The sequence below is a fragment of the Mustela nigripes genome, chromosome 7 (genome assembly GCF_022355385.1).
Source record: "Mustela nigripes isolate SB6536 chromosome 7, MUSNIG.SB6536, whole genome shotgun sequence".
Lineage (NCBI taxonomy): Eukaryota > Metazoa > Chordata > Mammalia > Carnivora > Mustelidae > Mustela > Mustela nigripes.
Window position 1 is genome coordinate 136,951,509 of NC_081563.1, and position 69,751 is coordinate 137,021,259.

The 69,751-nt window shown below is 55.4% G+C and overlaps 1 protein-coding gene across 2 annotated transcripts; it reads left to right on the forward strand.

The window, feature by feature from the left end:
- The first annotated feature begins 23,229 nt into the window (after positions 1–23,229).
- On the forward strand, positions 23,230–44,256 carry EDN3 (endothelin 3). 2 transcript variants are annotated; one of them, XM_059407329.1, is made up of 5 exons: positions 23,230–23,550; positions 24,177–24,465; positions 39,140–39,313; positions 40,216–40,252; positions 42,622–44,256. In XM_059407329.1, exons 1-5 carry the CDS (start codon positions 23,499–23,501, stop codon positions 42,730–42,732), a joined length of 663 nt encoding a protein of 220 aa, XP_059263312.1. In that variant the 5' UTR covers positions 23,230–23,498; the 3' UTR covers positions 42,733–44,256. The 2 variants fall into 2 exon arrangements, with proteins under 2 accessions (XP_059263312.1, XP_059263311.1); XM_059407328.1 differs by having other exon boundaries at positions 40,216–44,256.
- The last annotated feature ends 25,495 nt before the right edge of the window (positions 44,257–69,751 follow it).

Consider the following 69,751-nt stretch of genomic DNA (forward strand, 5'->3'; position numbering starts at 1 on the left):
GGCCTCCACCTCCAATCCATAATGCTTTGTTCACTTTGGTTTGTTCCATGGCTTCCGAATTAGGGCTGTGGCTGCCGGCAGCTGGGGTCTGTGGGAAACCGGAGTATGAATCAGCACAGCCGTCTCTGGCCCAGGATGAAGAGCCCAACAGACAAAGGGACAGAGGCTCACAGAGCCACAGCTCAGCATGTAGTGGGACAGTGAGCCGTGGCGAGAAGGGGGAGATTCTTTCTGAAGAGCTCCCAGGAGAACCTCGTGGCCAAAAGGAACACTTGTGGTGGCTCTTCTACGAACTTCCCATGTAACCTCAGAATACTCCCTTCAAAGTGGCCCGCTGTTGGCCTCCTTGTACATGACAGGGGAATCGAAGCAGTTGGCTGGCCTTTCTCCTCAGGTTCACCCTGAGTTTAGCCGTTCGGCCTTGGGCACACGAAGATGAGAAAGTTCCAGTCCTCCAAAAGCCCCATCTGAGAACACTGTGAGACTCAAAGATACAAAACACATCACAGGTATTTTTAAATAGGAAATTCAACACAGATGTGAGGGTCTTAAATTATAGGCTGGAAGGACATCATCTGTCACTTTGCCCCACATGATGGGGACACAGAGGCGGGGGTCATCTCTGGAAAGAAAGAAAACACGGCGCTGTGCAAGTTCCTTGCCTCTGAGCGGTCAGCCACACACAATGAGGGGCAGTCTCCATCTTTCACCAGAAAACAGGCAATTTTAAAAAGAGTTTTTAAGTTTTGGGTTGAGGAAGAAGCAGTGATGGGCTTGGGTGTGATTTGCCTTTTGTTCTTTGCAACTGTCAGAACACTTTAATCATATTAGCCTAATTGTTAAAGAACTCATGGCAATTTTGAGACCATGAGTGAAAAATGGATACTGAGGAAGACAAGTTCTATTGTTTTTTTGTTTTTTTCTGAGGGCGAGGGGGAGATCCTAGCTTAGCTCAAGCCTCAGCTTTGTCCCTTAGGATTTACAAATGCCCCAGAACTCACCAGATGCCCTCAGTATCTGTGCAGACAGACAAGGCTGCACAGAAAACATCTCGAGGGGGCGTTATGTTGCACAAGGCATGTGTGTAAGCTCCAGCTATGTGTAAATTACATTGATTTTTACCATTCTTTTCTAGGAAAGAGTCCAGACCCCCAGAGAGATGTCAACTAGTTCTATGGGAAGTCTGGAAGACAGCAGAAAATCAAAGGTCTGCGGGCTCCCTTCTCCTCCACCTCCACTGACGAGAAACAGAAGCTCCACCTGCGTCAGGCAGGTGCTTCGGAAGGATAAAGCAGGAGCAGAGACTGTGCCCCGATGTGTGGTTTGCAGGCGTGCTGGTCTGTCTGATCAGAGTTCGCACGAAGGCACCCGCTGCGCTCAGTCCAGGAAAGGTTCCAGCCGGAGACCGGAGTCACCAGAGCCTGTTCTGCCTGTTCTGTGTCTGAGCTGGGTTTTGCCTCTTACAATCTAAAGAGTCCTTAGATTTCTAAAGGCAGAACCTGGTGCGCAAAGGAATGCTCAGTGAGGGTCTGTCGTCCAACCCACCGAGAACTTTCAAATGTGCGGTCTGCTGGGTCAAGGTTTCCCAGCCCTGGCGTGTTGGCTTCTTGGTAGGGGCTGCTCTGTGCCCTGGAGGATATCCCTGGGCTTCACTGACCCCATGCCGGTAGCCAACGTCCCTCCCCCACAAACCTGTGGCAATCAAAAGTCCGGACGCTGCCAGGTGTCCCCCAGGGAGGCAAATCTCTCCCAACTGAGAACCACCATGGCCGGCACACCTGGAATACCTCGTTCTGAAGAATTCTAGAAAAAGTACTCCAGGGATCGGGCGAGAACACCAAACGGTAAAATAAGATTAGGTGAAATGAAACGAAAAAACACGTTACTTAAGTGTTCAAAGAGGCTCGGAGTCTCCAAAGGCAGGTGCTGAAGCCCATCCAAGCCATTTACATTCCGGAAGGTTCTGGGAGATAAATCGGTGTCTCTCGCCCGAGGCAGCTTGTCACCACTGCTCACCCACTGGTCTGTTGGGGACTCATTTAATTTCTTGCTGAACACTCCCTGTCTTGCTCAAATTTACACCCTGTCTCTGTCTTTCTCTCTCTCCATAATGAAGGGGTTTCAAGTGGGTAGAAGTTTGCTTATCATCCTAATCACGATTATTTATTTACAATGTCAGATTCCCCTCGAGATGACAAATTTGCTTTCTGTCAAAGTTACACAGCTGAATGTTTATAGCGGAGCCTGTAATTAATCGGGTTCTGTCACTAGAATGGATGTTTCTTTTTCCTTTGGTTTGCAGGTGTGAAAAGTCTCCAGAATGGTCTTGTAAGGTGAGGCTTTGGCGCGCATCAGCCTGAGGGGACCGGGCCTGTGGGCAGGCCCCATGGCCTCCCAGCTGCTAACTTTGGGCTCCCTGATGATGCTGTCTTCTCCTCTGTTGAATCTGGACCGCTTTGAACATCTATTATACCACAGAATTGGTCCCAGCTTATTTCAGAATTATTCTTTTCCAAAGCTTATTTAGACAACCTCTGGCCTCCCGTTTGGTTTATGTAAAAGTATTTTCTCCAGAGACCCATCCATGGTCTGCTTCCTTGGGTGACTTGGGCTCCTTCTAATGGGCTCTTTCTAACCATGAAATCTCATTCACGACTCTATTGTGATGCAGAACAAAGGCCCAGAGTCTAGGAGACCTCATCAGAGGTAAGAGGCCGCCATCAGTGGGCCTCTCCCCGCAGTGTTTCCCAGAAAAAGTGTCAAACTTCCTAACTCTGTTGTGGAAATGCACCTACGGCAAAAACCAATTTAAGGAATCTTTTAAAAAGATTTTTTATTTATTCATTTGACAGACATCACAAGTAGGCAGAGAGGCAGGCAGAGAGAGGGGGTCAAGGGAGGGAAGCAGGCTCCCTGCTGAGCAGAGAGCCCAGGACCCTGAGATCATGAGCTGAGCAGAAGGCAGAGGCTTTAACCCACTGAACCACCTAGGCGCCCCCAGTTCAAGGAATCTTATAGCGGATGGCGATCTGCCTCGGTGTTGCCTTTAATTTCAGGACCCCTGCTTTGCTGATTGATTTTTTTCCCCCTTAATCCCCTGAAACAAGTTTCCAGGGATCCTCCCACTGCTCTCCGTCCCCAAACACACGGACTTTGGGGCAGGAGGGCAGCGGTGGTCTAGGTGGTCACTGTGTCAGGCAGTAAGAGGAGACAATTGTATAGTCCTCACTGACACAGAAGAAGGTTGAATTCAAATCAATTTAATTAGCCAATGCAGGAAAACAAAAAACCAAGCAAGACCAATTGTCCAATAAAATATGCTAGGTTTTTAAACTGATTTGATCAAATTGATGGATGATTCCGAGGTCCTGCCTGGATGAAGCCGTGTAAACACGGATCTGAAGACCGATTTTTTAAAGAAAATCTAAGAGACTGATACAGAATAAATATTGAAGGCAAACAAACAAACAAAAAAACCTTCGCAAGCAAATAATCTTGTTTCCTGTCACTGACAACCCTTGTAGGGCAATTTACTCTTTATTCTGTCTGAACATCACAGGAATCCTTTAATTTGAAATATTTTCCAAAATGTCATTAAATAATGCATTTCTTTCCAAACAAAGCTCAGGCTAAATGGAAGCCTTCATTTTTCTGACTATTGGGATCTGACATCAAAACTCCCCTCAGCAGGGAAACTGGTCCAAAACAGCCTGATGCTCTTCAAAGGCCAGGCGAGATCGCAGCTGTAGCTCGCGTGACCCCAGACACGAAGGGGAGAGTCTCCATCCCAAACTGGCACAGACACTTCTCTTCTCAAGGCTGGGGGGCAACGGGAGCGCTCCCTCGTCCCAGTGCGGAGAGACCCCCTCCTCCCAGGGAAGCAGCCTCCGAGCTTCACCCAGCCGTGATCCAGGCTTTCCATGCTCCGCCCAGAGGAAGGAAGAGTTTACGGAAAAACTGTGTCGTCCAGACTGTCTGGGCCTCCGACCCATTTCTGGAGCCCCGGTGCTAGCTGTCTGGTCCTGGATCCGAACGCAGCCTGTGCCTCCCTGGGGCTCAGGCCTGCCTATGACATTGTCGCCTGATGCCCTTCCCGGTTCTTTCTCCCGGGATTTGTTGTAAGGGATTCAGAGCATCTCTTTCCTGCAGAGCCTCCATTCTCTCGAAGCCCCTAACGCTGACCTCCATGAAGGGGCCTTGGAAGAACCTGCCGCCAGCCAGGCCCATCCATCATACAAGGGTTACGGTCCCCTTCCAAGTGTCCCACCCTGCGCTGGGCGCCTTGTGGCCAGATCACAGTGGCGGCGGGCCGTGGATCGCGTTTCGGAGCCCTCCCGGTCCCACACTGGGCTTCACTGCCCTTTCAGGGTGGGTGGGAGCAGGACTTTGAGTAGGTCACTGCAGACCGGCTAAGCTTTGTAGAGGGACTGGGAGAAGAGGAAATGATGGGCCTTAACTCCTTTGTTCAAAGACTCCCAGGAGTTCCTGCTTGGCCCTTCTGGTCTAGACTACAGGGTTCCCACACCGTACTCGGGCACTACTGACAGCAGACACTTGTTTTGGGGAAGGAAGGGAGCTTTTTTCCCCTCCTCTGTTAAAAAAACAAAACAAAACAAAACAAAAACAAAACCAAAACCCTATTTCTTTAAACTGGTGAACGCGGCAGAACATAAACTCTATCATTTTTAAACATCCCGGTCGGTGGTATTAAGTACACGGACATCGCTGCGTGAGCATCCCAACCAGCCGTCTCTGGAACTGCTTCCTCCTGCAAAACTGAAGCTCTGTCCCTTTTAAACCCTAACTCGCCTCACCCCGGCATCCCGGGCCCCAACTCCCCCCCACCCCACCAAGCACCCACCATTCCACTCTTATCTCCAGGAGTTTGACGACTCCAAGGTATTCAGGAGAAGAGAATCGTATGGTGTTTGCTCTTATGTGAGCAGCTCGTTTCCCTCAGAGCAGTGTCCTCAGAGTTCATCCTGTTGCAAAGAGCTGAGGACCCCCGCCCCTGCTTCAGGATGAGAAATCTTCCTTTGTCTGTGTAGACCACATTTCGTTGATCCGTTCAGCCGTCCGTGAACGCTAGAGCTGCCTCCGTCGCTTGGCTCTCCTCTGGTGAAGAGTGTCGCGGTGAACGTGGGCGTGCAAATACCCGTGTGCTCCCGGCTTCCAATCCTCCTCCTCCTGGTTTTTCTGACAGTGACCATCCTGATGGGCGCGAGTCGATACTCCGTGAGTTCGGTTTGCGTTTCCCTAACGATTCATGACGCTGAGCGTCTCGGCACGCGCCCGTGGGCCGCGTCTAGGTTTTCTTTGCAGAAACGTCTCTCTGAGTCCTTTGCCTCTTTTTGACTCTGTGTGCCTTTTTGTTGTCAGGTTGAGGATTCTCTGCACAGTTTGGATATTTGTCTCGTATCAGAGACGCGAGACGTGTGGGTCCCTCCTCCCTTTTTTCTGTGTTGTGTGTTCTGTGTGTCGCCTTTGCACTCTGTTGGTGGTGTCTTCTGATGCACAAATGTTTTTTTTATTGTGATGAAGTCCAAATTGTCTGCTTTTTCTTTGTTGCCTGAGCCTTTGGTGTCATATCCAAGAGATCATTGCCAAACCCAATGCTATGGAGCTTTTCCCTCATATTTTCTTCTAAGAATTTTACGGTTTTAGCTCTTCCCTGTTTGGGTCTTCGGGCCATCTTGAGTTCGTTTTTGTATGTGGTGTTACATAAACATTCCAATTGTACTCCCTTGCATCCAGTTTTTCCAGCATTGTTGAAAACACTCTTTTTTGCCCATTATATGGTCTTTGCACCCTTGCCAAAAATCACTTGAGTATATGGTGGAGGTTATTTCCCCTGGGCTTGTCGTTAGTAACTTTTACCATATTTATGTATGACCTGAATTTGCCTTGTTTTCACAGCTTCTAAGTGATTTTGGTTCTTATTTAGCTTTTCCACTAGATTAGAAACTTCTCCAGAACAGTGCCCAGATCTTCTCACTGTTTTGTGTCTTGGTGTTGCCTGGTGGCCTCTTGTTTTGTTTATTAGGATTCTCCGACCTGTGTAGTCAGGTGTGGATATACCTGAGTGACGTGGTGGGTGGATCTACTTGATCCCTATTGAAACCAGCTGCTCTCGGTCATGTTGAAGGCCGGCTATGCAGTACCCTAATGGCCTGGTACAGCCAGCCTCCTTCTCCAGCCCGTAGGCTCCTTGGCGGTGCCCTGCCCACCGCTTGTGAGTGGTGCAGAGAATCCAAATGTTGAGCAGACAGGTGAGCCAGGGGATAAATGGTGTTGGGAATATGGGAGCGACCACTGGTCTCTGGACCCTCTCCCCCATTATCAGTGGGGGCTCTGTGGCCTGGTGGGGAATCACAGCTGGGCTCTGTTTTCAGTCCCTTCTTCTGAATCTCCTTCCTCTTTCCAGCTCTAAGCTCTGGATCACCTCACATCTCAGTCTCTAGGTGCCTTCTTGATCCACATTCATTTCCAAGGTGAGCTTATCCCCAAAGCTATAAATGCAGCTCCTCTGCGGACAGCTCCCAGGTTCAAATCCCCAGAACCAACCATCCCTCTTGCAAGACTGTGGTTAAGTCTCTGAGCCTTTTTGAGCCTCAGTTTGCTCATCTGTAAAATGGTGATAAAGTGACATTCTGTACTGCTATGAATTATAGATTCTGCATGTCAGTATTTGGCACCCAGTAGGTGTCCAAGAAGTGGGAAGTTTATCTTATGAAGGTTCTGCTTTTGGACACTCCTGAGATCACTTATACTATCAGACATCCCTAATAAGGAACCCTGGGGATGAGCATGGGGGAATGAAAGCGAGAACGAAACTGTGGCAGATCCCAGCATCTCCTGGCTGTTCTGCGTGCAGGGAAGGCAGCTCAGAGCCTCCCCTGGCCTCCTGGAAGTGTGAAGGATGGGTACTGTTTGTATTTTTTCTTGTTAATCTATTTTCCCAAAGGTTTTCTTCTGTCATTTTCATTTATCGTCAACCAGTTCAGAGCTGGGATGTGTTTTTGTTTTTACAGATTTTTATTTATTTATTTGACAGAGAGAGAGAGATCACAAGCAGGCAGAGAGGCAGGTAGAGAGAGAGGGGGCAGCAGGCTCTTTGCTGAGCAGAGAGCCCGACGCAGGGCTCGATCCCAGGACCCTGAGGTCATGACCTGAGCGGAAGGCAGAGGCTTAACCCACTGAGCCACGCAGGCGCCCCCAAAGCTGGGATGTTAACAGACTCCAGGATTGTTCTGAGCTGTTAACGACTGAGGTGTTGTTGAGAGACGGTGCTGGTGAGAACGAGGGGTCATGGAGGCAATGGCTGGGACCTGTGGGTGCGGGGCTTTCCGGAGGCGGCCTAGCGGACCAGCCATTGCAGCGCCTCCCCCCGAGGGTAGGAGCGGGCAGAGCTGGAGGGCGGCCCTCCCAGGACTCGGGGTGACCTCAGGCCTTCAAGAAGAACTTTTCTCTCTCTCATCCCCAGGACTCTTGTCTGGGAAACCTGAGTTTGAAGCCGAGTTGATGGGTGGAATGAGAGAGGACGTGGTTGAGCCACAAGAAAAGGCCTCCAGTCTGAGAGTCCGGGGCGGCCCACCCTCCAGGCCCCGCTGCGGACTGGGCGTGCGACGTCCCCTTCATTCAGACCAACCGCCCTGCGCCCCCAGCCCTCCCACCCCGTCCCCTCGGACTGAGCTTCAAGCCCCAATCCTGAAAGGTGTTTTGTGATCTCTCCACCGTGCTTCTGCCTCCCTCTCCAGTCCAGAGCGGCAGATTCCGTGTCCGAGGTCTCGCTTGTCATGGGGCCGATGACCCGTGGGCGACCCCCCATGTGGGGACAGGCTTGTGCTGTGTCACAGGCTCATCATGGAGGCAGGTCCTCCTCTCACATCCTCATAAGAAGAGGGGAAACAGCACAGGATCATGATGATGATGATGATGAGAAAGAGAGAGAGAGAGAGACGGAGGTCACACGTCCCTAACTGCCGTTCCCGTGTGGTGGTGTTATTGGTCCATTTCCTTACTGACGCCGTTCGTTTGTCTCTTACCATGCCTGGTTTATAAGCTACACTTCATCGGAGGTAAGTATGTATGGGGAAAAGCGTGGGTGGGATTCGGTGGCATCTGAGGTTTCAGGCATCCAGCAGGGGTGCTGGAACACATCCTCCACAGATGGGGAGGGTGTTCCCGTATCACAAAATCCAGTTGGCTCTGCCCCCAAAACATTTTCTGGATCTGATCGCCATTCTTTATTCCTGCACCATGATCCCCATTAAAGATCCGCATCCAAACGAGCCCCCCAACTGATCTGCCTGCTTGATCTTGTCCCTACATTCTCCACATGCTGCTAGAGGGCCCGGGGTTGGGGGTCAGAGCCCAGATCCCCAGAGGGTAACTTTTAGGCCTTGAAATCTAATGGTGTTGGCACTGCTGGGTTTCTGACCTGCACGGAGTCAGCAAACCCATCCTCCTCACCATCTCTCTCCCTTGTGAAGAGGCGATGTCCACGTCATTCCTGTCCCGCCATTATATTCAGGGAGTGGGTAGCCGGTTTCCTGGGGCGCCATCCACAGGAGGAAAGTAATTTTGCCCCAGGATGGATCACACCCAGTGGCTCACCCATCCCTGATTTAGATGATGTAGATCGTGAGATCGGGGACTTAATTTATGGGGTTTGAACATAGCGTTGATGCTGTCATGGGCTGAGACTTTGGGGGATTTGGGTTGGGGTGAGTGTGCTTTGCGTGTAGGGTGGATGTGCTTTTGGGGAGCCGGGGGTCAGACTGCAGTCGGTTCCATGGTGACCTTCCCCTAAACATAGGTCCACCTCAAACCTGTGGATGTGACCTTATCTGGAAAAAGGATCTTTGCAGATATAGTTGGGAAGGGAGGAGATCATTCTGGATTAGGATGGGCCCTAAATCCCCCACCGCGCGTCCCCCTGAGAGAAGGGCAGAGCGAGGGCCCAGCCAGTGGGAGCCGCACTGCCCCTCCCTGGAGCTGCCGGAATCTGGGGGGCAGCAGAAGGAGCCTCCCTCAGAGCCTTCCAGGCTCCGTGTCAGACTCCTGTGAGAGACTAGATTCCTGTTGTTTGATGCCACTAATTGTGTGGTAATTGGGTAGAGCAGCTCCGGAAAGCTAGTGTGCTCGCCTGCCTCCTGCTGTCCCTCCTTCTGCCAGCCAAACGCCAAGCTCAAGTCCACCCCTCTGGGAGCTTTGCGCTGGCTCCTTTCTTTCCTGGATCACCCTTCCCCCAGATCTGTAAATATCTGCCTCCCCCCGGCCCCCATCTCGGGGTCCACTCCAAAATCTGCTAGCTACCACGAGTGGCCTTTGCCAGCACCGATGTGAATGATCTCCCTAGCTACTCAGCATCGCCTTCCAGGCCCCCCCAGATTATTCCACGGTCCAGCTATGTTCTTCCGGCTGCTGGTCCCTTTGTTCCCTGTCTTCCCCCAACAGAACTGTAAGTGTCTTGAGGGCTGGGACTTTGTACCTTAGCACCAAAGACGGTCCCCATGTCCTGCATGGTCTGTAGTAGGTTTGTTGGATGGATGGATGGATGGATGGATGGATGGATGGATAAAAGGCAGAGAAGGCCCCGGTCTTGTAGATATGATGTCATATTTTCTCACCTTGTGAAAAGAGGAGAAAATGGGGGGTCCAGGCCCCCAGCAAGCCTACGATAGTGCTCATAGTGCACCCCGTGAGACTCTGGGCCCTGGCAAGACCTCTGCCTTTCACTTTTCTGTTCTTTCTTCTTCTGCAAGAGACTCTTTTTCAGGGCTCTGGGGTTTCCGTCTTGCTTGGTCTCTGGCTGTCCCGTGCCTCCGTCACCCACTAGTGCCCGGATGCCAGTGGCTGGGCCCGGTGAGCTCACGCTCCTTCGGTCTGCTCCTTGCCCCATCCTGGCCTCTGCCCTTCCCTTTGCTGGTTTCCCTTCCTTCCAGGCCAGAGCATCGTGCTTCATAAGCCCACAGTGATCAGGGCGCATTCTCTCCCAGGCAGTGTAGCTCCAAAGTGCGTTTGCCACTGTTAGGCACCTGTGTTGAACAACACACATGAGTGTTAGATGAACCAACAGGCCCACTATCCCCGGCAGAGACTAACATAGCTGTTTGCAAGGCACATGTGCATGCCTTTTCAGTTATCTGACGTTGTGACTCACGCACCTTCTATCTCCTGGAGAGACCCCAGTCCGGGGAAGTGGTTGAGGGACCCTCGGGCTTACCTAGAAACCAGGGGCATCTCAGCTTTCCCCCTTGGCTCCCGGCCTCGCAGCTGCCCCTGGACGGCCTCCCTCGCTTCTGAGCAAGTAAGGCAATTGAGGAAGACGTGGCAGGTGGAAACCCCGCAGCAGGTCTGGTGGCCTCGCCAGAGCGCCCTGTGGAGCCCACCTGGCATGTTCCCAGCCTCTGCCCCCAAGACGGTGAACATGGCAAGTCAGCTCCTGACCTGCACGGGCACACAGGTCCCCACGGCCAGGGCATTGCTGCCTTCTCCTCTAGAGAGGGGGCTGGGTCCACTTCCCTTGAACATAAGCCCTCACTGTTAGAGCGCGTTCCCAAACTAGCCACCCCTGGCCCCCATGTCAGTGGGTGTCAGCTCAGTACAGCAATCTCATTTGAAGAGTTTTTGCCGGATGCCAGCACCAGCCAGGTGGTGAGAGAGGCTCGGGATATGAAGGTGATGATGACATGGACCCCACGGTCTCATCTTCAAGGCCCCCTCCCGTAGCAAGGACGTGCTACCACAGACAAGGAAGCATGGGAATGATGGGGAGCCTGGACGTGGTGTCAGACCTCAGTTCTGGCCCAGGACTTCCGTTCGTTTTGAGCTTTAGGCCCTAAGGCCGGTTACTTTATCTCTCTGTGCCTCAGTTTCCCAGATGGATCATAGGATATCTGCTCCATGGTTGACAGGACGATGAATGAGATGCGGAGGGAGCTCAGTGTGGTGCCTGCACACAGCAGACACAAGAAATGATAGCTTTTAATCGTAACAAATGATCTCTATAGAACTCTGTAGACACCATGCACCTGGGTTCGTATCTGGCCTGGTGGAGGTGAACTGTATCCCTCCCGTGTCTGCATCACAGGTGCTTTTGTGGTGGGGTGGAACGCTGCCCCAAATTGCATTGGGGGACCCAAAGTAGAAGTCTTGGTTTTGAGCTAGACTGTCTTCCCGAGTTGTCTCCAGACTGTCTCCTGCAGTGGCCCCAAGTGTCCTTGAAGCAGACACGATACATCAAAGTTTTTACATTATCAGTGATTCCTATACTTGGCAAAAGGAGTGACTCGGGGCTCATTTTATGGTCCGTGTCTGGGAGTCCCTGACCTCAGGTTCTGTTGCTTTGCGGCAGTGAGGAGCCCGTGTAGGGGAAGCAAGTTTTGCTGGGTGAACGGAACGGAAGGTGGAGGGAGCACCTCTCCCCGGCAGCCGCAGGGTGACACCCACGCAGCCCTTTGGAATGAACAGGCTGCAGACGGTCCGCCACACCCTCACCGATGACCCGCCTGCGCTGGGAGGCCCCCCGGCCTTTGCCCAGAGGGCGGCTGAATGGAAATCCCCAGAATTGAGGGCGGGACCTGGCTGGCAGGTGCCGCCGCTGCTCCCGCATGGGCTGCTCGGACCTGCTCATTTGCACGCATTCCCTCCTCCCTGCTCTCCCTCACCGGCACCAGGGACCTTCTCCGATTCCCAGGCATGGGTGGACAGCCCCGTCCCAACACCTTGAGCTCAGCCGTGCCGCCATTGTCACAGCGTCACCTTACTTTCATTGGGGCTCATGCTGTGTCCCCTGCTAAAGGATAAGCAAGCTGGGCCCCCTCCACTCGAGGGGCTCCAAGGTCACTGTTGTCATCGGCAACACTGTAGCAAAAATACCATCGGGGTAGAGCTGTGGAGTTAAGATGTGCGTATCACTGTGTATGTGGCTCACTTAGAATCCTCCCAGCAGCACTGTGAGCCAGCGGGGCGTCCCTGCTGTCACCGTTTTTCCAAGAAGGACAGAGGTTTGGAGAGCTGAGTGGGTGCCCACGACCAGTGCGCAAGCGGCACCTGAACCTGAGCTGGGAGGCGGGTAGCTTTGCGCACAGCTCCCCCGCGGGCGCACTCCAGGGCGGCACGGGAGACCATCCAGGTGGCACAGGGCCAGGAGCTGGGGCTGGGTCACTGACACTAATCCCATCAGGATAAGGCCATGCCCCAGTCCTGCCCGGATCCCGCTTGCCTCCAGGACAGTCTCTCTGCAGACCACATACCTTGAGCGCCTCCTTAATGATGACTCACTTTTTTTTTTTTTTCTTTTGCATAAAGAGAGGGAAAGCCAAGAGCTGTGAGAGGCTTTGGCACACAATCTTTTCTGGTTAGATGTTTGATGAAGGTGTTTTGCACTTTCCTGTACTTAAATTTATAGTGACTTTCTCTTTACAGCATGTGAAACTGGTTTCCATTTGTGGAACTGACAGCATCTCTTTCTAAAGTAAGGATTTTGAGAAGTGGTATGGGGTAAAAGATACTAAGGGAGTAGTGGTGGAGGAGTGCAGGGCTCTGGCTGGAGGATGTGTGTGATGCGTCTGCTGCAGGGTCCGTGGGCCGCGCGCAGACATGGCCTCGCCCCTTGTGAATGCCCATTGCCCTATAGACCACAGGACAGCCCCAGCCCTTCATCGCTCCTCCCTGGCTTTGTGCTCCGGCGGTTCCCCGCCTCTTCCTTCGTCTCCTCGGCAAGTGTCAGGCTTCTAAAGGGCAAAGACTGTTGTTGTATTTCTGCATATCCCCGGGCACCCAGCACATGGCTCCCTGGTTGCTGGTGATGGATGGTCTCGATCTGTGGGCTTCACTACTCTAGCAGGACAGTACCTGGTTTGAGCATTTGGCATGAATTGAGCACTTCTCATACATTTGAGATAAAGGCCAACAAGGCCAACACAACTCAGAATTTTCCTATTATAAGCGTCTCTTGGCATCTCATTCCTTCTGGGGCTGTGGTGGCCACAGCAGGGAGTGAGTACAGCTGCTCTACCCTGGGGCACTTTGGGCTGCTAAGGTTCGGGAATATGGCACGGGATACAAGCAGTAGTGACCTTTCTAGAAAAAATGAAGCATAACCAGCTCTGGCCAAATGTGTACATATCTATGTCTTGGTTTCTTCTGTGAAACAATGACCCAGGAGTGATAGTGATGACCAATTAGAAAATGTTGATGTTGTTAGTGAAAGACACACTCTGGTGCTGCTTTGGAACATAAAGACTTGGCTGTCCACATGCAAGTCTCATTCAGGTGGGGCTTGATCCAGCACCTCAGATGATGTCACTGTGGACCCGATTCTCTCAGTCTCTCTCCATTCTGTCTTCCATGGCTTTGCCTTCAACCTTAGCCTCCACAGTGGGGAACGATGGCTTTTCTTTCCAGAAGCCAAGGCAAATGTTGCCAGGCACATCACTGGTTCCTTCCTGAACAAATGAGAGTCCAACAGGCTAGAATTAAAGTTCTGAACTTCCCCATCCCAGCTTTGTGACCTTTGGCAAGTCATTTCCCCTCCCTGGGTCTCACCTGTGCGATGGAGATAATGACATAACCCGCTGGGTAGGGGTGTGGTGAGATTTAAATGAGGGAACGGAGGGAAGGCATGAGTATGCCCGTGGAGCGTCTACTAATTGTCAGGTACTGGGGCACAGCAGCAGGCAGGGAGACCTGGTCAGTGCCGTCCAGCAACGTCATGGTCGTGGGGGTCAGGCACTCACTGGATCATCCCAGATATAGGCATTTTGTCACAATTCTGAAGAACACCGTAAAGGATCAGTCCTCAGTCTTCCCAGCCCGAGAGGCCGGGTCTGGGGCCTAAGGGAGGTCAGAGGACTCTGGGAAGAGTAACCGATAGGCTGGCCTTGTCGCTATCCCGGGGCCGAGCCACCTTTATCCCGCTCGCGGTTCCCTCTGTCGGGGACACTCCATCATCTTTGCGGGGTTCGGCTTCCTCCAGCTCCCGGGGCCTCGGCTAGCCTCCCTCTGCACCCTGTTCAAAATGGGGCCCCTGCCCTGCCCTGTCACTCTCTAGCTCTCCCTGTGCGCTCTTCCTCATGGCGCTTGTCCCAACCCCCAGTCACACGAGTTAATTATTTGTGTCTTTCCTGCTTATTGTCTTGCCCGCCCGTGGTGTGTGGGCATCGCAGAGGCACGCCCCTTGCTCACGGTGCCAGCAGCAGCGTCTGGGGTGAGAGTCTGGTTCCTCCTGATGGGGCTCACCAGAAAGTGGTTGAGCGAATAAAGGAACAAGCCGAGAACCCTTTGAAACGTGCTCTCTCTGTGCTACCAGCTGACCTCTGAAACGAAGAGTTGAATCCTAAGGTTTACAAAAAGTGCCCTGACTTCCTCCTCCCCCGTCCATCGTGCACTGGGGCCGAGAGCGGGCTGCTCTCTGGCTCCGGGAAGGTCTCGGGTCAAACCCCGCCCTCCGTGCGTTCCTGAACTTGAGTTATGAATTCCAGACCCTCACAGCATCGCTCTTTTGTTTAACTGGTGTCCTGCGGAGGGGCTCCTCTTGTCTTTCAGAAAGAACTCTTGCCTCCACGGGAAAATGTGGAGCTCATTAAAAACCCGGATTATGAAATGTCTTTCAGAAGGAAATGCATCAGAGTTACAACCCAGGAGGCTTTTGAGGAATCCCTTTCTTGTTCTAACTTCTGGAAAGTTCTGAAATCGGGGAATCCCACACAGGATCCTGTCCTGCCCTTCCCTAGTCCCCGACCGTCACCCCTACTTCCCAACATGGGCTTTCACTTCTCTCGCGCCCTTGGTGTCGAGACCGGATGGTCCTCGGGTGTGAGGGAGACCAAGATGCGGAGGAAGGGGGAGGGGCGCGCCCCGGAAGGTGGGCAAAGCCCACAGATATTTTTTCTCCGACCCTGGGAACGAAAACTTAAGTATGTCCATGTAAGGGAACGAAGTGAGCTGCGTGAGGAAAACCCGTGCAAACCTCAGTGAGAATGGACCGCCTACACCCTGCAAATTCCCGTTTCCGAGGGCTGCGGATTCTGACATTTTGCCACTTAACTTTGGGGCCCCAGTTCCTGTTCAAGTCAGCCAAGGGTTATAGAATCTTCAGGGTCAAGGCGCCATTTCACGCATGTTGTAGGATTTCAACCCTGGCCCGGGGCGGGTTTTAACGGGCTCGGTTCTTTACCGCTCCCTGACATGCCCTCGGCGCTGTCACCTTGCCGCCCCCGCCCCCGCCCCCGCCCCCGCCCCCGCCCCACCAAGGCCCAAGAGCTTGACTGCTGGAGTTGCTTTGGCCAAGAGGGATGTTCTCAGATGCGGTGTGGACAGAGGCCTGAGAGCCGTCTGTGTGCTGGGTGCTCTCACCCCACTGGGCTGACCTGCTGCAGGACGAGAAACGGAGCAAAGCTGAGTCATTTCTTGGTCCCCAAAGTCAGCCTGGACGACCAGCAAGCCCAGCCAGATCTCAGAGCCGCTCAGCCAGCCAATGGCCTCGTTCACTGTTGCTGTGGCTTGGGGAGAGTTTGTGCCGCATGCTATTTTGGCAGTAGATAAGAAACACCCCTTCCTTCCCCCGCCCCCCAAGACTTCTGATCAGGAGAGAAAAGTATGTGTACAATTATAACCACAACCACTACTATAGCTGGGTAACATTATTCAATGCTTATTCAATTAATTCAATGCTCACTGACTGTGTCAGGCCCTACAGTCAATATATGCCTGTGTTTTCTCATTTAATCATACAGCAACCCTACTAGGTAGTAACTCCCATTATCCCCATTTAAGATGTATTTTAAATTTAAAATGTATTTTAAATTTAAAATTACATTTTAAATTTAAAATACATTTTAAAATGTAAGGCTCAGAGAGGCGACATGACTTGGCCAAGGTCACACAGCTAGCAAGGGTGGGGTGGTCACACTTTCCATCCGGGTCTGTTAGGCTTTACTCCAAGTCTGTAGGGGCTATAAGCGGCCATGAGAGGGCCAGAAGATATTTCCTTTAAAAAGCAAATCGGGTAGAACTTTATGGCAGGGGCCGCATTTGGGTTTTTAAGTGGCTTTGGATAGGATTCATGCAGCGGGGGAGGGAATGGAGAAGTGCCTTTGTGAATATTCTGCAAACAGATCAAACTAAAATTCGGTAGCTGCTGGAACCAAGTGTCCCAAACCCAGCGACTGGTCGCATCTGGTCGACACAGGAACTCACTGTGTCAGGAGCTCTGGAAGGACATCGCTCGTGAAAAATTCCTCTGATAAGAGTCAAGGCTACTTCACGGTAGGTAAAACAGGCAGGTGTGTTGTGGCGTGTTGACTTAACTTGCTCAAAAGCATCTCTCCCATGAATCTGCTAGGATGCCTGACATTCCCATCTCAGGGAGGCGTGGAAGGAGCTCGCCGAGAGCACACGTGTTGGAGATAAGTGGAAAGGGTGTAGATGTGTGAGTGGTCTGGCCGGGGACTCCTGGGGGCGCTGGGAAAGGACTGAGCTGGAGGCATCACCGAAGAAAATCCTGAAAGCGAGGACCTGAAGCGTAGGACAGAGGTTCCCGAGCTCAGTCTGCTTCCGCCAAGGGCTGATGCTGCTGAAGACAGAGCCTCTGTGCCCTTCCCTGGGGAACTGGTCATTGCTGTGCCAGGCAGCCGCGAGGCTCCGGGCTGGTGCCCCATCTTATGGCCAACTAACACGCTACATCAGGGGCAGCCTTCGCCACCCCACCCCGCCCTGCGCCCCCATGCTGCGTCCTTTCTGTGCCACCAAAAATGGTGGTGAACGCTACTCATGTCTTGCCTGCGACAAGTGTGGAACCTCAGATTTTCTGGGCACGGATTAAACATTTACTGTGGCAGCCCTGCCGTCCCCTGAGCGGGTCCCCAGCGCGCCCCTCCTGCTCCTGCTCTTGAGACAACCACCAGCAGGTTGGCTCTCTCACCTGCCGCTGCCGTGACACTGACCTCCGCACCAGTGGTTGAGCTGAAACGTCATGACGCTTTTGACCGCAGGTGGCGGGAGCGTCATCTGAACAGTCTCAGATGGGACTGTGCCTGCCGGTGGGTGCAGGCGAAAAGTCCAAGGTGAAAGGTCCAGGGGCTCAACGCTTAGTCGCAGCACTAAGCACCCTGCGGCTGCTTTCAACTTCTGGTCTTTCTATGTGGGACAGACTTTTCCCTCATAGTGACAAGATGGCTGCCAGCACCTTTGCGCTGCCCTCTGGTCCTCTCAGCAGCCCCATAGGAAAACATCCAGAGTCCCAGAACCGAATCTCATTGCTCTGAAGGGGCCAGGCTTGGCTCTCAGCGCTGCCCTCCAACAAACCACTGTATTCAAGGTTGTGTTAATTTCCTTTAGCGGCTGTCATTAACTACCACCAACTCAAGGGCTTAAAACCTCGCAGATTTATTACGGTTCTGGAGGTCTGCCTGTTTTAAAGGTGATGCGATGCTCTGGCTAGTCCACAGACATAAGCCCGCCCCTGGAGCCCTACACAAGCTGTGGGGAGATGTAGTTTCTGTGGGGAGTTCTAGTCCAGACCTAGAGGGATAGGATACTGAAGGGGGTAGCAACAGCAAACACAGGAGAAACTCTGGAGCTCTTGTGCACAGTTTTTGCTAGACTCACTGTCAGATTCTTTTTTTGGGATCAACCCAATTTCTTTTAGCCTTTCAATGCGTGTAATTGGCAGGGCTGAAGTTTGGAATGCATTGTGGTGATTTTATTTCATTGGGAATTTTATATACAATTTATGTCACTCTTAAATCAAGGAATTTGAAGCCTCATACCCCCTGCCGCACATCTTACAAAGAGCCGCATGCTGACAAGGAGGTACACAGCTAGGACTTGGATCACACAGAAACACACTTAATTATCTGGTTTTCTGAGTAAGTCCGGAGTTCCGCTGGCGTAGGTTGGGTGGGAGGAAGAAACTCCAGGATAATGGAAAAGTACATAATGTATTATGTTACTCTTACTTAAATCCTCTAAATTTGAAAGAAAACAACCTTCAAAAGAGTCACAAAGCACATGAAGAGGCAACTTGAGGCGATGCTTATCTAGATAAATCACAATATTCCTAACGGCTGGATTTTGAATCAAAATTTAAGTGAGAGGTACAAAGATAGAGCCGCACATCTGCCAGCTTAGAAGAAGCAACTGGAATATAAACAGAACGAGCCTGCCATGCACTTGGCCAAGGCCCCCAAGTGTCCCGATACGTGTCTCCTCAGCCAGGTGCGTTTGATGGCAGGGACAGTGAAGGGTGGTCAAGGAGGAGTAGCAAGGCCACTTACTGTCCGCTGCAGAGGGGACACGGTCTTTCAAGTGACCTGGCATCAGTGATTACGGGAAGAGGGAAGCTAGGCAGATGGAGAGGTGCGCACTCGTCAATGATACACAGAAGAAAACGAGTGTCATCATAGACCCAAGGTACGGGTTGGAGAAGCACCTGCCCAGTGGTTATGAATGGAACTGGGTGATTCTGAATTTAAATCCTGGCCTTGTCACTTGAATGAGACCACGAACCGGTCACTGTAACCTTTTTGAGCCTCTATAACTGTGAACCTTTCTTCGTCTAGGAAATAGGGATAATGATAGCACAGACTTTTTGAGTTGTCACAAGGGCAAAACAAAGATTAAAACGCTCGCCATCAGCTCACATCAAATCATGTGAACTGTCTGTTTCCTTTACACATTGCATAGACGGAAGCCCAGCAGGACTGGTAGTGTTCCAGACAGAATTTTATCCCATTGAAAGGAATAGCATTCCCAAAAAGCTTAAATCAAAAAGAAATTATGAGCTATTACAAATGAAAAGCGTAGAGATAGTACGGATTTCAGGCCCAGTTGGATCCAGGGCTCAAAACAGAACACCAACCTAGTCTTTCTAGCTCTTGACTCCACTTTCCCCCATGCTGGGTCCATCCTCAGGGTCTTTCTTCATGATGGCAAGGCGGTTACCGGTAGCTTCAGGTACGTTCCCTTTCTTCTTTACAATCCCAGTGAGTAGAGACTTCTTTCTCAAGTGTTTTAACAGAAGTCCTGAGATTGACTGATTTGTCCAACTTTGCCCAGTCCTGAACTGATCCGGGGCCAAGCAGACAGGCTCTTTGGATTGGCCAGATCTTAATCACATGCCTACCTTGGAGTCCCAGACCCACTGACTACATAGACAAAGGAAGGGTCGGTCCTCAAGGAAAAACCAAAGTGCTGTGACCAAAAGGCAGGGAGGAGATGTTGGGTGAGCAAAAGTAAGCAGTGCTTCCCACAGCGTCCTTCAGAAGTCATGGCTAAGGAATCAATCAGTGCGTCCTGAAGTGGACAAACAATCCAACAGGAATAGGAGGAGGGCGCTGAGAGCACTCCTGATCTTCTCAAGTTCTCCTTCCTCCCTCTGCACACCCAACCAGTTGGATCAAACCACGAGAGCACAGGGAGCAAGACCTGGGACTTCCCGAGGCAGCGCCGTGACGGGGAGAGGTGCACACTCCTTGTCTGTTGGCCCTTTTCCCTGTTACAAGAAAAGCGATTTTGAGTTTCAAAGTTCCTCTGTACCTTCGAGTCGTCAAAATAGGTATCATATGTGTTTTATTTATTTCCACAGATTCTTTTAAGAGCTACTTTCCAGAATGATGAGATTTCCCCTTCCCAAAGCAAGGAACAGCTCTCTCTGCTCGTGCCCACTGTCCTCCCTCCGAGCGATTTTCCCTCAAACCACTCTGCTCTTCCTCCTCCTTCTTCCCCTCCCCCCGCCCCTTGCCCATGAGATCCTTCTAGACTTCAGTTATGGGCAAACCAGCTTTGTGATTTTTGCCAAGTCTCCAAACTACCTTCACAATGACTACTTCATATTTTAATTCAGGTTACTCTTTAAAACATTTTAATAAAAAAGTTATTAAGTTAATTTAGAGAGGAATTCTATTCACCACCGCACACACAAAACTGGTACCATTTTCATAAATAAAAGATAAATATAAAATTAGACGCAATGAAACAATCTTACGAAATCCCAACTACAACAAGAACAATGAGATTCAATACCAGGCAAAGAACTTGAATAGACATTTCTCCAAGGAAGACATACAAAAGGCCAATAAACACATGAAAAGATGCTCAACATCATTTACTATGTGGGAAGCCTAAATCAAAACTACAATGAATACCATCTCACCTCACACTCATCAGTATGACTACTATCAAAAAATTGAAAAAATAAATGTTGGCGAAAATGTGGCGAAAAAGGAACATTTGTTGGCGGGAATGGAAAACGGCGGCTCTGGTGAACGGTATGGAGGTTCCTCAAAAAAACCAAACAGAATTACCATGTCATCCAACAACTCCCCTTCTGGGTGGATGTAAACCCAAAAGGATCGAAAGAAGGCTCTGGAAGAGATAGTCACACAGCCGTGTTCACAGCCGCATTCTTCGAAACAGCTACAACATGGAAGCAGTGCAGCGTCCGTGAATGGAGGATAAGCCAAACGTGGTCCATACCTACAAGGGAACAGAATGCGGCTCTCCAGCGGGGGACGTTGTGACACCTGCTACAACAGGAATGAAGCTTGAGGACATCATGCGAAGTGAAATAAGTCAGACACAAAAGTCTTGTCCCGCTGTGGGGAGGGGGAAACGGGGAGTCAGTGTTTAATAGGGACAGAGTTTCAATCGTATAGGATGACAGGGCTGTCTGCGGAGAGGGGTCGTCATGGTGGTTGCTGACCGGGTGGATATATTTAACATTCCTGACCTGGGCACTGACGATGGCTAAGAGGGTAAATGTGATGTTATACATATTTTACCACTATGTAAAAAAAAAAAGGGAGAGAGAGATCGAGAGCAAGAAAGAAATCCTATTTGGATTCTGTGGCTGGCCCGAGGTCTCCAAGCCTGCGGCCTTGTCTCTCAGCGCGAAAAGGAAGGTTGTATGAGAATTCTTACAGATGTTCCTGACCCAGGAGCAATCCTGGGAGCGGTCAGGACTGCGGAAGAGCAGAAAAGGGGAGAAGTTTCTCGCTGGAGAGCGGGTGTTGTTGAACGCCCTGGCTAGCACCCGCTCCAGTCATGGGGCTCAGCTCGCTGACCCAGGTGAAGACCAGGTAAGATTCTGCCCCCACTGACCATCCAGCGGACTGTGGCCTCTTTTCTCAGCTCTGCTCTCAGCACCCTGTCTCCTGGGTTCTCTGTCCCAGACTTCCTGCTGTTGACTCGATTAGGAGACTCTTAAGGAGAGGGCACTCTAAGGGGAGGGCCAGAGCCAGGCTGGTCTCCTGCAGTATGGTGGGCCTCCCGATGAGCCCACCCAGGTGTGCTGCGTTTGGTCCAAGTTGTGGGGGGCAAGGGACTCAGTGAGTGGTCTGAGCAGCTCTGATGCCTCCTGTCTGGGAGCACCCCAAAACCACTGTCTAACCCCCTTCTCGCATTAGCTCGCCAGCGGACTTTCTCTTTCTGCAGCCATACCCCAGTTCCAAACATCTTATTTTGTAGGTGATGGGCATTTTAATTCTAAGGGAAGAGATAATGATAAAGTCATCCAAGTTCCAGCCCAGCAGGAGCAGAAGATAATCCTAGTCCTGGCGCTTTTTCTAATTTTCAAGGCACGGAGCACAAAAAAATGAAGCAGCGCCCCCTTACAGAGCTTACATCCTGCTTGGTGACAGTCGCCCTAAGGGATAATGTCTTCCACATCCTGCACCTTGACCTGGACTCAAGGACTGGGCAGGGTGGAAGGGGTTGGGGGCGGGCTGGAGAAACTTCCCCATCAGCCCTGTTCTGGGGGCTTGCCTGGTTTTTGCCTCACATGGCGTTGGAACAAATTGCTCAGCACTGACTGGGGCAAACCTCCATCGGTGGCCCTCGTGGTTTCTGTGGGTCAGCCTAGGGGGCCACCCAGTCCTCAGCGGCAAGTCTGGGAGGCTGGGGCTCCAGTCACCCCCCGGGCCCCTGCATTTATGTGTCAGCAGTGGGCTCTGGCCGGTGCTGGGAGCTGTTGGATTCTCTCTGTGTGGGTGGCTCTGTGCGGGCTCACCCGCGCTTCCTCTCAGTGTGGCGGCTGGGCTCAGAGGACCAGCGTCCCCACGGAGGGAGCCAGGTGGATGTTGTGGCCCTTTTATGACTTCTGCAGCTTTTTCTGCAGTCTTGGATTTGAAGTCTATGGATTTGGGGACATGTGTGAAGTCAACCTCCAGGGCTCTGGGAGTGGAGCAGCTCCCAGTGCAGGCCTGTCTGCTGCCCCACGACCTGGCGGTGCCCGTGGTTCCCTGGAGAAGCCAGTTCCCACCCGGCACAGGCTGGGCCCTCCAACCAGCCCTGCGGGAACTGCCCAGTGCCGTCTGGGGCACCACCTCTGTGTATTTGTCTGTCCCTCTGATCTGAGGACTCTGGTAAGCCCTCTGGGGGGCTTCCAGGGGTTCTCAGAGGTCAGCAGCTCAGGGCCAGGTCCCCAGGTTCATTCATCCACTCAACTCATGAATCTTTCCAAAGTGCTTCCTCGGGGCCCAGCACAGACCGTCTTGGTAACAACCAAATAAGACAGTCCTTGTCTTCTATGTTGCTTGGGGCAGCAGACAAGACTCAGGTGAGCCGGGGGAGCCCTCCACCCATGGCGCCTGGACCACCTTGAAGGCCATGGAGGGGATGCCAGGAGGCCTCTCAAGGCCGCCCCCACCCTGTGCAGGGGGCTGTGAGCGAGTGCGGGTGGCCCAGGCCGCTCACCTCTTTCTGCATTGACTTTGCTCCCCTGCCACGGGCCCACACCCACTGGCTCTGAGCTCCTGGGAGAGGCAGGGAGCCACTGCCCGTGCCCCTGAGTCACGAGTGTAAAGTACGCCCAGGGCCTTGGCAGGACCATCTGTGCAAGGGTAAGGTGTCATTAGGTGAACATTGAGAAATGTTGCTTTCCCACAGCCGCTGAGATAAAAGGTAACAGCTTCCCAGTTCAGCCTTTTGTCGCTGGCAGGGGTGGGAGCTGCAGGTCCAGGAGGCTGCAAGGCAGTGGCGTGTGTGTGAGCGCGCGTGTGCGTGTGCACATGTGTGTATGTGTGTGTGCGCGCGCGCGTGGCCTCCCAGCAGCTGTGCCCCCCCACCGCACCCACCGCACCCACCGCACCCACCGCCTCTGGCGCGCTGCCCCCGCCCCTGGCCAGCTGAGTGCGCCCCCGGGCCGCCGAGCTGCCTCCCCGCTCCCCAGCGCAAGCGCCGGGAGGCGACCCCTGGCGCGCCCGGGGTTCAAAGGCCCCGCGCGGCGGCCCCAGCCCCTCCGGGGGGCGGGGAGGCGAGGGGGTGGTGCGGGCGCCAGAAAAGCCCGAGCCCACAGCCGGCCCTGCGCAGAGATGGGCAGCGCGCTCTCAAGTGTGTGACCGCCGCCGCCAACTCCCGGCCGGGCCGGGGACGCAGCGAGCGAGCGCCGGCCTCGGACCCCGCAGCTGGAGGGCGAGGCCGCTGTGCCGGGCCCAGCGCCCTTTCTCGGCCGCCGGCGTCCGTGCTCCCGGCCCGGTGCCCGATCGGGGTTCATGGAGCCGGGGCTGTGGCTCCTCTTCGGGCTCACAGTGACCTCCGCTGCAGGTAAGCGGGCGGGGCGGCGCGCCACTCCCGGCGGGAGCGCACACAAAAGGACTCTGGGATGGGGGCGCGGGGAAGGGTGCATTGTGGGGAGCAACCTCTTGCCTGGGCTCGCCACCCCTGGAGGCGCCTAGGGGTGGGCTGGTGGCGGGCGGAGGGTGGGGGCGGACCGAAACGGAGCGCCAACTACCCCGGGGGGCTCTGGGGGTTGCAGTCCACCGTCAAGCCGGAGATGGGGCTGGCCGGGTGGACTTGGTGAATTTTTCCTGAAGTTGGGAACTTTTCAAAAAAGTTTGCAAACTCTTCAGAAACTGTGCAAAAATGATTGCAGAGCTCTCAACGGGTGCAAATACCTTGCAGACTTTGCAGAAAGTGAAAATAGCTTGCAAGCATTTCACGAAGTATGCACACAACTTGCAGTCTTTTCTGAAACTGTGCACATAGCTTTGCAAACTTTTCAGAACACATGGCAGAGTTTGGAGACTTTACAGAAAGTGCAACTAGCTTGCAATCTTTGCAGAAAGTTTCCTTGTCCCTTTTCCCCAGGTTTTTGGGAATGGTAGGTGTATGTGTGGGGGGGATTTCTGCACACTCAGGAGCTTAGGAGTCCTTCAATCTGCCTTTTGCAGGACTGGTGCCTCGCCCCCAGCCTGGGGACGCTGGCAGGAGCGGCATGCCCGGGCCCCCCACTGCAGCCAGATCTGAGGGGGACATCGAGGAGATTGTGGCCACTACTGCAGTGCAGGGTTTGATTCCCAGACGCCCTGGGCAGGAGCAGAAACCAGGTCGGTTTGGGGAGCAGGCATCCAAGGGGGGTCCTGCGCACCGCCGCGCGAGGCGCTGTACGTGCTTCACCTACAAGGACAAGGAGTGTGTCTACTACTGCCACCTGGACATCATCTGGATCAACACTCCTGAGTGAGTCAGCCCAGCCCTGGGTGGCGGGAGTGACTGGGAGGGCTGGCCTGCATCTCTACTCCCAGAGGACCTCATCCTATCCCTGCCGGGTCCGCCTGGAGCCCACCCTCGCACAGCCTGGAGCTCTTGCTGGGGCCTCCTGCCAGCGCAGGCCTGGTCTGCCGGTCAGGGCTGTGCCTCCCTTCCCCTCTGAGGGCCTGGCCTGGGAGAAACCCAATCTCAGAGTTTCGGATCCAGTGGAAGGGGGAGCCCTCCCGCCAAGAGAACTGAGCTGGCCAGAGGGATTAGACACCTGAGAAGTCCTTCTTCGATGGAGGAAAGTTATCTCCTGCCTCAGGGGATGAGTGCCCCCCCCCCCCAACTCGACCCTGCCAGGCTCCAAGGAGTTTCACATTCCTTGAAAGCAGCCTGCTGTCCAGGGAGTGCAGGGGTGAGCTCGGTGGAGCCTGGTGGAACCTTCCCAGGAAGGGGGGAGTTCCACAGGGCCCAGGCTCCTTTCCTCCAGGGGCTGGAGTGCCACTGGTCCTGCCACAGGCTGACCATCACCCGCTGCCGCCCACTGCCGCCTTCTCCCCCAGATGACCTCGTCTCCTCTCTTCCAGCCCCGAAGAGCTCTTACTCCTACTACGGGGCCGAGGCCAGTGCCACGGGAGTCCGGGGGTCGGCCTTGCTGTCAAGCCAGCCTTCTTCCAAGGCCACTGGGTGGAGAGTGCTCTGCCCTGGGAGGGTGTGACAGTGTCTTCCATTCACTTCCGCCGTCTGGGACCCTCCCTCTGTGCACCCATCCCTCAGCCACCTCCCTGATCGTAAAGAGGGTCTGACCTTGCTCTGGTTTCCCGCCTTCTGGGCTTTGCCATGCCGAGCTCTAAACTCTGGGGCTTGGACCCGATGTCTCCGCCGTCCATTCCTCAGGGTGTTCGTGGGACCTGGCGGGACTCCTGCTGGTGCCCTCCTTGGGAGTCTCTTGGAGGAGCTGGTGGTGCAGGAGAGCCTTTCGCTGGGAGGGGCAACTTGGCTGCTGTGTTTGGAGCCACCTTGATTCAGGTCCCCTTGTCTTCCTTCACCGCCAAACCTCTGAGCACACTGGGTGACAGCTTGGGTGGGCTCACTTACCCACCTTGTTTCAGGAGCACCTGCAGAGTGAGGGGCCAAGGAGGGTGTCCCCGAGGGGTCGAGCAGCTTTCAAATCAGGTGACAGGATCTAAGTGCATCTGGGGCAGGTCTGGAAAGTGACCCCGTGATGCCAGAATGGCAGGCGGCACTGGCTCCACGAAACCACCTTGACCCTTGCTCAGGGTCCCAGGCTCGGAAGGAGCCACGCTCCGTTTAACACGGTCTTGAAATTCTTAACACTTGTTGCACCAGACGCTGTGCGTTGGCATTTTATCGTGGGCTCCCCACATTGTGTAGCCGGTGCGGATGGTGGAGTTCGCTCTCCAGGCTGTGTCCACTCGGGCTCCAGTCAGCACAGTCAGCCCACAGCCGGGAGGACGCAGCCTCGTCCTCGCCGGGAAGAAGAAAGTGCTGTGCGGTGGGCGAGGTGCCACTGATCGGCTTCTCTTCTCAGACAACAATCAGGGTCACCTCTTCTCGTAGCCCGCGTCCCCCGGACACTTGTCCTTTCTGATTCCTACCCTCCTGGTGTTGTGATCTGGCCAGTGTATCCAGAATCCGGGGCAGTCAGCACAGGGTTGAGTCTTGCCTTGGCTCGAGTCCCAGGCTGTGGCTATAGAAGAAGAAAGGAAAGCCGACTGCGTTAGGGCCGGGGTCCTGGGACAGAGGAGTGGCGGACCGGAGGGAGGACAGGGTTTGGAGATTACCTCCGCTCTCTGCTTGTGGTCAGGCTTCTGGCACCGGCTGGAGGACCGAGGGCTTGAAATGCACCCAGGGGGCTCCACGTACGCCCTCTGATCTGTGTGGAGCCCCCGCGCGTAATTCCAAGTCGTCCTGTGTGAAGCCGTGGACCGCCGACTTCTCCCGGGGCCGCCGACGAGCTGACGCCCCCCCCGCCCCGACAGCTTGATTGACCTCTTTCCTGACCCGGATTCATTTTAAACACTAGGAAAGAAGGATTAAGGATGGCGTGGAGGGCTCTGCGTACAGCAGAGATGACAGCAGCCCGACGAGCAGTGTGAAGTCAGACAAGCAGAACAGTTTTCCCGAGACAGATTCTTCCAGACGCTCTTTCTCGTTTCTTCCTCCCTTGCCCCGTGCCTCGCTTGCCTCTCTCCTTCCCTTCCTTCCCAAACTGGATAGACCTGTAGCCGGGTCCCGTTTGCTGTCTTTAAACATCTTGGACAAGATTGCGATGGGAGAAACTGGGCTCTCGGGGAAGGGAACGCGGGCCTCTGGAGACACGGAAGAGGGAAACGGCCGAACTGAGCGGCCGGGACAACCGTGGGGAGTGACCGGGTCTCCTCGGCTCCTGGCTGTTCCCATACCCGCCTCCTGCTGCGGACCCTCCTGGTCTGTGGAAACTTCTCCAGTGTGTAATGTGCATTCAGGGTCTGCCGCTGGCCACGCCGGGAAGCGCAGGGCTCTTGAACCTCATGCCTATGTTGAGAGGCTTGACTTTGGGTGATTTTTCAGCTCTTCGTGTCTCTCGTGTGACGACAGACCCCACAGTCCTACTCTACCCCGAGAGGACATTTGCAGGGCTGCGGGCAGTCCCGGGAGTGTGGTCACTCACTCTGCGTGTAAGGACCCGAAGACTGCAGGTGGGACACAAGGTACTGCCCAGAGCCTTCGTGCATCTTAGTGCAAAGTCATTGTCTGGCGAGGGCCCGGGAGACCAGGCGGTCCTGAAGTATCTTCTGGGTGTGAGAGCTGAGACTCTCTGGCTCCCTCACATCACAAGTCAGTGAGCCCATCTTCCAGACCTGAGGCTGCCCAGTTCCGTCTGCTGGCCCCCAGTGCGTACTGGGCGTTCAGGAACGCCGGCTGGCTCTCGGTGACGTTGTACTGCTTGGAGGTTGTTCCTTGTCTCACTGAGGTTCTGGTCTGCAGAGCTTTCTCCCAGAAATGAGGCTTCTTGTTTCAGGGTGAATGGATGTTCTGCAGAGGCTCGAAGAGCCCAGGAGACCCATGTGGGAATGTGGGTTTCTTCAGAGAAGTTGCCCATGATTTCCACTGTGGCCTTGAGAAAGGGGAACCAAATGTGTGCTGGGCCTCTGACTTTCTTTGGCCGTGTTAGGGAGCACCCACCCCTCCTCCCCAGTAACCCCCCTCTTGCCAACAGAAACAAAAACAAACAAACTCCCAATCAGAGAAAAAACACATGCGCTCTTAGGGTCATGGAAAGTGCGCCAAGAATAAGATGACAAGGAAGACATCATGGACAAGTAGTTCACGTGCTTACACACTTGTACGCCTGGGACCATTCTCCACGAGTCCTTGAAAACCAGGAGTCACACAATTAGTTGGAGTCTCTGGAGAGACGGAACTCACAGGACATTGTGTGTGTGCAGACACGTGTGTGAATACACACACGTACGCATGTGCACGGCCCATGATGTTGCAGTCAGCCCCGCAGGCAGAATTCCTCCCTCTTCAGGCGCCACAGGTTTTTCCCACGAGAGCCTTTGACGGATTAGACGAGGCCCACCCACATCATGGAGGGTAATCTGCTTTCCTCAAAGTCTTCTGATTTAAATCTGAATGCCATCTAAAAACATATCTTCTCGGCAACATCTAGACTGGCACTGGACCAAACACGTGGCTGGGGTGGCCCAGCTACACTGACACATAAAATGAATCCCTCTCTTCCGGCCACCATACACTGGTGGGAGGATGAACCCCCCATCGAGGGAATGATGGAGCTGCAGGGCACCCAGCAAGCAGCTCCTCTGTGTTCCTCCCACTCCGCTCCCGAGACCCGAGAGAACCTGTCAGCTTCGAATCCCTCCGAGCTCAGAATGAGGGAGAGGCACTGAGGGATGGGATGGGGACCGTGTTTTCCACACAAAACTCGGAGCTGTGTGAGCTGACCAGGAGGAATGCATTTTTGAAAAGAGTGATGGGGATGTTTGCCGTCTCCACTGTGGTGGAAACTCCAGGGTCTACAGCCCCCAGCGCGCCAGAGCCAGGCACTGTGCTGCATCCTGGCTGACAGGCTGAGTGGCCCCGGTGTGCTGCCCCCGCTCTCAGCGTGCCCCGGTGAGGCGTCAATGCCAGTCTGGCTGAGATGGTGACCGCACAAGATGACCAACCTGCCCGCCACACTGGCTTCTTCAAAGCGTGCCTCTCGGATTCAGTCCAGCAAGAATGACATTTGTTTGGGGTTCTTTTCCTCCCCAAAGAAGTAGAGTTAAAAAAAAAAAAAAAAAAAAAAACCAAAACGGTAATTAAAAAAACATTGAAACTTGCATTTTAATGTATTTTGCCACAAAAAGGCAACAATACCAAAGATTCATCTTTGCCCCTGTTTGTTCAAGAAAGTAACACTCACATTTCCAGGAATGGGTGTTCCAAACGTAACAATGTTCCAGTGAAGTGGATGGATCCGGAACCCCTGCCTCCTGCTGATACAAGGCCAGCTGTCCCCCCGGCCCATAAGTCAGGACCGGGAGCCCCGTTGCCAGAGATGCAGTTGCTCCAGCAGAGGGACCGAGTCTTTCCGGCCATCGGGAGACCCCGAGTGCTGTGAATGATGATGGTGATGGTGGGCGGTGTGGACGCCGAGTGAAGACGTGTGACCTGGTGAGCACTCGGCATCGCGAAGACAGGACCATCCGGATAACTGTGCGGCCTCGGGGCGGAGTAAACCCACTGGGGCCGAGGCCCGGCCTGCTGCACCCCGTTCTGTGGTTGGAGGGTGCAGGCGAGGAGGTAGTGCTTTCCGCAGGACTGCTGAGGCCTCCTCCTGGGACCATCCACCCGGGATCGCATCTGGATCCTGGAGGGGCGCGGAGCCAGCTCGGCAGACGGTCTGTTAGATGCCATTAGCTTATGGGGCACAGAGCTGGGGTAAAGGTGTGCCCGCCACCGACCGCTGATAAGTAGATTGATAAGGACGGGCTGGCCAAAGGTCCATCCAGGCTTGAAGAGACTTGGCCCCGCCCTTTCTGCCCCTCCTGTTTCCTATTACCTTGCTCTCCCCTTAGTAAATCATTGCAATGCTTGGGCCTCGGTGTTCTCTGTGGCACCTGGCCTGGGGCTCCCTCCTGTAGCGGGGCAGTGCGGCAGCGTCCGCGTAGTGGACGATCAGCGTGGACCCTGTTTGTAGAGGGGTCTGTCTGCGTTCTCGTGGGGTCCCCTGCATGAACACTGAGCCTTGGGGTTTGTGGACGGAGGACCCCGTCCCGGGGCCTGGAGGAGACACTGGGCACACTGGTTCACATGCGCTTGTGGGAAGGACCCAGGAGAGAGGCCGCTGTTGGCCAGACGGGACAGGAGTTTGGACATGGGGTTCTGACCAAAGGTGGTTTTGCTGGACTTGGTGTGAGTTTTCTCCCTGCACAACCATTCTGTGTCCTTCAAAATCGGGTAAATGTTTAGATCCCGGCTTTGAGGTCAGGTAGTGTGTCTCCGAAGACACTTCACGGCAAGATAGGGCTTTAAAAGCCGAGGGCCTTGAGGCTAAATTTCAGTTTGTTGGAGAGGTCGGCGCACACCAGGTGACCCCACTTTGGGGGTCACAGGGACCAAGAGTCCCCTTCTGTGTCCCGGGGTGGGTGTGAGGAGGCCGGGGGTGGAGACGAGGCGGGCCGAAACGCAGCAGCCGGTCCCCACAACGAGGCACAGTGACTCGAGGCGAGGGGCGGTTTGCTTTGTAGCAAGAAGGCTTGGAACGAAGGGCTTGACCCGGTGTGACCCCAGGGGGAGAATTTGGGTTTCTGCTAGATGAAAGGGACCTCACAGCTGGGAACTTGGCCTTAAATCTGAAGGCAGGTGAAAGGCTCTGACATCTCTGGTGTGGTTTATTCCTGCAAGAATTTAAAACAAAGGAAGCTGGGAGCAAGCAGCGCTTTCCTCCAGGAGGCCCCGCGGCTGCGTTGGAGCCGGGCCCGCTCTCTGCTCCAGCGCCTCAGCCGGCGGGACCCCAGCACCTTCCATCCCTCCCGCAAAAGCACGGCTCGGCCTCCGGCATGGGGAGGCGACCTGCTCTCATTGTGCGTCATGTTTCCGATGACGAAATAGTTCCTTCAACTGGAACACACACACACACACACACACACACACACACACACACACACACACTTTTCCCCTTACTTGGACAGGAGCCCGTCTTACCCTGAGGGAGGAGCCGCTTGTCTGGGGCGCGTTGGAACTCCCGTGTCACTGGCAAGTGTTGCTTGAGTGGACTGACAGACAGCAGGACGGGGTATCCGCTGCCCTCCTCAGCTGTGCCAGCTGGGAGCCTGGGGGAGCCCAGCGGTTTCGGAGAATGCGTCTGAAGGCCGGGAGGCACAGATCTTCTCTTCTCTGGTGGCCTGCTCGGGACTGACTCGAACAGGACGCTTTGGAACAGGTCAGCCAGGGAGCCCCGTGCTTTGGCCCAGGAACTCAAAAAAATGAAACAGACTCATTTTGGGAATCCACGAGGGGCACGGAGGCCAACCTGACAATGGCACGAGTGGCCCCGGCGGGGGGGGGTGTGACAGCCCCACCTATGACTCAGGGAGTGTAACAGCTCTGCCGAAAGTCAGAAGCAGGCCAGTGAGAAAGCAGAGAGGTGTGTGTGTCTTTCTCAGACTGTTTTCCTTGGGTTTCTTTGTAGGGTCGAGGCTGGGGTGAGGCCCGGTAAACACACTGCCCCAGGTCCGGTCTTCAGGGATTTGCCCAAGAGTCTGTAGTCAAGATAAATGAATATTAATGCAATATTTTTTTAGTGCCCTTTTTTTTTTTTTTTTAATTTAAAGCAGAAAATTCATCATCAACAAAACGTCAACATTAGTAATGAGGCAGGGTCCCACACCGTGCGTGTCTGCCCGGGTCCCAGCATCGGGTTCTTGTGTGGGGCTAAAGCCTGTACCGACGGGGACTCAGGTATTCTTACTTTGAGGTGAGTGATCAGTACATCAGGGCTATCGCAAGAACAGGACCCAAGGACGCCAACAGCTGGATTTGGCAGAGAAGGAGTCTTTGTTCGAGTCGTGCAGGTGGGCGCGTCTTTGTTCGATAGCATTTGGCAAAAGCTCTGAACAGTTAGCAGGACTGTCTTCTCTTACTGCGGATTATTTCAAGGATGTAGGATGGTGTCTGTATTTTCTTTTTCTTATCCCTCTGCAAATTCCCCCCATCTTTTAAAAAAGTACCTGCTCCTTACTTATGGTCACTCTTTCCACGGCTGGGAACTATTTTGAGCCATGTCTGTCTGCAGCTTTGCATAAACTTCTAATGAGGCCAAGCCAGACAGACGTGGGATTGCCTACATTCGACCTGGAATCCATTAGGGTCAAGGTGGGGGGAGCTGGGGAGAGAAACTCCAGCCTCGCTCCCTCCCGGGCACCTGCGGGGGCCGCGCCACATGGAGGGGAAACCAGCTGATCTGTGGGATTCTATGGACAGTTTCATTCCCCACGTAGTGTTGGAGCCTGTTCCCCCAACTTCTTGTTTGAGCCGTAACTCATAGCGATCACAGACCACCCCACAAACGTGGAGCATTTTGTTCTGTTCCCCTTTCTTGGACCCCTGGTGCCTCCGAATCTCCTTGAGTGAGCGTGGGCCCCTGTTCGGGAGGGATACGCCTGTGTTCTAGAGGGAGCTGGCGCGCACGAGAAAGTCTGTGGCTAGGGTGTTATTTTTAAGCTTGTTTATATGGTGATAGGACACAGCAGTCTAGGCGGAAGTGTTACGAGTACAGGTGGTGGTCCCTGGCGCCTTGGCCTGGGGGGCAGGGGTCCTGCGTTTCATTGCGTTTTTATTGCCCGAGTGAAGGGTCGCGCCTGCCCCAGCAGCCCTGCAGTTTGGAGACCTGGGGACGCGGAGCTTTGAGAATCTCTAGGTGGAATATGGAGCTGGACAGACCGTTTCCGAGACCCAGCCAGCCTTCTCCTTCCCCAGGCCTGAGGGCGGCTGCTTCCTGGGGACTCTCACTGAGCTAGTCTTCCATTAGGACCAGAAACCTGGGTCCGTCTCGTGAAGCTTGTCTCCCCTCCAAGGACTTGGCCACCTGTGCAACCTGGTTCCTCCCTCATGCCCCGGGGGTGGCCGCCAGGAGCTCTGGTTCTTCCCCCTCCGTCCCAGGACATCTTCTCTCCAGGAAAACCCCTCTGAGATGGGCCAGCTGAGGGCAGCAGTAGAAGCCCACGACATCAGTACATATGGGAGATGGGGTGTGGACCAGAAGTAATGGCTAACTCAGACCTCACTCCTTCCTCCCCTCATTCATACGACACACAGTTACTGCTAAAATCCCGAGGCTTTCCTGAGCACCCCTACGTCAGCTGCCCTTGGAGTCCTGGCTTGTGCTTGGAAAGGTCCAATGTTGCCGACCCCGGGGCCACACTCGCTGTACACATGCAGAATTGACGCTCATTCTTGGCTCTGCTTGGTGGGGCTCAGGGCTCAAACACACTCGCAACATGCCTTTGATTACTGTCATATTCCCAAACAGCCAAGTCCTGGATAAATCCAAACTTTTAAAAAATTTTTTTCCCTTTGGTGGGGGAGTAGCCCCCCCCCCAAATTAGCCACCAACACACAGCCCATTGCTCACTTTCACGTTTCCAAATACCGTAGGCTCATTGGCTATTTTGGGGGGCTGCGGGAAGGGCACTTTTCACCTGGCTGGGTGGTAGGGTGAGCAGTCTCTGCCTTGGGGTCTTCCAACTTTAAGACGCATGGATTTTCTGCAGTGGAAGCAAAGCTGCAAATTCCCAGTTCACTTTACATTGTTTGTGAGCGTAAGGTTTGCGGAATCGGCCTTAGAACTGGAGAGCGTGTGTGTGTATTTTCTGCTTGTATAACAAGGTCGCTGAGGAGCTGTATTTCCTGGCCTGTTTTCTTTCCTGGAGGCTGTAAGGGCCCCCTGTGGGTTGTCTGGCGCGAGGCCTGGCTCGCAGCAGACTTGCACAAGCATCTGAGGAGTGGACAGGACGGTATGACGTCTGAGCCGGGGAGCCGGCCTGGGGCTGGGCTCCGAGCATCTTCAGACGGAGGACAGTGCGTGGGATGCGAGTGCGCGGGATGCTCGCTTCACCTGCCCAAAGGACAGGATGATCCAAAGCAAACATTTCACAGGGGCACACCGGGGAAGGAAGGACTGCAGCCGGCTTCCTTTGCTGAGTTTTGTCCTGATTCTGAACCCCGTCTTTTGTGTTTGGTTGCAATGAAGAAAATCTCCACTCATCCCCAGTAGCTGGAGACACTCTGGGTCTTGCTATTCAATCCGAGAGGTTACAGTCACTTTGGTTTCAGGGAAGGGAGTTCCGGAGCAGCTAGCCATCACGGCCACAAACCCCAGACGACCTGGTCAGCTCACATGGTATCGGACGCGTTTATGGGGAGGACGCGGACTGAGAGGGAGAAGCTGTCCCAGCAGCTGGAGAGGAGCCGAGACTGGGGGCCCAGACGGACGGGGACGGGGCAGCGGGGGGTACCGGGCAAAGAGCAGCCCCAGAGTATTTCTGGATGTTGAGTTGCCTTGCTCAGGCGTCTCGGGAGAGAGTCTTGGGAGAGACGGGGTCTCACTTGCCCAACTGGGGTCACTGGTGAGTCCTCAGACAGGAGCCGGTGCGGCACATGGACAGAGGGAGGATCGTTCCCCAAGGGAAAGGCAGCGCTTAGGTTCCTGGAGACAAAAGCGACCAACGGTGGCCTCAGGCTCTAGAGAATTCTATTGGTCTTGGGCACTAGAAAATTCTGGGCTTTCGAGTCCTTGGAGAGGGGTGCTCCCCTCTCTGAGCTGGTGCCTCTGGCCTCCTGGCCTTTGTGCTTAGCAGGTACAAGTGACACACATGCCTGTGGGGAGGGACCCCCTCCTGTCATAGCAGTCAGAGCAGAGCTCTCGCCTGACGCTTCTTTCCCATTAAGGGGACAAAGGCTGTGAGTGGAGGTGAGCCACACTCTCTTCCTTGCCCAAGAGGCTGTTTCTCCGCTCGGGAGAGCAGGTCAGTGATGCCTGCCACAGAAGGAATTTAATAAAGTCTGAAACGGAGCCGTCACTGGAAAGTGTGCAGGGCTTGAGAGGGAGCTTGTCAGCGGAGTGGTCACAGGTATCGATGGCCGCTGGTGGCTGTCTGCCTGCGGGACGGTCCTTTCTGTCCCTTTCTGCTGTAGGGTCGGTCAGCACTGAGAGGGACAGGGGCTGGGGCTGGGGCAAAGGGGAGTGTTCATGCCGCAACTGTGACTTCAGTGCTCCCTCCGGACGATCGTTGGCGTGTTGGAGAGCGGGGCTGGTGTGCGCATAGGCCCTACTCACTCCGGAGAAGCTGCAAGTTGGGATGTTTGTGTGGAGTTTTCAGATTAAACAACAACAACTCTCTGTTGATTGGGTGAAACCCATAAAATGCGAATTTGCTCACCCCTACAGTAGCTTAAAACTGTGTGTGTGGAGGCCCACCTGTCTTGTTCCTGGGCGTTCCCCCAGAGTCTGGTCCAGCACCTGCGCATCGAAAAGCACGGGGCAGAGACTGTAGCGTGCCTCTCATTAAGGGGCACGGCGGGAGGGGGTGCGGTAAAAACTGGGTTTTCAATGACAGTTTGCTAAACTCTCTGGAGAAACGAGCCTTTGACTAGTGAGTCTCCTTTGGCTGCGTCTGGCCGGCCTTGGTGGACGTCTGCATCTCTCCTTTAAACTTCAGGGATAGAGGCCGGTTGCCTGATCAGAAAGATGGAGGTAATTAATTCATTTATGAACAGGCAACCCTGAACTTGAAAACAAAAACTTAAAAAAAAAAGAAGCCAACTTTCCTTATTTAAAAACTTGTTGCAGCGAGAAATCGAGTGCTGTCAGTGTGACATGCAGATGAAGAAAGCACACGGGGGACCTGTGGGAAAAGCGGTAAATGAGGAACACTGTGATAAATAAGACGGTGGCATCGCCGTCTCCCATCAATAATGAACGTACGTAGGTTGAGGGACGATTTCTTACACAGACACACAACGCTAGACGCCGCATATGTAGGTATCTGGAAGGCGGTGTTGTTTTGTCTGAGAGCGTTTGGACTGATCTTCTCATCCGCTTCTCTTTTCTGCCGAGCTCCGTGTTGTCGCTGGAACATGAGCAGACTCGAGAGCTGCCTACTTTTTACCAAGAATCGCGTCCTCCAAGCCCTGCTGTGCAACAGTAGCCACACCGACTGGCCGGAGAGCATGCTGGTCCCAGGCTCTCCGCGATGTGACTTCATTTTCATTGTTCCACTGCTTAGGTCACTTCCAGTTCTCATTAAAACAGGAGAAAGGGCACCAAGATAAACCAAGGGCAAGTGCTTCTCAGGGGGGCCGTGCAGCTAGAGCAGCCTGGAGGAAGCGCGGCAGAGAACGGAAAGGCCTTTCTTGCTCTTGCGTCTGAAATGCAGGCCGCTGGCCAGTGGATGGCGCTTTCCTGCCTGATCACATCCCTTGAATTCCCAGACCAATTACACAACAAAGAGCTATCTCTAATTTACTGCCAGCCCCTCCCTAACCATTTACAAGCAGTCTGTCATAGATCGGGACGCTGTCCAGAGGGGAGTGATCATCGTGTAAAGGGCTTTACAGCCTAACAGTGGGATCATTGGCTCACCTTTCTCTGTGCACCTTGCACATACCTGTGTGCATTGGCTTGTAATGTTTCCTTTACCTGATTTCATAGCCCAGTATTACACGAACTCCTGAACACCATTCTGTCTCCCCATCACACTTAGAATAGTGCTGGAGACATACACATATGTACGTACGTGTGGGATGCTTGGCAGACGTTGGGGATTCTTTATAATGCTTTTCGTGATGCTTGAACGTCTCAGGTTGGAAAGAATCTAGTCTTAACAGTCCAGATTATCTCACGATTACTACCCGTTCCTCAGTCAGCAGCCTTCACCTGCTCAGTCTTGCGCGGGGTCCATGGCACTTACAAAAGATGCAGACCAGCCTTCTGCTCTTGAGGAGGGGTGACCCACACTGACTTCCAGACAGTGGAGTCCCCTGCCCTGGGCCCCGTGTGTTCGAGGGCTGCCTCTGATCATCCTCTGGCCATGTCTCCCACTCTGTGGGACTCAAAGTATACCCCTTCCAGACCGAGTCTCCGGCGTCCAGGATCCTGCAGTCCTTTACCCAAATGTCACTGAGCTCACTCCCAGGGCCTTTGCAGGTCGGTGTCTTCCAGAATCTGACACCAAGGAACAGAACAGAGCTCCAGACAGATCCCAAAGACCACAGGGTGGCCAAGGGGTGGTTGAGGTCCCCTTGATGTAGGACAGAGTCGGACAGAGTCGGACGGAAGGGTGCTCAGCCTCCTTGGGCAGCCCATGTTCCAACACCGAACTCTGTGGAGCCCCAGGAATCTAAATTCACACCTGGTCCTCCAGGGTGTTTGGAAGCCATATTTGTTCAGGTAGGCGGCTGGACCTGTCTTATTTAAGAGGTTATTTAAAACCTTTGAACTGTTGAGCCATGGGTGGTGGGCCTCACTGGACTGGAGCCCTGTTAGAGGTAGGCTCTTCCGTAGTCTGGGCCACCTCTCAGCCCGCCAGCTGCCGGCTTCCATCCTCGACCACCCCCTCCGGGGGCCAGTCCCCTGAAAGCACGCTTGGCCCTCAGCGCTTGGAGCAGGGGTTCTCAGCCTGCCTGTGGGGAAGGGGAGCTCTCTGTAAACGCTCTGAAAATTGCAAGGGCTCATTTGCGTATGAGCTTTTTGCATTGGGCTGTGAGAAAGCCTTTGCATTTCTCTATTAACGAACACCTCGTCGCCTCATTTCCTCACGTGAAGCACGCCGGGGTGTTTTCGCTGGAGTCGAGCAGCTCTGCTCGCGTAAACGCACAATCGGCGACGGCGAATTCAGAACTGCAGGACTTGCTGTTGATGGAGAAATAGGAGCGTGGCTATTCCTGGGTGTAGTCTTCACCACGAAAACGGGGATTGGGTTTAATGTCGACCCTTGGAGATCTGATGTGGCCCTGTTACTGGAAAAACACACCTTTAGCCAAATTCTGGCTCATAGCGGGGTCTGTATTTGGGCTGCCCCTCTGCCCCCCTGCTCCTGAGAAGAAATGGGGTTTTAGCACAGGTTCAGCTCAGACCGGGACGGCACACTGCTTGGTTTCTCCATTTTGGGGGCACAGACTGCTCAACTCCGAGTCTTCCTCGAGGCGGGAGGAGCCCTCCTTCTACTGTTCAGGAAGGAACCCAGCACAGGACAGAACACGAGAAAGGAAACGGGGTGGCAGCACCCTTCACTGGCCTCCAACCCAGCAGGGGAAAGTCACAGAGGGTTGCCACCGACCCCCCGAAATGCTCCATGGTGTGTGTTTCAAATTAAAGTAATTTGATTTTATTTTGAAAACGCAGAGATGATGTCAAAACTCCCTTTGAGGCCCATGATTGGTGATGCCCCAGGGGCGTCACAGAAACCAAGGTGGTTCCTCTTGGAAAACCCGGCCCTGCTGGAATAGTAACTTGGCCACAGAAGTTTCCTCTGGTAATTAGCAATTTGTCCCCCAGTCCTATTCAATAGTGCTAATGAATTAAGCATATGCTTTTAACTTTTCTCACCACACTGCCTCCAGGCAGTCTTCTTCCTTCTCTGGAGTGATGTCTTGGACGAACACGAACATAAGAAACAGACAAATGTTACTGGTCCCAGATGACCGCATTCCCCGCCTCCCAGCTCCGACCGTGAATAAGACTGGCAAACAGCTCCAGACTTAAAGATTTTTTTTTTTTTTTTAAGATTTATTTATTCATTCATTTGACAGACCGAGACCACAAGTAGGCAGAGAGGCAGCAGAGACAGAGGAGGAAGCAGGCTCCCCGCCGAGTAGAGAGTCCGATGCGGGGCTCGATCCCAGGACCCTGAGATCATGACCCGAGCCGAAGGCAGAGGCTTTAACCCACTGAGCCCCCCAGGCGCCCCCAGACTTAAAGACTTTTTAAATAAGCCTTTTCCCAAGGCCAGTTCTGGCTTGGCTGTCTTCAGAGTGCCTGGGGGCCCTCCTGATGTGTGTGTCTTGGAGGACACGGCATTGGGGCCAGGGTGAGCCTGGAATTCCGTTTGCGTATTCTGGTTGGTGCGGACAGCGCGGGGACGTGTGCACAGAAGACACCGGGCATGAGGCCTGCAGAGCACGGCCGGCTGGCCTTGGGCTTGGGGCTGGGCAGGCCTCTTACTGGTAGGGAGGACGTGCTCTGGCCTGCCTGTGTTTCCGCCGCAATGTCCTTGTGCCAGGCCGGGGACAGGAAGACAACCCATAACTGCCCTCCAAGGGCTCCCAACTGGGGGCACACTGGAAGTGTGAGAGGATGGACCCTGGGGAGTGCCGACCTTTCCTCCCCCAGGGCACACCACCTCCCTGTCCCCTGGCCGTTGTGGAGAGCTTGGGGAAAACGGAGGTAGAGATTGCCTGCAGAGTCTTCCTAATTCCCCCAGGGTGGGGAAGTCTGTGGACACCAGATCAGAGGTGTGGCTGTGCCCCATCACTCTGGCCATGTCCACGGCCTCCCAGAGGCAGCCAGTCACACGAGGATTCCCCGCTGAGTGGGGAGGCCTGGCCTGTGTGTCCATGCAGGGCCCTGACGCTGCTCTGTCCTTTGCAGACGGACCGTGCCCTATGGACTGTCCAACTACAGAGGAAGCTTCCGGGGAAGGAGGTCCACAGGGCCATTCCCGCAGAGCTCGCAGCCCTCCGAGTGGAGCCCGCGCTGCTCTTGTGTGCAGAGCCAGGACAGCGCCTGCTTGCACTTCTGCGCCCGCACCCTGGCTGTCAGCAGGTATGACGCCCCCGTCACACTCCCCTGCAGATCTGGAGTTCTGGGCAAGTGAGAGGAGGCGGGAAGAGTCTGCGCAGGGGCGTGGGGCGGGGCGTGGGGCGGGGCCTGGGGGCGGGGCTCAGGGCGGGGCCTGGGAGGGCGTGGCTGTGCCCTGGCGGGGGTGGTCTGGAGCATGACCTTGGCTTCAGAGGTGGGTCCAGCCCTCTTGGTCCCTTTCAGAACAGAGCCTGCAGGGCGGCTGCAGCAGTGTCTGGTCTCCAGACACACTTCTGGACTGCCCAGCGCTTTGCCAAAATCTGCATAAGTCGCCAACATTTAAAGATTGAAGAATTACCCATCCCTGCCACTGTGTATTTTTAGCTTCTTGCAAAACAGCAGATGGGACCATCTGGCCCCAAGGGGCCCCACCTCCCCTCCTGGCCTGTAGAGGCTGGAACCTCGTGGGAGCCACTCCCATCCAGGGAGACGTGCGTCCCGCATCTGCCTGCGTCGCCCCTCACCTTACTTCGGGGACCTCAGGAGCCGACTCTGGCAGCTAAGAAGTTTGTGAATCTGTGTGGACCTGAGTAGATGAGCAGACCCCAGGTTTGGCCCCGGGTGGCATTTGCTCAAGTGCACGGGTGCCATTGAGGTCAGGGACCCCGGATTCTCTGTCCGAAGCCCCAGGGCCAACCTTATTTTCTTTGGCTTCGTAACATCCAGTGAATAACTGAGGAGCGAGTGGACTGTGCTCGGGTCAGAGTCTGCCCGCATGTGCTCAACCTTGGATGCCGCGCCCGAGATGCCATCCCTGGGGAGTGCGCTAATGTCCCCGCTGGGAAGAGGAAGTCCTAATTTGGCACCAAAAAACCAGCCGCATGGAAATGCGGGTCGATTCATTAACACCAGCTCTCTCCCCACAGGAACTCAAGGACGGCAACAAATCCTGACAAAGAAGAGCCAGCCAGCGGTGCCAACGGGGGCCTGCGTCCAAGGAGGTGAAACTGCTTTCTGAGGCGTCACACCCTTGGGGACAAGGAGGATGTGAGGGTGGCATGTGGTCGTGAGGACAGCCGGTGGGAGCCCCAGCACGCACGGGGTGCGGCATCCACAGGGGACGGGGCCTTCGGTACATTATCTCTGGGGGCAGAGCAGGCTGGAGCTGTGGACAGTCACTGTCACTGCCCGGCCCCTGGGCAGCCACTCTCCGTCACAGAATTGACGCCTTGCATCCCTTGCAGCTTCGGAGCGGCGACAGCTGGCTCTGGACTTCACTGGGCCCGGCCCAGACACAGCTAGCTGGCCTGCTGCTCGGACACAACCCTCCCCCGACCCCAACAGCCCCGGCTCAACTACCTGGGCCCAGGTGTCGCCTTTTCCAGAGGCAACATGTGGTCGTTACCAAAAAAAAAAAAAATCATTTCTTCTCTGCAGCAGCTGATTCTGGCGAGCGGTGACTTATAGCAGCTTGGCTTGGCAGTAAGGCCCCCGTGTCCCCACATTGGTTTTTTGTTTTTTGTTTTTTAGCCTGCTTGTCTTTGGTATGAGAGATTCCGAGGGTTTCTCCAGCCAGACTGGGTTTCTTTGTCATCCTGTCAATCAGGAATTGTTATGAATGGCCCGCACATCTCAATGGGACGGTAATTCATGTCCATAATAGCCTGGAGGTGGCTTGGGTTCCTACAGGGACTGATCAAGGGAAGATTAAACCGTGCTCGGTACACAGGAGGCTTTCCGAATCAGTGCCAGCGGCTTCTCGGCATCCAGGGAGACCCTTCGGCACCCGGAACACGAACGGAGACAGTGGCGGGGCGGGCGAGGCGGCAGAGAGAGGCCCCAGAGAGCACGAGCCAGGCCCCAGCTGGTCCCAGCCTTGCCTTTTCTGTCTCTTTCCTTTCTTGCTCTTCTCGCCCCACACCCATACTCCTCTCGGCGAGGGCGGGGTGGGACTAAAGCCGTCCGTCCTTCCCCTCATTTATTCACCCCTCATGCACCTGTGAATCGCGCACCTGGGACGCACTGGGCACGGTTCTAGAAGTCGGGGACGGCAGGGCGCGAGGCAAAGCGTCTGGCCCTGTGGAACTTAAATAGTGGGGGAGCGGGCAGCAAACAGATACGGTCTCCCTCCTTATCCATGGGGCTACGTGCCCAGGCCCTCCGTGGACGCCTGGAACCACGGCCACTACCGAGCCTCGTCTGTACTGTGCTTTTTCCTCCACGTACACACCTCTGGGAAAGCGTGGTTTATAAATTAGGCACAGGAGAGAGTGACGACAATAGCCCACCCTAGACTAGAAGCAGCAAAACAGTCTGCTGTAATAAAGGTTCTGTGAATGTGCTCTCTCTGGCTCAAAACAGTTCGGTCTGTACTTGGCCTCCTTGCGAGGAGGGAATGACAAGATGCTGTGTGGGGAGGAGAGGGAGCTGGACACGCAGGCCCGTGATGCAGCGCGAGGCTACTGGGGACCCTCTGAGAGTGTCAGAGGCAGGGACGTCTGCTTCTGGGCCGTGGCTGACAGCGGGTGACTGAAACCATGGCTAAGAGGGGACCACTGTACGTGAAATAACAGAGCGAGACAGATGAGGGACAGTAGGAAGGCAGGGTCGGGCCAGGAAGTGCTGGGGCTGGTTGTAGTTTGGGATCTGGTGGACAGCATGGTCTCCCTGAGCAGGTGACGTTGGCTTAGAGACCCTCAGGAAGTCAAGGGGTGAGCCAGGGGGATGAGGAAGGGGAAGAGATTTCAGGCAGGGACCACACTAAGTGCAAAGGTCCTGTGGTAGGAATGTGCCCGGTATGTTCAAGGAAGGTGAGAGAGCTGTGCACAGAGAAAGTACGAGGTTGCTTCAGCTGTTGCTCTGTTACTGTCGTCTTGACGGTCCAGAAGGTGAGGAAGGTAGCACAGGTGCTACCCCCTGGGGCCGGAAAGGTGGTTCTTCCAGGTCTTTGCGATTCATGTAAAGCTCCTGTAGGAAGATTTACTCAGGAAGAAACATCTTTTCTTATAAGCCACGGTCCCTACTTGCCTGCAAGACTCAAGTTAGTAATTTCCAGATTCACATTCTCAGAGTGGAAGCTTGCCACCGTCCCGAGCTTATGATAATCGAAGCCGTGACCAGGCTGCGGGGCAGCTCCCAGAGGCCACGTCTGCTAGTGTGGTTGATTCACACCTTCCTGGGCGGATGGCAGGCTCTGAAATTGCCAAGAAGCACTGGCGAGAAGGTTCAGCAAAGCAGGCAGCGGGGCTAGAGGGAGCGCGGGGGGGAAGTCGCCTGTACAGGCAGTGGGAGCTCTGCGGCGCTACATGCCTTTCTGTCTTTCACCTCTTTCTCCGGGACAGGCTGAAGTCAGGGACGGACAAAGTGAGCGGGCCTTAGGCCTCCAGCATCAAATGCTTCCCCGGGCAGGGCTCCTCGTTCAGCCTGTAGCTCTGCAGTTTTAGGAGCCCCCGCCAAAGCAGGCCCGCGGCACCCCGTTTCGGGGGCCTCAGTCCCTGCTCCTGCCCACTTCACATTCCCACCTCTTGGAGGTCAAGGAAGGCGTTTTGCCCCCGGGGAGAAAAACCCATCAAGAGGGTCCTCACTTAACAATATCGCCCTACCCCAAGAAAGCCCCCGTCCAAAGGACCCGGTTTCTCTAATGGGTAAAATGATCCCAGATGTGCCCCAGAGCCTGACGCCCGTGGCTCGGGTTTCATGCAGGAAATTGTTTTTGGAGTGGTAGGGCACGTTGGAAAGCCACTTGCTAGCTTTCTCCTTCTCCTGGAGGAGAGGTGGGCTCTGAGCTGGCTTTGCACACGTGAACGCGCATCCTCTTGTACGCGACGCAGCGGGTGGTGGGAGTATGTGACACTCACGTCCTGACATGGGGCGGCCCCGCGGTGGGAGCCGGGAGGGCGCTGGGCGTCGATTCTGGGTGCAGGTCGTAGCTCTGCGGAGTTGAGGACTGTGAAGCTTATCGGATGTAGACAGATTTTCAGCTGTGTGTCGTGCCCACCGGAAAGAACAGATCTTAAAAAAAAGAAAGAAAAAAGAACAATGTTTGTGATGTTTGCGACCAGCAAAGGAGTCCATGAGTATCTGTGGGCTTTGAACCCCGGGCGGTGGCTGAGTGTCTGCTTTTGGTCGGGCCCTGACTTCCTGTGCCTTTTGCGGGTCGTCAGACCAGGGCACGGCGGGCCTCTTCCCGGGGAGCCACAGTAAAGGCAGCCAGCTGCAGCTCAGGGCCATTTGCGAGAATATTTGCTTTCATGAATAAATGTGGATCTTTGGGGAATGGCTTCAAAATAAGTCACAAATGCAAACCCTTTGTAAATTATGTAAATTCCTATTTATCTATATAATCGGCAAACACTGGGTCACGCCCAGCAGCTCACGACCGGCTCCGGCTGTGCTTTCGGCCAGCCCAGGATTACTGGATCTGACAGAGGGGCGCGGGACGATGTCACCAACAGGGACGGCCCCTCCCTCCGCCCCTCCGCCCCCAAGCCCCAGCCCCCACCAGCAGAGAGAGGAGAACCTCCATTTGAGGCATGCCCAGGTCACCCTGCAGAGAAATTCAAGGTGGTGGGGGACCGAGCCGTGGCCTTGACCAAATGTTGAGTTCTCCCATGAGTATTTCCTAAGTTATTATAGGTATGAAACTGAGTATCTGCCGTGAGGAAGCAGAAGGGACTGGTTTGCCAGCAGGGGTGTGTAGTGTAGAGAAGCAATTATTTATTTCGAGACTGTTCCTTACTTCAATTCCTTTACGTGGATCTGTTAAAAGTAAAGCCACTATATAGAGAGAGAGATTTTAAATTGTGTTCTGAATCCAAACTCCTCATCCTTAGCGCTTGAATCCGATTTTTAAAACGCATATGAACTGTTTGGCTCTGTGGCAAGATGGTATCTTGGAGAGAAATTCATTCGTTGTGCTAACACTCAGAAAATACTAACTGTCAAATGCATAATAAAAAAATCTTGAAGTTTTCTCTGATTTGTGGGTTTTTCTCACTGGTGTTCTATGCATGGTTACACATCGACTTTTCATGGACCTCTGGAGAGCTCGGAGGGAGTTACAGTCCAGGAAGTGGAATCCATCCAAAGTCAATTATGGAGGGAGGCGAGCGTGGGGCTGCTTGAATTTAAGGAAGGAGCGGGATTTGGGGACCATCTGAGCAAGATAAACAATTCAAGGCAGCCGGGAAGAGGGAAGTTTGGGGAGAGGATTGGCTCCTTTCCCTGGCGCTGTCCTAGTCACTTGGTGGAGCCCCCGAGTGGCCACAGCAGGGCTGGGGCAGGAGTCCGGGGACAGGGCAGTCACGGCCGGCAACCGGCGGCCGACCCGAGCGGTCCCGTATATGGCCGTTTCGTTTTGCTCTGCTGCGTACAGCTCTCGAGAATGAGCAGCCAGAAGTGACCACATTCTGTTTGATTTCCTCCCTCCCTTGCAGTCACTTTAAGCCTTGAGGACGGCGAAAGCGTCTCTCTGGGCTGAAGAGTCAGAACAGGCTTCGGTTTCTTCATTTTCTTCCCTCCAACCTCCTTTCTCTTTCTCTCTTTTGCCTCAAGGATTGGAGGCGCCCCGGGCCGGGAAGTGGACCGAAGCTCACCAAAGAGCAAAGGGGAAACCCGGGATTCTGAGTGGGCTTGATCACATCCAGTCTGAGAAAACCCAAGAGCCTCTCATTTTAGTGAAACTCACTTCGAGAATTGTGGCCTCGATGCACTGGGAGTCCCGACAGGAATTTTCTGCTGCAGGACGTGAGGCCGTGCGGCAGTGGCTGCCAGAGCCCAGGGGAGGCACGAGCGCGATCTGTGCCGGGCACCCACAGAAATGCCACAGACACAGGGTGGCCGAGGAAGGGAAGGGGAGTCCACGGGGCAGGGAGCAGGAGCCGCTGCGGGATGGGCGGGGCCCAGGGGCGGAAAGCAGATGCGGGGCTCCTGGTTCAAACCTGTCAGAATTTCGGGATGGGGACAGCAGAGCACCTGGCCCGATGAGGGCATCCCCGCCAGTCTGGGGGCCCTGAAGTCCAGCAAGAGGGCCAGTGAGCCAGAAAGCTGGCTTTGCCCCTGAATCACCAAGGGGCCTAGCCTTCAGCCGGGCCTCAGTTTCCTCGTTTATAAAACGGGCATGATAAACAGCGGCCTGCCTACCTCCTTGCTTTGCCCAGAGATCCAATCGAAAGAAAAAAAATCATTTAAAAAATGTTTTTAATCCTGAACTCACAGCAGGCATGAAGCCTCATCTCCACGTGTTCCAGGTTTCTCCGAACTAGTCACTAGCTCCTGTTTTGACTCAAAGTTTCTCACGGAAGCACATCTTTGAAGTTAGACTATCTCTCAAAGTAATAGAATTTGATTTATAGACATTGTCAGGATAGTTGATTCCCCCCTACCCCAGAAGACACATATTCTCTAAATCCCCAAATTCTTTTATAGGAATTCTTAAGTCTCCCAAAGCTCGAGCAAATCAGTTACCTGTTATTCAGGCCGTTATGAACCCACTTGGGTCCTTCAGTCATCGGGTATGTGATTTCTTCTTTCTCTCCTGGCAGGAACGCTCGGAGCCGTTGCGATCTGAGCAGTATTTAGCACGGGGAAATTTAAGAATTAGTCACCATCAGGGCCCGGAGGAATGAATGCAACCAGGCTTCCGCCAGGTGTATGTCATTAATCCTTCCAGCCTTCCAGAATGACGTACTGCGCGTACCTGGCAGCAGGTGAAGGAAGGAACGGAAGAGGCAGAAGTGCTGGGGCCCGGCCCGGCCCGCCACCGAAGGCGCCCGGGGGATGTTTGTAACGCGGCCTGAAGAGGAGGGCTGTCGGGCCCGGGGTTGGTGGTGGAAGGAGGGCTTCCTGGAGGAGGTGAGTGAGGATGAGCCAAGCCAAGCCCTGGGGGGAAGGGCGCCCCAGCTGAGCAGAGGCTTAGGGAAGCCCAGGGGCCGAGGTGGGGGCCTCAGGGAAGGCCAAGGGGCTGTGGCTCTCGGTGGGTCAGACTCGGTGTGGGGGGGGGGGCGCAGACGCGGGCAGGAAGGGAGAGCGGTGGGGGTGACGACCACGGTCACGACGAAGCATCCGGAGCCAGCTCTGTCCTCGAAACCCCCCATCATTTCCGCACGCCTGAAACGGGCCGGGTCCACCAGCTCCCTGTCTGCAAGCTCTGCGCGTCCGAGGGAAAGACACTTGTCCGTGGGCCGATGGGCTTTTGTCTTGGCTTTAGACACACCCCTGGCCTGGGACTTCCGACACGAGCCCCAGAAAAGAGGGGGGCTGCTCGTCCACTGGGGCGGGAAGGGGACATTTCCCGTGTGCCACGTATTGGGTCTGGCCCGTGCCCAGTGGGGTTCGTGGGGTTCGGGCCAGAGGAGCAAGCGCGCGGGTCCACACGGGGCCCAGAGCACAGGCATCTGCGGACCCGGCGTGCGTGTTTTCGGCTTCGTGGGCCGCCAGCGGCGCTGCCGCGGGGACAGCAGCCACCACGGAAGGGGTGCCCACGCGCCAGGAAAACGCGGGGGGCGGAAGCCCGCAGGGGGCTGGATTCCCCGGAGCCTGCCCCGGGCCAGCCCCGGAACTGACGGTTCTGGAGTCGTGAACTTTCTGTGTCCTCGTCCGTCTGAAGCCGGCTCCGTGTCGGTGCGCCGGGTGCTCGCTTGGGCAGGGGAGCGGTTTAGGCGGTCAGCTGTGTCCCCCTCACTGTTCGGGGATGTCGTTCTCCCCGGAGGTCAGTACCACGGCCGAGACGTGTCCCTGAGACCGTGGCTGTGCTGCGGCAGCGGGTCCTCCGGTCTCTGTGGTGCCGTCAGGACTTCTCCCTCCGCTTGGTGACTCGCGTCCGCTTGGGCATCTCCGTTCCTCCGGCTTAGACCCGTGGGCGCTCCGCGGCAGGACCTCCCGCCCGAGGGTCCTCACCCCCCAAGCCCTCCTTTCACAGCTCTCCGCCCACCACTACCCCGCCCCGCTGCGGTTTCCGGGGGCCCAGGAAGCGCTCGTCTGGAGTCCACGTTTGCTCTGCGTCTCCCACCCCTGCGCACCTGTTTCCTTCCTTCTCTCGTCCCCTCCCTCCCCTCCCAGATTTATTCATTTATTTGAGAAAGAGCAGCGAGAGCGAGAGCGAGCAGGAGTGAGCAGGGAGGGGCAGAGGGAGAGAAAGAATCCCAGGCCGAACCCGCACCCAGGCTCGATCCCACGACCCTTAGATCACGACCGGAGCCGAAACCAAGAGCTGGAGGGCTTCACGACTGAGCCACCCAGGCGCCCCATTTTCTTCCCTTTCTGAGAGTCTGAGTTCAGGGCTGAAAATCCAGACCTCTCGTTAGACCGTATTAAGTCATCCCAGAAGCGAGGCTTCCGTGACGCTGACTACCAGCCAGTCCACAGGTCTTTCTAGGGGTCTCCCCTCGCACACGGAGCCCAAGCGCATGCTTCGTTCTCCTGTTGGTTCAGAGTTAGGTGTCGCCTTTGTAAATCTTCAATATAATTCCAGCCCACAGGTTCTGTCGTTGTTCTCATCTTACAGATGATCCAGAAAACCGAGGCCCAGAGAGGTCACGAGCCCCGGGTCCCGTAGCTGGTCGCTAGCCCTCGGCTCTCCGCAAGGTGCCTACTCACCCTCGTAGATGGTGCATCTGTGACAGGACACAGTGAGGACGTGAGGCTCATGATAACTTGATGAAGATTTTTTAAATTAAAGCATTTAACAAGTGATACTTTTCCGTGATTCAAAAATTAAAACTACTCCCCAAAGTTGCCCTCAGCCCCTGTGCTCCTGCACCCACTGTAGGGAATCAGTTCTCCGACTTTCCAGTCTACCTGCCGCTTTCTGCTTGTGAGGTCAGGGGCGCAGACCAGCACGTGGTTGCTCTTCTCTCCTTCCGCAGAAGTTGGTGTCCAACACTGTGTGATTTTTTTTTTTTTCCTGATTCCACTTTTTACACCAAATGATAGATTTTTTTCCCTGACATCAAACACGCATCATTTCGTACCCCTGTTCTCCGACGCTGCGCCTCCTGCCGGGTGTCCAGCGGTCCAGTTCAGCCCCGACGCCACCTTCCCAGAGTGAGCGTCAGATTGTCCCGGTGGCCCCTTTCCAGACCCCAGCACCAGTGGGGGCCCTGGGGACTCATGCTTCTGCCCAGCTGACTACAAATTTGAGGGTTCACACAACCCTTGCCCCCCATCAGGTCGATAATTCACTAGAGTGACTCCTAGAACTCTGAAAAGCTCTTCTGTCCCTGTCGTAGCTTTATCACGAAGGACACGACTCAGGAAGAGCCAAGTGGACGGGTTGTGGAGGGTGCCGTGTAGGGGAAGCGGGCGGCAGAGCCACAGGGAGCGTCCGGGAGCTTTCGAAGCCCAACATGTTCCCGACACATCCAAGTATTCCCGGCCCAGGAGCTTTTAGGGTTTGTTGCTGGTTCATTACATAGACACGATTGATTACATCAGTGGCCACAGGCGACTGAACCCCGTCTCCAGGCCCTCGCCCCTTGGAGGTCATGGGGTGCACTGAACGTTCCGGGCCCTTCACCCTGGCTTGGACTTTCTGGCTCTTGGGCCCAATCCTGAAGGAGCCCACCCCTCCCCGATGAGCCACCTCATGGACATACAAAAGACTGTCAACTCTGTGCCAGACACTGGGGACAGGGGCCCAGTATTTATTTTCTATTATACCATAAGCCCGTACTTATTTTGACCTTGCTTTTTGGCTTCATATAACTGGAAGATGACTATCCCATGGCCTGTTCAGTGGGTACCCGTTGACAGACAAAACTGTCAATACTGTATTATGACAAGTAAAGCCCCAGCGACTAAGGCCGAAGCTCCCATGTGGGCATCTGCTGGGCGGGGGTGGGGGTGTGTGCGGGTAGACGCATCTGCTGGGCAGGGGTGTGGGTAGACGCCCGGAAGGCAGCCCGCCGTGTGAGAAGGTAAACGCTTCTGGGGTTTTGGTGGATATGCTCGTATTTGAGGAATGTTCATTATCATCCCCACTTCCGGACGAGCCGCCGACCTGAGGCTCAAAAAGGAGAAATCGTTTCCCCAAAGCGACACCGCGAATGAGGAGGTAGGAAGGACACCCCTTATCCAGGGGGCCGGACAAGTGGGGAAAACGCTGCTGCGGGGAAGCGAGACGGAGGTGGTTCAGCGGCCGGAGCGCTAGGAGAGCAGCAAGCGGGATGGAGGCAGCAGGAGCCCCTGGAAGTTGTTGAGAACCGTCCCCTTCCTCCCATTCTGCTGGAGGTGATGGATTTCTTGCCGGAATTTTGGTGACATGGGGCAGCACAGTGGGAGCCCTTAACTACACAGAATGTGTCTTCCCTGGTCCTTACTGTTGGTGATACCTCCTTCTGCATGGGCTGGCTGGCTGGTGGTCCAGCCCTTTGCAGAAAGGCCGGTCACCACCCCCCAAAATAGTTTTTGCATCTTTTTACCACGTTGAGAATCTTTCCCTCATTGAGAATGCAAAACCCAAGGTCTGTATCCATACATGCCAAGGATTTTGGGGGTGTCTGTAAAGCCCCTTCGGTAAAAGCTTAACCCCACCCCCAGATTAGACCTCTGGTAGCACAGCTGAGGCCACACCACCCCACTGCTCTGCCACATCTGACCGGACCAGGACTGGGCACTGAACAAGGCCTCCACCAGCTCGGAAGTGTGACAGTCTGAGGGAGCTGGTCAATGTTGGCCGTGAAGGACCTCAGAAAGGGGCTCCCTTTTCTGCCTTTACATAGAGTGCTGAAGAAAGCTGGGCCCTGGAGACAGACAGACGAGCAGGGAAGCCATACTCCTGGGAGAGCGTATCCGCACGGAGCCTGGTTCTTAGTGACGGTCCTGGTCTGAACTTCATACGCGGATTTCATGCAACCAGACATTTTCCTGTCCTTTCATAATCCCTCCAGTTCCTGAAGCTCAGGTAAAGGGGTAAGAATTCGAATGTGGGCATCCTCTTCTAACCTAGCAACCAGAACCCAGGACTCACCAGCTCTTGCTGCCTCAAGTCCGAGGGAAAAGGGAGAGCCCTATCTCCAGTGGCTCCTGTCCCGAGTCCTGGCTCCGTTGTGAGCACGCCGACCTGGGTGACGTGTCTACCCTCCAACCGGCCACTGGGCCAGGACGATATGGCACGAGGATGGGCCCGGGCTCTGAAACTCACAAAGCTCTTGGACCAAAGGAAGTTTGGATGCTTCTCCTAGAAGTAGGGAAAATGGGTGACGGGCAGCAAAGCCCATAAAGGCGTGTTCAGGTACCTGGTTGTCCAAGGCTGTTGATGAAGACATCCTGCCTGTCTTGAACGAAGTGAATTAAGTGCATCTTCCAAGTGAAACCATGGTTTTCATCAATTTCCAGTATGAGATGATCTTGACAGGGTTGTTCAGAGACTTGTTTCTGAGAACGCACGTCCCCAGCATTTGTCACTGGAGAAGACCGGTGAGCTCTTTATTTCCGTCCATGCCCCGTGGCCCAAGCAACAGCCTAGTGTTAAAAGTAGGGGAAAGAGACCATTTGTAAGGGAAAATACGCCTTCTTTTAAAAAATGGTGTTAGAAGAGGCTGTCTCCCGTGTTGCCGTGCAACTCCAAGTTTGAGGCCAGTGAGTGTGGAACTCATTCGGAGATGCCCGAGACAGTTTTGTCCACAGCCATGTCCCCGTTCCGGCCACGGGCAGGGCATCCAGAATTTCAAAGTTGAACCTGCCATATCTTAAGTATTTGTGCACTTAGTTGCTTGGATCAAGAACCAGGGGAAACATTTTCCTACGAATTAATCAACTAGCCTTGGGATCAAGGAGCCGTATTTACAGGAAGAGGTTAGAGCTCAGGAAACACCACCCCAACTTAGAATTGAACTGAATCTTCCTCAGAGTTAATTCGGTAGCTAATGCTGGCTCAGGCATTTTAAATGGGACCCTTGCTTAGGAACGGGGTAGGATGAATTCTAAGGGGGTTTTCCTTTTCTCTTGGTTTATATAAATATGAAGCCAGCATTAAAACCAACCAACCAACCAACCAACCCCCAGTTCCTGAGAGCCAGCTGTTTACAGGCTCCTTCTCTCTCTATGCCTCCCACGAGCCCAGCCTCCTGCAAGGCCCACTCGTCCTCAGCCCCGTCCCCGCTTCTGCCTCCCAGAGGCCAGAGGGAGCTGCCTACGTGGGTTCCTCCTCGTAGTGGGTAGAACAAGAAGCTGGAGGCGGAGGTGGAGGTCAAGGTTGGAGACCTCACAGTTAGCTCTGTTAATTCATAAATAGCTTGTCTTGCACGGAACTTTGTCATTTTTGCTTAGTGCTCGTTCCTCCCTTTGCCTCCCTCGTGAGGGAGGATCTACTGCTGTATTTACCGCTGTAAACTCAGTACGTAGACAAGCACCCAGCCCATGCTGTAAACTCAGTACTTAGTCAAGCACCCAGCCCTTGACATAAACTCAGGACTTAGCCAAGCACCCAGCCCATGCTGTAAACTCAGTACTTAGCCAAGCACTTAGCCCTTGCTATAAACTCAGTACTTAGCCAAGCACCCAGCCCTTGCCATAAACTCAGTACTTAGCCAAGCACCCAGCCCTTGACATAAACTCAGGACTTAGCCAAGCACTCAGCCCTTGCTATAAACTCAGGACTTAGCCAAGCACTTAGCCTTTGCTGTAAATTCAGGACTTAGCCAATCACCCAGCCCATGTTGTAAACTCAGTACTTAGCCAAGCACTCAGCCCTTGCCATAAACTCAGTACTTAGCCAAGCACTCAGCCCTTGCCATAAACTCATTACTTAGCCAAGGACTCAGCCCTTGCTATAAACTCAGTACTTAGCCAAGCACTCAGCCCTTGCTATAAAATCAGTACTTAGCCCAGCACCCAGCCGTTGGTCAAATTCCAAGAACACTTGTCCGGTGAATGGAGACACAAGTATCACAGGCTTCTGACGTTGATGGTCTTGGGGGCTGCTGGAAAAGCACAGACTGTTACTGCCCAGGAGTTTCACCAAGTGAACTTCACGGTGAGGCACTGTGGGAGCAAAGGGGAACAGGGTCCACTTTTCGGGGCGGGACATAGAACAGATGCCTGTCAAGAAAAGGGCTCCTCCACGGTCCAGCAAGTCCCATAGTCACCTGTGCTACCTGTCCCCTTCGGGGAGCCCCCAGCCTTGCCAGTCCTCAGGGTGCCCACCTGAGCAGTGGGGATGCTCTTCCCATTTGCTGACCCCCGCGGGCTGGGCTGCTGTGGTCTTCAGAGGTCCCGGTGACAACACATTGAGTGCAGGCCCAGCCCGGGGCCAGACCACTTTGTGGGGCTGAGAGTTTCTGAGAGGCTATTTTTCTTTGGAAATTTATGTGGAATTTGGCTCAAAGTAGAAGAGATAATTTGAATTTTCTTATGATTTTTTAAAAAAATGTTGGACTTTACTAAGAAAAAAATCATTCATTTCCCTTGTTTGGGTTAAATTTTACTTCACTCGTGTGATTATGTATTAACAGAGTAGGGTTCTGGTTGACTAGCGGACATAAGGCCTGTTTTGAAGACATTGAATGAAGTATTTGTCATTTTATTTTGCATGTTTTTGTTTGTATTTCAGAGCCAACAGACAATTTTTTTCAACCCCTTGGAAGGTTCCCAAGCCACAGCCCTGGCTGCCATAGGGTTCCTTACTAACGTGGGTCCAATACCGCCCACGTTCCGACAATTGGTGTGGAGAGAGAGAGTGGAATGCTGGACGTTTTTGTTAGTCCTTGGGTCCAAGAGCGGTTGCTTTGTAGCAGACCATCTCAGAACTTGACGGCTCAGGAAAGATGGCCATTTGTCCTTTCCCACAAGCCCGCGGCTCATCTGTAAGACTTTGCTGCCCTGGACCAGGTGCGGCTGATGTCAGCGGGCTGGCGGGAATGTCTGTGGTCAGCTGGGGGTTTGCTGGGGACTGGCCAGTCTGGCGTAGCCTCGGCGGGGGGGTACTGGGCTCTGCTGCTTGTGATGCTTTGTCTCCCAGCAGGCCAGCCTGGCAGAGCCAGAAATTGTGGGGTGGGGGGCTCCAAATCCTACTGTTCCAAGAGAGGCAGAGGCAGAGGTGCCCCCCAGAACTGAGGGGAGCACAGCGACAAGCTTTGTGCCTTGAGCAGTGACTGCAAAGGGCATGGTTGTTGAGGAGGTGGGGACTGGAGTCGCCGGTCGACATTTATCACAGCCGAACAGTCGTTTGCGTTTCTCATTTCAAGGAAATGTTCAGTCTTAGCAAGAACCGTGGCTTCGTGAGGCCCGCCTGAATTCTGTCAGCGCTCTCCGGTGCCAGTCTATGTCCCCGCAACCTTCTGCCCAAGGCCGAAGTTGCAAAAGGCAGGCTTGCCAAGACGCTACCTCCCGGCCTCAGGCCGTGGGGCATCCACAGGCGCCTGGTGGTCCCAGGGCTTCTCGGAGGTGGCAGCTGTGCGGGCCAGAGCTCTGCTCTTTTCTGCTGGCCTTGGGCAGGTGCATTAGCCCCAGCGTCCGGCACTTTGTGGGCTGGACAGGGCAGCACGGGTTGCGCACAGGGTCCTGAGGATCCGGGAGATGGTACTTGTCAAGGGCTTGGGGAGCTGGAGACGCGTTGAACAAGCGCCGTAAGCATTAGCGGCCTTCATTCTTCCTTCCACAGCTCAGCTCCCAGTCCGCACGCGGGGACGTCTGGGGACTGCACGAGTTAGCCACGTGAGCCCCCCTTTTCTGAGAGCAGAGACATGGAGAGCACGTGCGGGAGAGGAGACAAGGACATAGGGCCCGGCTCTTGGGGTCTTGCTAGGATCAAAACGGCTCCCTGATCCCCTGTGCCAAGTCCCAGGCTTGGGCTATTACACGACCAACAGGAGACCAGCGGGAGATGACTGAAGGATTTTTCTAAGAACTTCAAACTCTCCCTTTTCTCTAGTAGAATGATAAAACAACAATGACCGTGAAGGGCAAAAGAATGTTATGGGGGGGGGGGGTCCCAAGCGCCTTGAGCTGGGTGTGGAGTAGGGGCCGGGGGGAAGCCTTCTTCCGAGGGACAGACTCGGCTGGAAGCCAGATGGCTGCTGGAGATGGGGGCACCGGTGGGAGAGGGTTAGAATGTTCTCAGGGAAAAGGACTGTGAATGGATCCTCTCACATTTGAAATGGGACACTTTGGCTCAGGAGGAACCTTCCGGGCATGGGAACTCCTGAGCCCAGATGGTGGGAAAATCCTCCGAAAACTTCGGGATTTGGGTCTGTGCAGCTGGGCGGCAGCTGCGGGCCTGGAACCGGAGCTGACCCCAGGTGGGACCACCTGCTTCGGTCAACATGTTTTCCCGCCCTGGTCAGGGAGGCCCGGCCTTTCTCACTGCGGCGCTGCAGGGAACCAGGAGAAAGCGGAGAGCTGCTGTTTGTTGAAAGGATCAAGGTGATGGGCGTGCAGCCCGGAAGGCTCACGGAGGCTCGGGGCTGATTACCAAGAAGGCCCAGAGCAGCCGAATCTGTGCGGTTTTCCCTGAGGCTGCCAGTAAGTCAGCCTCTGATGTCACATTCTTTGTACCCACAGAGCAATTGTGGTCACCACTGGGCCATGTGGACTCCATAAATTTGGAGTTTTTAATTGTTCCGACAGGCTAGGGAATGGATCTTCTCTTCCAATTATCTATGAAATAGCAAATTAAGAGCATAATCCTGATTACACGGGGCATGCCTACCCCACCAGCAGGGACAAACCCCGTGATCTTTTGGAGCAGCTGGTCTTGTGTCATGAATTACTAGGGTGACAGCCAGTGGCTCTCTCAGGCCCCTTGGAATGCCGGTGGGCGACATGCTTTGGGTCTTGTTGTGCTTGAAGTCACCCACAGAAACATTACAAGTAGCTAATTACTACTGTTTCCTTTAGGAAGTCCCTGGAATTCCCTTCTGGAAAGCTCCGAGAAGGAGCTAAGGGCCTAGGTCTGGGGTCGGGGGGCCTGGGGCCCAACCCTAGCTCTGCCGCTGCTTTCCTGGTCAGTTCCTCAATCTCTCTGAGCCTCAGTTTTTGCAGCTGCAAAATGGCGATGATAAATGGGTTCTGAGTCCATGCGCCGGGTATAGGAGCGGACCACCATGGGGGTAGGTCCTGCCCAAGGAGGGCAGCCCGGGGTCTGCACCTGGACGGCGGCTCTGAAAGTGCTAGAACCACCCAGCTCTACCTGGCTGTGTTCCTGACCCACAAGATAAACGCTTCTTGTTGTGAGTCGGAGCAGCCTGGTAATTGATGGTCCTGACCTCTGCCGTTCTTCTGACAGGGGAACGAGTCCGTGTGGGAGCAGGCAGAACCTCAGGGTCCAGTGGGTGCTCCCCAATGGCCAAGACGGTGACGCCCGTGCTGGGTTGCCGTATTCAGGATGTAAAAATATAGGCAACCCCGTTCTGTTTGAATTTCAGATAAACAGTAAATAAAATTTTAGCGGAACCGAGAACCCGGCAACGACTGGGACACACTGTGTTGAAAATGACTTGTTGTTTATGTGAAATTCAAATTGAGCTGCGTGTCCTCTAGTTTATCTGGTAATCCTAGATCGAGGGGATTTACTTCCTCAGACTCCAGCAGATGTCTGTCTCTGGTGTGGTTGATCCTTTTATTCCCCAGCTGAAAAAAAAATATATAGCAGTTCCTGAGTACTAGAACTTATTTTGGCAATTACCAAACCTGGCAACAATACAGAAGGTTGTCATTCTCTTTGCATCCTTGGAAGAGTGTAAGCCGGAGTGATGTCTTGTGTAAACAGTTTGTCAAAATGATTGAAGAACTTGCAGATGTGCCTACCCCAAACTTCGATTACAGAAGTGTTCATCACAGTCTTACCCAAAATAGCAAAATAGCTGGGGGGAAAAAAAACCCATTGCTCAAATAATACTAATAACATGAAAATTTCCCCTAAGTTTTCCAGCAAGAACCGAGACATTCTCTGATGCCTGTCAGTAAAGGTTTCGGGGGAGAGACAAACAAATAAGGAACAGCCTCCTGGTTTGGCTACGCTCAGCTTGGGAGCAGAGGCTTTAGAAGTGACTGTTCACGTGCAGGGACGTGTAGGTCCCTACACGAACGCGGTGGCTCACAGCTCAGCCCCGGACCGGCACCTCTGCTTCCTTGACCAAAGGCCCAAAGCTCAATGAAGCTGGAAATCAGAGGGTTCAGTTCAAGTCTCAGGGAACACATGGAATTCAGACACAATCCTTGTCATAATGGGACGTGTTGGGAACACTTTCTTGGCCAAAGGGATGTGTTCCTGATGATGACTGGGGTGGCGTATAAGGGTCCAAAAATGCTTGGGATCAGCCTGGTGACCAGGAGGGGTCTGGTGTGCTCCTTCTGGCTCCTTCTCTGTCTGCAAAGGTCATCTCGTGGATTGGCTGGAGTGTTGCGGGGGCGGGGGGGCGCGGCAGCCAGGCCCAGCACCCGCTGGACTCCACCTCCCGATACTGGGGAACGTGTGGGTTGTTGATTTCCTACGACATCTGGGAGCATGAACCCGACCTTGGGCTGATGGCTGAGTGTCTGGCGAGGCTTCCTGGAGGACATGGTGGGTTGGTGGGTTGGCGGGGTCCCCTCCCCTACCTTCCCCTCGCAGTGTGGACTCCGCCCCTGGGGCAAGAGGCAAGTACCGGAAGGAGCTGCCTTCGCACAAGATGGCAGAGAGTGCGCTCAAGACACATGGCCCTGGGGCCCCAGAGGTGCCTTCCCTTCCCTGTAGCGAATATCTAATAAGGTCTAATAACAAGCCCAGCCTCAGCAACATTCATCTTTGTACGAGCACTGCTGTAAAATAACCTCATAAAGCTCACGGAGGAAGGGACTGGGAAGGCGAGGGTGCCTGGGGCCCACGGCCACCTCGTCAGCTACGGCTTTCTCTGAAGACCCATTTCCTCGTGGAGTTTGGGAGGACGGGGGGCCAGCCCAGAAACTCTGTGTGCGGGTGGGGGTGAGAGGGGTGAGGTGGCGGTAAGCCGCTGGCATCAGAAGCTGGGGGACGGGGTGCAGCCCCAGGGGCCTCTGGGAGGCCCGAGTGCGATGGGCTTGCTTCGCAAGGTGACTGCGGCAAGTTCTTTGATGCTCTGTGCCTCAGTATCCCCGCCTCCTGTGAAGTAGGGCTTCTCATGGGACAGCTGGGAGTCCTGGTCAGTGCTCCGAGGAGTGCACGTTGGGCATGTGTCATCCGTAAGTCACAAGCAGGGCATCTCAGGAAGGGGGAGGAAGGGTGTCTGTCTGCCATCTCTGTGTGTCGCTAAGAGACAAGGCCAAACGCCTTCGCCCTACAGCGGCCCCGCCCCGGGCAGCAGAAATTCCCTAGGGGCCCTTCTTGGCCTTGGCCAGGAGGTGATTCCGGTCTGGAGAAGGACGCGGGGCTGCTGGAATGTGCTCCGGGCCAGCGCGGGCGTCCCGAGGGCTGCCCTTTGCAGAGAACCATGTTGAAGGCGAAGGCGGAAGGGCCGAGGGTGCGCTTGTGGGGCCTGTGTCGGCAGGACATCTGCAGCCGGCCCTGTGAGGCCGGGGTGCCTGTGGGGACGCCTGGGGAGACAGGTGCTGGGGACCTGAAAGTCTTCAGCTGGCCCATCTCACGGCTGGGAAGGACACCCGAGCCGGGAGTGGACGTACCTGCTCAGAACCTCCCGGGGTCAGGGCTCCAGGCTCAGCTCCGGGCTGGCCCTGCCTTCTGGAGTCTGGTCCTATGGGTATAGGCCTCTGGGGGGCCATCCACGGGGTGGTCAGAACTCCCAGAGACAGGGCTCGGGGTGCCATTCCAGAGGCCACAGTACGGGGTGGCCGCTAAGTCTGAAGGCCCAGAGCAGGACGGCTGGGCTGCCAGTCCGGGTGTCCCGCTTCCTGGCTCCGTGACGCAGGTGACCCCTCTGTGCCCCGGCTTCCTCATCTCTGGTTTTTGTGGGGGTGAAATGAGATCCTAACGTCTGAGTGTTTTGAAAACTGGCCCGAACTCCCTGTTGCTATACTGTTCCGCCCCGTGCTGGGAGAAGTCACCAGGAGGGCTTCCTGGAGAAGGCAGGCTTTAAGTGAGGCCTCAAAGAATAAAAAGGTGCGCCCAGAAGGTGTGCTTCTCTGGGGGAGGGACTTTCAGACCGAGGGAGAGACGGGGGTGTGAGAGCAGATGGTGGGCTGTGGACCAGCGCGTAGGCCCCCAGGCCGGGATGTGTCTGAGTGCGGGTGAGTGGACGTGTGTGAGTACACGCACTTGTGCGTGGGTGAGAGTGTGTGTCTGTGCATGTGGGAGGTTTGTGGGGTGGAGTGGGGTCCTGGGCCCTGGGAGTAGCTGGGAAGAGAAGGAGGAGGCCCCGTGGCCGTGCGGGGTCGCGGGGGAGGGGCTTTCCCTGTAGACCCAGGGAAACGTGACTGCGTCTGAAGCACTGGGGGGGATGAGGGTCGCACTTTAGAAAGGGCACTTGGTGGTGGGGAGGGCCAGACAGGGCCTGGAGACCATGAGCACCGGAACAGGAGCCCGGACAGACAGACAAGAGGCAGTGGCGGCTGGAGGGAGCTGCTGGCCCCGGTGGGTCATCCCCGTGCCACCGGCGTGCTCCCAGGACGAATGTCCCACATGAGATTTAAGGCAGGTGACGGTTCCCACCCCATCCTGTGCCTCGTCGAGGGAGCTTGGCCGCCCCTGAACTTGGGTCCATGCGGAATAAAGTTCTGTCCCAGAAAGCTCAGGGGCCTCCGGGCTGGGTTGAGTGGCTGGGTAGCCCTGAGTTCCCTTGTCAAAGAAAGCACCGCCCTGGGCAGCTGGGGGACAGCCCTGTGACAGGTTGGCTGTGGTCTGGGGAGGTCCCTGGAGCCCTGGCATGTGGCGTCCTCTCGTCTGGCCCAGTCATGCCCCACAGGATGGACGCTCTGGCAGAAAGATCATGAGAACAGGGTGCCCTCGGGGAGGCAGCTGCGAGTGGCAGCGACATCTGCTCGGCTCTGGCAGGGCCAGGGTGGCGGCTTGGTGACACAGACTTGTGGATGGAGGCCGGCGTCCGCGGACGGCCCTGTCCCAGCTGGGGTCTTCCTGAATTCTCACTGCATTCCAGGGAATGTTCTTACTCCCACCTATGGGAAAGACAGGGAAGGGGTCCAAGAGGAACTTGAACTTCGGACCTGGGAGCCCATGGTCTTAGCCTTCCCGCCACTTCCAGCCCAGGGGTTCCCATCCTCAGCACGGACATCTTGTGCGACATCCTTCTCCCTCGTGGGGGCTGTCCTGGGCCTCATCAGGTATTGGCTACCCGCCGTGGTGATGACTATGGATGTGTGCAGACATCCCCGCAAGGGCAAAATGGATCCCCGGGGATCCAGCACCTCACTTTAGGGAGGGGGCAAAGAGAAACTCAAGACCCCTGTGGGTGTCCCTGACCCTCCAAGCCAACCACGGGGCCAACCCTGTCTGGGGTCTGAGCCTCGCTGCTCGCTGGGCGGCCATGCAGCTTGGTCAGGGGCCGGCCAAGCTCTCCCAGAAATCACCCCTTCCGCACGCCTTTCTGAGCTGTATCTTGCTTCACCGGTGTGACCCCAAACGCAGCCCGCCTTAGCCGTGGGGTGTTCACACCAGCCTTCGGCACTTCTGACCCACTTTATCCAGCCACAGGCCACCTTCAGGTCAGACTGGCTAAGGTCAGGTCCACGGCAAAATCCCAGGGCTCCCGGGTCCCCTGCACGGTGTAGGCCGGAGTGTGAGGAGGGTGGACCGGGCCCCCGGGCGGAGGTCAGAATGACAGCCGCCCTCCCGGAGGGGCACCGGAGCTGAGGCTGAGATGGGGCGTTCACGGCCTCGTGGGTCGTGGGAAGCATCTCCTGGGAGCGCAGCTGCACCTGCTGAGGGCTGTTCCTCCCAGGGGCTGCGGAGACGAGAAACCCCAGGCCACAGCGAACGCCCTGCAGCAGCCTGGGGGACAAAACCTCAAGGCCGCCCCGGCCCCATTAGGACCAAGATGCGCGGGGGTTTCAGGGATGTGGTTTCCTCAGGCGAATGGAGGAGGCAGACACGCCCCGACAAGACGGGGGCAGAGACCCAGGGACGTGGCTCTGAGCCAAGGGTCACTAAGGGTCATCAGCAGCTGGGGGGTGGGGGGTGGGAGGGTGGGGGATGGGGAGGGGCTAGAGGTCGAGGGAGAGGACCCGGAGCTCCAGGCGAGCAGGGGCTGCTGGCGGGCTGAGCGCAGGGACCGACCTCACGGGAGCCGTTTCAGGAAGACTGTGTGGGCTGGAGGCTGGGGGCCCGAGTATGGGGCGGGGGGCGGCGAGGAGGTCCATTAAGGAATCGAGGCCCCCAGACTTGACAAGGAAGCAGGAGAGCCAGGCCTGTAATCAGCCCGGACGCAGAGGCACCCTGGAAGGGGTGGAGGATGCAGGGGCGGCTCCGGGTGGGGACCGCTGGGTCCGAATCGCCGCTGGAATGAGTGAACCCAGCCGTTTCCAGCCTCTGCAACCCTCTGCTTGGGGTCCGTCCGCCAGGGAGGGAGCGTGGGTCTGCTTAGCCAGCTTGCTGGCTGACCTGCTTCTTGGCCAGGGAACTCAGGACCCTGCATTCGCAGTCCGACCTGATGGCGTGCGAGGGTGGGACATGAGGACTTTCCCGACGGGAGGACGTGGGGAGCGGCTGACGGCGGCTGAGCGCAAAGATACAGAGAAGCCGAGCCAGTGGCCGCTACGCAGATGATGAAGGTCTGATTGCACAAAGCTCTGTGATTCTTAGACCTCGCTGTGTCTGTAGGGTTAGGAACACGACTTGTGGCTTGTCCCACAGAGACATTAGCTCCCCTGCCTTGTGAATATGGGCTTGCCTGTGGTTGGCTTTGGGCAGCTGAATGGGCCCAAACAGTGGGGTACCAGCCGGGAGGCCCACGTGTCCAGAGGCCTTGTGTGGTTTTTGCTCTCCCTCAGAGCCTGCCCAGCTGCCATTCGAGGATGCCTGGAGTAGCCCATGGGGGATGAGAAACCCCACATACAAGGGACCGGTTACCCAGCCAAGAACACACCAGGCCCGCTGACAGCCTGCCAAGCCCACACACGTGAGAGAGCCCAGCAAGATCAGCAGAGCTGTCCCCCTGGCCTGCAGCCGACCGTGGACGGAGAGATCCGTGGAGTCCAGAAGAGCTACTGGTTGATCCACGGGCCCCGAAACAGTGAGAAGCATATATTATCGTGAACCACTGGCTTTGGGGCTTGCTATGCAGCAAAAACTGACACACAGTGGACGGAGCAAGACAGAAGATTGACTTGCCCCAAATCACACAAAGGTGCGTGTCGGATCCAACGTAGACCCTGCCGCCAGGGGAACCAGTCCTCCAGGAACACAACCAGAGTCAGTGGTGGCGGGCCTTGATTCAGTGACCTTGAAACCCTTTCCAGGAGAAATAAGCTTCATGCCACGACCACACAGGGCCTGGGAAGCCTGCAGGGGCCCTCACGTGACAGACAGAGCCACACGAGAACACTCGGGCAGATTCGTAGCTCGGACTCTGTTTCTTAGCGCCTCATGGGGCTCCTGGCTGGTGGCACGGAACATACCGGGCCGTAGTGAGGTGAGAGGAACACAGTAGAGACCATGATCCCCAAAACAGCCCTCACTCACTTTGTGGAACACGTGGCTGGGGGTCCTCATGGTTCTGGAAAGGTACGACTTAGCGGGCTGGATACCAGCGCTCGTCCCGAACGCTGTTCTGCCACAGGAATGAGGGCTCTACTTAGCCAAGGGAGGCCAGGGAGACTGGGGGGACCTGCGTTCTCTTCAGGCCTTCCCTGAGCATTAGCTTTCCCATCATGACGCAGGCTGACATCCATGACCCCGTGAAGAGTCTGGAGATCGGTGTTGCGGGAAGACGGGAAGGCGAGCTGGGAAAGCTGTGGCGCGGCGGTCAAGACCACGGACTTGAGGTCAGGTAGGGACCTGCCCCTCACCCCCAGCAGCTGCCATGGGACTTTTCCAGACCTCGTGTCCTCCTCCTCATGGAAGGAAGACAGTGACACTGACAGGAGAGGGGACCGGAGGCCACACCGGGCCTTTTCAACCCCAAACCGTCCTCCTCCCCGCATGGAGAGGACTGACTGTTCCGTGACAGGCTCTTGATGAATACTGGCTGAGCCACTAGAAAAAATGGAGGCGCGATTCACTCAACATCTACTATGTGCCTTGTGCACTGCCTGCTGTATCCACCAGGGTTCCCCAGAGCAACAGCCCGTATGTGGATCTGCGGTCTATAATTTTATCTGGGTGTGTTAGAGACAGAAGGAGAGAGAGATTTTAAGGAATTGGCTCACGCGGGTGTGGGGGTTGGCAAGTCAGAAACGTGTAGGGCAGGTGGGAAAATTAGGTCGGAGTTCTATGTTAGTCTTGAGGCAGAATCCCTTCCCCAAAATCTGTTTTTTCCTTCAGTCCGTCAACTGATGGGGTGAGGCCCACCCACACAGTTGAGGGTTATCTCGACTTAAAGCCAACTGATCGTTAGTGTTAATCACATCTGTAAGATGCCTTCTCGGTAACACCCAGTAGTAGCCACCTAACAGCAGGGTTGTGTGGCCTGGCCAAGGTGACCCGTAGAATGAGGGATGCGTTATCCTACGTCTTCAGAGCCTGGCTGATAGGTCAGTGTTTGTGGGCCTGCGCTAGGCAGAATTCTAGCCTGGCCCCAAGGACGCCCCTCTCTGTCGTGGTGCCCTGGGCAGTCCCTTCCCTGGGGACAGAATGGGATCTTGCCCCACGTTGCGTTTCCGTTGCCGGCACAGATGCGGTGCGCAGGGGATGAAGCCTGTCCACCTGCGGACTGGGAGCTGGTTGAAAGGGAGAGCATCTGGTGGGCTGGTAAGTCGTGTCCGGAGGTCCGAGACAGAAACGAGGGGGGTTCAACGCCAGAGAAGGTCTGGACGTGAGAGGGTGTCTGGTGCCGGCTTCAGGAGTGGAAGGGCTGTGCGGTCCCCATGGGAGGCCTCTGGAGCGGGGAGAGGCCTTGGGCTGGGAGTCCACAGAGAAATGGCTCAGTTAGTCAGGCACCTGCCTTCGGCTCAGGTCGTGGTCTCAGGGTCCTGGGATCGAGTCCCACGTCGGGCTCTCTGCTTGGCCCAGAGCCTGCTTCCCCTCTCTTCCCCTCTCCTGTTCTCTCTCTCTGTCTCTCTCAAATAAATAAAATCTTAAAAAAAATTAACTTCCAAGTAAAACCATCCTGGAGGGGAATGGTGTTGCTTCCTTCCCCTTCAAGACTGATGGGGATCCATGTGTGGGGTCAGGGCTGGAGGGCAACAGGTTCATGTGTGGTTTTAGGGGTGAGCCATGCTACTGGTGCCCAAGGTCAAAGGCAAAACCACAGCTCCACAGCGAAGGCTCTGTGCCGTCGCCTCCCCCTTTAGCAAACCAAGTCCAAGGCCCTGGGGCTCAGGGAGGGGCCCCATCCTCCTGCACTCGAGGGCCAGGGAGGTGACCACTGAGGCCTGCACTCTGACCTCGCCAGGCTTGCTTCCTGGTTCTCTGCCTCTCTCGGCCTGGCCGTCCACATCCGAGCCACCCGACCTTGGGGCTGAGCTATCACACGGGGCTGGGCTTTACTGGCAGTGACCGTCGGGGGTTGGGGCAGCCCGCGGGCCGGACCAGGCCCACCACCCCCCTTATTCATAAGGCCCGTGAGCTCGAAAGGGTTCATTAACAGCAACAGTAACCAAAAGCAAATTTCATGACATGGAAAATGGCATAAAATCCATGACCCGGGGGGCACCTGGGTGGCTCCGTGGGTTAAAGCCTCTGCCTTTGGCTCAGGTCATGATCCCAGAGTCCTGGGATCGAGCCCCACATCGGGCTCTCTGCCCGGCAGGGAGCCTGCTTCCTCCTCTCTGTCTGCCTGCCTCTCTGCCTACATATGATCTCTATCTGTCCAATAAATAAATAAAATCTTTAAAAAAAAAATCCATGACCCGGTGTCCAGAGGTGACATGTCACCGGACACTGCTGCGCCCGGCTGCTTCCAGGTCGCCCCCCAGGCTTCTGCTGTGATGGCAGAGCCGAGTGACTGCTCACAAAGGGCGGCCTTTGGCAGAAAAGGGTGGCGGTGTCTGCCGGAATTCTGGAATCTCTCCCTGCTGGTGGTGACGTGACTGACGCGTCCCTCTCCGGAGTCCCTGTCACCTCTCCCACCCCGTCACCCGAGGGCTGACAGCTGAAGTCCGGGGCCTCCGAACCCGAGACAGCCTGCCCCAGTTGAAACCCCACCCCTGGCTCTCCTGAGCTCCTTCCACAGGCTGCCCTTCCTCTCACCTCGGGGTCTTAGCTCACACTGTTCCTGCGCGTGGCTCCTCCCCGTATCCCCACCGCTCCGCACAGTCTCGGCCAGTGCCATCTCCTCCTCACATGCGGGCCAGAGGGTCAGCCGAGCCTCCCGGCCCCGGTGAGGTGAGCGCCCCATGTCACGCTGCGGGGCTCCTATTCCTCTTGCCTGGGGCGGCACGTCGCGATTCTGTAAACTCTGGTTAAACTGCTGTCCGCTCCGTCTGCTGTCGCGGTCAGGGCTGAAGGGCAGGGACTGCTGCGGGCTCCTGGCAGAGCCCCAGGACGAGGTAGCCGGCTGCATCAGTGTGTGGCAGCTGCTGGATCAGAGGACTGTGACCTGGGGGGCCTAGAGCAGAAGGACGTCATTCTGTCCCCGTTCTGGAGGCTGACGTTTAACATCGAGGTGGCAGCCAGATGTGCTCCCTGCAGAGGCTCTGAGGGGGGAGCCTTCCTGCCTCGTGGGGCTTCTGGGGGGCCCTGGGTAGCCTGTAGCTCGTGTCCCTCCGGCCTCTGCCTCGGGGACCCCCAGCCCCTCTCTGACAGGGTCTGGCGCTCACCATGGATTGAGGATCCGTCCGGATAATCTAGGATAATGTCACCTCGCGCTCCTTAATTCTGCAAAGACCTTTTATCCAAACGGATCACATTGACAGTTTCCAGGGATGAGGGTCTGAGGTCTTTGGGGGCCATTATTGAGCATACTGTGGTTTCCTGGCTCAAAAGGTGTGGAGTGAGGGGTGCTCTGAAAAAAATGACCTTCCTACTTTAGAACAGCTGTAGATTTACACGGTTACGGTGAAGAAAGCACAGAGCGTCCCGTGCGCCCCAAGGCCCGTCTCCCCTGTTAGCATCATACCCCGCGAAGTGCTCACGTCCGCACCTTGTTCAGATTTTCTCAGCTGTCCCCTAGTGTCCTCTTCTGCCCTGGGCTCCCACCCAGGACTCCATGGGACATAGGGTGGTCACACCTCCTTAGGCTCCTCTGGTCTGCGGCACTTTCTCAGACTTTCTTTGTCAGCTGTTTTCTGGAACGTTCTTCAACTTGGGCTGTTCTGATGTTCTTCTTGGGGCTGGACTGAGGTGATGGGGGGAGGGAAAAGGGGCCCTTCTTGTCTCATCACATCAAAGGTCCACACCTTTCACCCTGACAGACGCTGTTGATCTTGACTTTGATCCCCGGGGTGAGGCCCTGTGCTTGTCAGGTTTTTCTACTGGGAAGTGTCTCCTGGTGGTTTTTCTCTCCCTTTCTCTGCTGTCCACTCGGGAAGGAGGCCACCACGCACACCACACTTCAGGAGAGGGGACGTGCCCTGCCCCCCGGAGGCTGGAGACCCATAAACCTCTGGGGATTCTTCTTCATGGGCGATCTGTCTCTTCTCCCCAGTTTATTTATTTGTTCAATCATCTCTGTAATCGGTGTGGTCTCACGGATATTTATTCCAACCGTGGGTTATAGCCTGATAATACTTTATTTGTTTAATCACTCGGATCGTTCCAGCGTGGACCATCTCCTGGGTCGCTGGGACGCGGCCCCGTCACTGTGGCTGCCCGCCATTGCTGCTGCTTTTGTCATTGCCTTGCCGTGTGGCACGTGAGATGCCCCGAGTTCACCTGGTGCATTCCAGGGCAGAATAAACCACTTCTGCAAGGAGCCCTGGGCCCTTCGATTGGAGAGCGGCAATGCAGGCCGAGCTCCGGGCTGGGCACACGTCTTGCTGCAGGAGGTGGCTGCCTCGAGGCCGTGCCAGCCGACACCCAGGGATCGGTGTGTGTGGACCTATGCGTACACACGCATGTACGAGCATTCTTGCACTCCACCACCTGTGCCTGTATAAAGCTCAGTGTGCATGCTGCCATCTCCCACTGAGTCACGTTGACCAAGACCATTCCAGCCTCCTCTGCTGTGCGTCCAGCTCTCACAGCGAGAAAGCTGCTCTGGAGGCGGCGGGGGGAGGTGGGGGGCTCAGCTTCCCCGTCAGTAAAACTCGGGGCTTAGGAGAAAAGACCGTCCACCAGGGCGGATACCCGAGGACACCAAGTTCAAGCAAACATAGATAAGCGGTTGACTAAACCAGGTCTTACTATTTGTTTATTTATTTATTTTTTTTCATTGGAACGCTGCAGATTTTTCTTAGGCGTCTCCAAATGCACTCTGGGAGAATCTTTTACCTTTCCCGGGGATTATGTTGTCACGAAACAAATCTGTAAGGAGACCAAACCAGGACTGATGGCATGAAAATCTAAGGCGGCGTGCCTGGGGGCCAGGGCAGGTGGTCACTGACTGTGTGGACTACACAGCTCCCTCCTCGTCCCCCAAGGGTCTTTGCCTAAACAGGCCCTTTGTCAGGGGAGCCAGCGAAGCTTAGGGCCTGTGCTCCGGTGGACCACCCAGGACGCAACTCAACCCGGCAGACGTCCATGAACCTAGGGAGACTCAGAGGCAGCGTCAGTGCTGTCCATGGATCTTTTCCAGAAATTCCTTGTACAGGCTGCCCTTTCAACGGATGACCGCGCTGACCAAGTCACTGGGCTCGGTCACGGTTTCGCAGCTATTGGAGTCACGCCGAGCCAATCAAAGCAAATAGTCACCACAAGAGCGGAATCCAGCGGTCCTGCCCTCTCCCGCCATCTCCACCTTGGCCCTGGCGCCGCGAGCCCCCTGTTCACCCTTACCTAGTGGCATTAGCGGACAGGTTCATCACGCGCTCAGATCCTCGGGGCCCACCTCTGTCCCTGTTGGGACCCGAGCACCCCAGGACAGAGTGTCTTTCTTGCTCACCGTGTGGGTGGCTGCGGTTGTGGGCTCTGTCACCAGGAGACTGTGGGGACTGTGGTCATGTTATTTCACTTCCCTAAGCTTCTGCTTTCCCATCTACCCAGCGGAGCTAACAACAGGCCCAAGGGATTCCTGTTTCACCTCCAAGATGAGGAACCCCGCGCTCGGGTTTTGCCACGCATGGCTGCACTTGCGGGCTCGCCCCCATCCTTCCTCCCGTCCATCTGTCCTACCATCCCGGAGCACCCCTGAGGTATGGGTCTCTGCCCAAAGCCCTTCAGAATAAGACTGATGGTTCTGGAAGGGCTTAGTTAATCATGGTAGGAAAAGGTAAGGAAATACCTGCATTTCGGTTCCGGCAGATTCAGGGTGGTGACACAGGTGACGGGGGTGTCTGTTGCCCCCCAAGTAGGGGGGCGGCAGGGACAGAAGCACGTGGGGTGGGGCTCGTGGTCCGGCTGCGTGAGCGTGGACCCGCCTTCCCGCAGGAGACCCCCGGGCCCACTTTCGTGCAGGAAACTGAATTTTAAGAATAAAAAACAGAAACGAGAGAAAGAAGACTGTATGTCAGCCTGAGGCGCTGACAGCATTGCATGATCCCGAGGGCCTGGGAGAGTTGGAACTTGCTCTAACAGACCACGGCAATGGCGGTGCTCGTCGGGACATCTGTCATCGGAAGAGAGGCAGGTGCCACGCGCCTTTACCCACCTGCGCCCCGACGTCGGTACTCGATCGGCAAAGGAATTCGGGGCTAGAATGGCCAGAATAATCTTGGTGATCAGTCGTTCGTTCCCAGGAGAAGACGGCAGGGCCGACGGGCTCCTGCGTGTCGGCGAGATCTCTGCCTCCCCTCCCCAAGAGCACACCTCACTCGGCTCCTCCCTCTGGCCCACTGGATTCTGGATGGTTCTATGGCTCTTATCAGTGATGATTTAGAGACTCGGGGGTCTCCTTGGGTCCCCCTGCACCTTTGCTCCTTGCAGAACTGGCCTCCTCTGATAGCGTAGCTGGCCACCTCCCTAAAGGTCACCAGAGCTCGTTTTCCTTCTGTGTTCCGTGGCTGACAGCTTAGACCACCCCCCACACGCTCTCCTCCTGGACGCAGGTGACCAAAGCCAGTGACACGGGTGGATGAACTCAGTGGACACAAGGCCACGGGCCCATGCTGCAGGACCCCAGCTCGGCCACCGTCGCGGGACGCCCCCGGACAGTGGGTCCCTGGACTCTATGAGCCTCAGTTTCTCATCCCACAACGCACATGGCCGCATAGCCTCTCTCCTCCTGGGACTGGTAGGGGCGCTTCGGATGGCAAGGATGCCCAGGGCATGACAGGAGCTCAGGAAGGGACTATTTTTGATATGCTCAGTGTTATTCTTATTAATAGTGCTTGTGGGGAAGGAGGAAGGGGGCCTCGGGGGGGGACGCGCATTGTCAGGGTTTATCACCCGGCTGCAGGGCCTCAGGGATGGCCCCGAGAGACCCACAGGGCCCTTTGCCAAGTGGCTCCTGGGAGTCAGGAAAGCAGAAGGGAAATGCTGCCTTGGCCTTTTTGGCTCCTGCTAGTCTCTCTGGCCCCACTCAGCTACCGTGGAAGTTGGGGCCAGGGCTGGAGTGTCAGGGCTGGGTTTCCTCTGCTCTGCTTCCCATTGTCTTCAGGACGAGTGGAGCACAGCACCCCCTGCTCGCTCCCCCTCTCTCTCCCTCTCTCCCTCAGGGACCTAGGCCCACCCGCTAAGGGACATAGATGGTGATGGAACACTAGGACTTTTCTCCAGAAGTGGAGGTGACACCTGCAAACACCTAATAGGGTCCCCCAGCGGGCTGATGGCTGCTCTCGGGTTACAGTGTGGCCCAGCCTTGGAGCTTGGGAGGAGGTCCCCTCTGGCCACACCTCCAAGGTCACATCCTGGATATGGCTGGAGCTGGGGCCGAGGCCATCCGTGGTATATTTCACGCTGACCAGACACGAGCAGGCACGTCCCCTGGCCAGACCTCGCAGGGAAGGAAGGAAGCTGGAGCCGAGCCCAGCCGTGCCGAGCCCTGGCTTCATGCACTCCGCAGCTCAGCACACCCTCGCCCCGGCCGAGGGGGAAGTGGGTGGTCGAGGGCATGGCTTTCAAGTCGGACATGGCCATGTTCAAAACCTGGCTCCACCACTTAGCTGCGGTGTGGCTGCGGACCATCCTGGACCTGCACGTGGGTAGCTTGGACAAGCGACAGAGAAAAAGTGCAGGCAGGGTTTAGGATACCGCCGGCACGTGATACTCCAAAGTGGTCGCTGTCCCATCGTCATTGTAGAAACAGGGCAATGGAGGCCCATGGATTAAGGGGTAAAGAGAGGCCTGTGCGGCGTATGTGGGGGGAGAAACGGAGTGGGCAATGCTCTCCAGGTGAGGCTCACCCAGTGTTAGCAGAGAAGCATCAGAGACAGTGACAGAAAACAACACCAATATCCAGGCAGCTC

What these genes read in the sequence shown, in the direction of transcription:
- EDN3 (XM_059407329.1), top strand. Translation starts at nt 23,499, where the DNA reads ATGGAGCCGGGGCTGTGGCTCCTCTTCGGGCTCACAGTGACCTCCGCT. An exon ending in ATCTGGATCAACACTCCTGA is followed by an intron (nt 24,466 to 39,139) that starts GTGAGTCAGCCC and finishes TGTCCTTTGCAG; the next exon opens with ACGGACCGTGCCCTATGGAC. An exon ending in CAAATCCTGACAAAGAAGAG is followed by an intron (nt 40,253 to 42,621) that starts CCAGCCAGCGGT and finishes TCACCTCTTTCT; the next exon opens with CCGGGACAGGCTGAAGTCAG.